The sequence below is a fragment of the Prionailurus bengalensis genome, chromosome B2 (genome assembly GCF_016509475.1).
Source record: "Prionailurus bengalensis isolate Pbe53 chromosome B2, Fcat_Pben_1.1_paternal_pri, whole genome shotgun sequence".
NCBI classification, from domain to species: Eukaryota; Metazoa; Chordata; class Mammalia; order Carnivora; family Felidae; genus Prionailurus; species Prionailurus bengalensis.
Genome location: NC_057349.1, coordinates 102,618,294 through 102,690,382, shown reverse-complemented (window position 1 = coordinate 102,690,382; position 72,089 = coordinate 102,618,294). Strand labels below are relative to the sequence as shown.

General features: G+C 39.3%; 1 protein-coding gene and 1 pseudogene across 2 annotated transcripts; both read left to right on the top strand.

Moving 5' to 3' along the window:
• Positions 1–21,482: 21,482 nt before the first annotated feature.
• Positions 21,483–21,570, top strand: LOC122490691 (annotated as a pseudogene).
• Positions 21,571–31,663: 10,093 nt separating this feature from the next.
• HDAC2 (histone deacetylase 2) lies at positions 31,664–62,031 on the top strand. Of its 2 annotated transcripts, none has more exons than XM_043592152.1 (14): positions 31,664–32,242; positions 41,625–41,737; positions 42,913–43,030; positions 44,631–44,705; positions 45,738–45,876; positions 48,127–48,268; positions 51,449–51,541; positions 51,745–51,853; positions 54,991–55,131; positions 55,402–55,510; positions 56,372–56,502; positions 56,966–57,121; positions 60,663–60,720; positions 61,656–62,031. In XM_043592152.1, exons 1-14 carry the CDS (start codon positions 32,191–32,193, stop codon positions 61,684–61,686), a joined length of 1,467 nt encoding a protein of 488 aa, XP_043448087.1. In that variant the 5' UTR covers positions 31,664–32,190; the 3' UTR covers positions 61,687–62,031. The 2 variants fall into 2 exon arrangements, with proteins under 2 accessions (XP_043448087.1, XP_043448088.1); XM_043592153.1 differs by lacking the exon at positions 31,664–32,242 and adding an exon at positions 33,230–33,337.
• The last annotated feature ends 10,058 nt before the right edge of the window (positions 62,032–72,089 follow it).

Below are 72,089 nucleotides of genomic sequence, written 5' to 3'. Positions count from 1 at the left end.
AGTTATAATCATGGTTATATATTAGTTGAAGTACTTTCAGCTTCAAGGAACAGAAATATCCAGAAAAATGCAGCTAAAAGTAATTTAAGCCATAGTGTATAAAAAGAAATCCAGAGGCAGAGAAGTTCTAGAATTAGTTAATAAAATTGCTTAACAAATTATCAGGAGGGCCAAGATTCTTTCCATCTTTCCAGCCTGCCAGTTGTCAGTTAGTGACACCACCCCCATGGTCACAAAATGACTGCAGTGGCTCCAGGTGTCACATCACTATATACCACCTCCACAAGCAAGACAAAGGGAAAGGAAAAAAACTTCCTTTCTCTCCTCTTTTTTTTTTTTTTTTTTTTGGAATGAAGAAAGAATTCCATAAAGTTTCCCCATTAGGCTTCTTGCTGGGCAGACTTTTGTCACATACCTACCATGAGTGGTTTAAATTGGCCAACTCCCCCCGTTTCTCATTGATAGAACTAGGTAGCATATATACCAAATCATTCAAAAGCAAAGTGGAGAGGGGGTCACCTGGCTGGCTTCGTCAGAGGAATATGTGATTCTTGATCTTGGGGCTGTGGGTTCAAGCCTCACATTGGGTATCGAGATTACTAAAAATAAATAAATGAAATTAAAAAAATTTTTTTTCCAAAGCAAAGGGGGAAAAGACCTAAACCGATTATGAGCCTTCCTTAGGGCTGATGAGGGGTCAGCTTTGGCTGAAACAAATCTCCCCTGGAGAAGAATTGACCAAATCAAGATTCTGTTAGCAAGGAAGGACAAGAAGATGTAGGATATAACAGACACACTGCTACAATCCCATGTGAGAGCTGACTGTGGAAATGCATATTTGATATCCAGATTGCCCTGGGAAATCTGAAAGACCACAGAGACTGACCTGTGGTTGTTCCCACTCTGGTGATCCCTAGAAACAGCAGAAGATATTGACAGAATTTCTGAGCTGTTTTCAATATCTCAACCACCCTAGGAGAAAAGTTTGTACAAAATGGCTAAAATGTTAAATTTTTTTTTGAAACTAACTGAAATTCTGTAAAGTTTGTATACCAAGCGTTATTCTCTAATTGGGAACTCATATTGCCTATTAAATATGTATTTGATAAAAGTTTTCAATAAATTAATACTTGAAACATATTTGAAAAATAGGGGAAACCTCTTTGGCTCAGGTGATTGAGTGTCTGACTCTTGATTTTGGCTCAGGTCATGATCCCAGGGTTGTGGGATCGAGCCCTGCCTTGGGCTCTGTGCTGAGTGGGGAGCCTTCTTAAGATTCTCTCTCTCGCCTTCTGCCCCTCTCCCCCTACTCATGCCATGCGCCCTCTCTCTTTCTAAAATAAGAAAGAAAAAAAAGGCTCTCTTTGGGGTGCCCGCTGGCTCAGTTGGTTAAGCATCTGACTCTTGATTTTGGCTCAGGCCATGATCTCACAGTTCAGGGTTCAAGCCCGTGTTGGATTCTGTGCTGACAGCACAAGCCTGCTTGAGATCCTCTCTCTCCCTCTCTCTCTGCCCCTCCCCTGCTTGTGCTCTCTCTAAAAATAAATAAACTTAAAAAAAAATGAAAACTAGACACTTTTGAAACAAGGAATCCATGGAGGAAAAATAATTTTTAAAAGGTTATTGTTGAGAATAACATGAGAGATCACTGATGCCCAAACTATTCCTTTCCTTAAGGAAATGTAAAGGATTTCAGCTACTCATGACTTGAGTGCTATCCTCTCTAAAGAGACAAGAAGTAATGATTTACAGACCTCAGGCCGTTCAATCTTAGCCTGTTCTGTGCCCGGATAGTTATCTTTCACACTGACCATATGCTCAAAAACCACTATCTTTCTATATCATGAACTCATGACACCACCAGAATTTCTTGAATAAATGCATTAATTAAGCTAAGTATAATATAAAAGGCACCCTTATTGTCTTTTTTCTATGAGAAAAGGACCAATCAACAAAAAGTATTTAAATTAAATTCTATCAGCAAAATATACTTATTTGATATCATAGACATTTGCGTTTTATTCCCTGCAATTACCACTCGCTAATAGTAATTTAATTGTTTAATAAATAAACCCAAGGAGAATGAACATTAATGAAATGGTGAACATTTTATGGGAGTCCTTCTAGTTTTATTTCTCGATAGCGAGAACGATACTCAGCAATTTCTGAAAGAGCATTAATCAAAGCCAGAGAATGGTGAGAGATAGTTGTATGGCTCTTGAATATTAGATGGCCAAAGAAAACAGCTAATTCTGGAAGTGGTGTCTGGGGAGAAGAGCAAAGTGTGACAAAAATTGTCATGTGTTTTGAGTATGGGTTCTGATGCTAATGTAATTGGGTAGGACAAAACAATTGGTTAGAAAAGAGAATGCATTAAGATTGCACACCCCCCCCCCCCATCCTTATGCCTTTATCAGGCTTGCACCTAAGCTTGCCTGGCAGCCAAAAAGATGTAATTAGCCTGCTTAGGAGTTATCTACAGAGCAGACTTTGATCTCAAAGATTGTTGAATGATAACCTGGAAAGAAGGTTTGTTTTGGTTTTGGGGGTTTTTTTTGTTTGTTTTTAAGCGAATGACTATGGTTTGTATTCATATTCTGGTGAAGTGGACACAGCAATGAACATAGCTGATTCTCCATGTCGGAGTGGGAAGGCCACTGTCCTAAGGAACTTTCTGGTCCAGGTATTAGGAACATACAAATAGGATACAGGAAAGGAATGCCACAGATAGACAGAAAGAAGAGCCAGACTAAGGTTCAAGCTCAAGCCTTGGAGAATAAACTGAAGGGTGGGTCTTAACCCAAGATTTCTCTGGAGTCCTCAGAAGTGATATATCTTTGCCACAGAGCTCCACAGTCTACAGAGCACCAGCTCGTCTCCACTTGCCTCCTCTGTTTTCTCTTCCTATGAACTGGCTTCTTCACTCTCTAATCTCTGATTCTTTACTCCATCTTGAAGCATTTGCCCATTCATAACTATAGCTCATGTATAGGTCTACGTCACTTGTGACCCAGCTCTGTCTCAACTCCTTCTGCTTTCTCTCCCTATTGCTAACCCCCTTATTCTCTTGGCGCATTCCACATGAAATGCCCAAGAGAGACCATCTAATTGGCTCAGATTACCTTTCTGTGCCCAGGTCACTAACTAACTCACATTGACTGCCTTTGGGTCAAGTGCCCATTCTCGTATATAACCATTTATGTCCAGGATAGATAAGGACGCATGGAATCAAATATGACTGCCCATGGCTCTTTCTTCACCAGGGCCTGAGGATGAGGTGATTCCCTCAGGAATATCTGAAAGTTAGCTAGGCAGTGTGACTGGCATCTCTAACAAAAAACAAAAACAAAAATAAAACAAAATAAAAACAAAACTTAGTCGGACTAAGTTCAGGAGAACTTAGTCGGAAGATATGCCTGCAGGTAGCGCTGTTATCTGGTTGGCAGGTCTTCAGTGAGTAAGCAAATTGAATAATCAGCCCATATTTATGCAAATACAATCATAGTCTATACTTCTTTCAGTCTAGAAGTAAATGTCAGTAATTATGAAAGCTGCTTCTCAAGCGCACTCGTGTTGTTCCGATGCATCCAGCATTTTGAGTCAAAACAACTCCAGCAGATAGAGACCCACAGAAATCTACTATCTTCTCTTAACTCCCATGAAATAAACTCCCTTTAGAATCCATGAATCATGCCTATCCACTCCATTGTTAATAAATTCTGTAGGAGACATTTCAAAATAAAGGGCAGTTATTATTTATTGTTTGTAATGAAGCCTACTCAGCCCAGAGGGACATTGTGAGGATCACTGTCAGATTTTGTAAAATGCCTTTTGGCTTTTCAACGGAAAGGTACTATATATGATAATAAAAGAAATAGCAATAATATTCTTGCACAACCCTGACACTGAGTTCATCTTTGTCTTTAAAAATAAGACAGTTCATCTTTAGGCCTTCTGGGGATTACTGAATTCAATTTGTTTTGAGAATGCTGAGGCTGATGGAAAAGATGCTCATTATAAAAGCACTTTCTCCACTTCCTGTGCTGCTCACTATGCGCTGCTCTTAACTTTCGTGTCTGGTGAAGAGTTGACCATCGCTTGTAAATGCACAATGGTACTAATCGGAAGCGGACCCCTATAAAAATGTCATGGTGGCATAGAAAGAACTTCTTAAAAAATAAGGCATCAGCAACTATGCAAATATGCTTGGCTAGATGCACTCATGTGCTTATGCAGTTAAATATACACACGTGAGAAAGAGATGCACGAAAGGAAGAAAAGGAGCTTTGGGGTGAGACTTTGAAGAATTAATACTATAATCGCACCTACATATGGACTGTGCTCGTACTGCTTTACAAAGCATATAGTATACAGTATTTCATTTGGTTCTCACTAGAAATTTTGGAGCTCGGTGCATCTAACTCTGTTGTCCTGAGTACTGTAGGATTCAAAGGCAGTCCGACTATCCAAAGGACAACAGGGCTGGCGGTGGGCAAGTAGGTGCACGGCCAGTTTCCTGCTGGAGACAAAAGGAGAGTCCCCATGGAAACCCAGAGAGTCAATGAACCTGGACACCCGTGTTCTCCTTTACGTCCCAGTGGAGATTTTGCAATGGATTTTCCTTTAACTCCACCTGGGTTAGGGTGAAGAGCAGGACGTATTTGTGAGGCAGTGAGACTTGAAGGGGGTAGATCATGTGGATCATTCATTTCTAGGCCAACTTCAGGAACCAGCGGAGATTGAGATAATACAAGCCACAGAGGCAGAAGTAAGGCATCCTGAGGAAACAAGAGTGAGGGGCCTTTGGAAATCACGGACTCACGCCAGGGCTCCTGTGATCAGCTATGACTAAGTATTACTCACATAATTGATGTGCAATTAATTCTGTATAAACAAACAAGCTATTTTGATCAAATCGCAACAGGGAATCCAGTAAACGTCTCCAGAGCAGCCGGCCCAGCCTTGCCTCTTCAGATACTCTGATCAATTCCTGCCTCTTAGGAAATCATCACCCTTCTCTGGCTTTTCTGAATTCTCACTTTTCAAAATCTCCAGGCTGCCTCAAATGTGGCAGCCTAGCAACTTGCTCCCCATAGAAAACTTCACTTTGTCATTCTGCCATTTCCAAATCCAATTTAGAACTGCTTTTCTAGTTTTTACAACTCTTGCTGGGTTTGCTCCTCCCTCCCTTTCCAAATGCATCTCTCCTTATCTTCATCAATCTGTCACCTTCGGCTCCACCCCCGCACTCTACTTCTTGGCTTTTCAGGCAGTTACCATTTGAATGAGAAGATTGAGAATCTCATTTATCACTTTTGAGAAGTCTCACAGAAACATATTGCAAAGCTTCCCTCACACGAGACAGACAGGGAGTGAGAGAGAAAGCGTGACACCTAAAAATGAATCTCTAGGGAGGGAGTATCCCTGAAAGAGAGCAAAATAATACACCGATGCCCGCTCGGCTTTCTTACACAACAAAACAATGGAACGCTCCCTTTGTAGATGAGCTGTTATCAAAGTGCTCGATACTGGAGAAATTCCACAAATTGCTAAATTCCCTTAAAAAAAATAAATAAAACCCGTGCTATTCACACCCCTGCAAGGAGCCACAACAGAAAAGGCTGCCAAGACAAAGCCCCACTCTTCCACTCAATGCCAACACCGTCCAGGTCTATATTACATCACCGAGAAGACTCGGCAATTGGAACATCTGTTCCAAGGCACACCCCAGCAAAACTGCTACCTTGATTCACCCTCCTTCCTTCGGAGGGCTTGACAGATGGATATATTCCTAATGGCCCCAGGTTACATCCACATGGTTGCAACAGCCACTTCCTCCTGGGCAAACACTTCTTTCCCCACCCCACCCCTGCCCCCAGGCAGCAAAGCTGTGATCACAGTAGAGGAGTGTACTGTGATATAAATCGGGGATCTGGGCTCAAGACCCGACATCTTCCCTGTTGGCAGCAGCAGCAGCCGTCTTCGTCTTGCACCACGCATTCAGTAAGTGACAACAGGCAATGAAATGCAAAGGAAAAGAGAAAAAGATATGCCCACAGGGTCTCTCCCAAATGCTGCCAAGTGTTTTGTTGGAACTACCCTGTGGGTTATAGGAGGCGGAACGGCAAGTCACCTGTTAGACTGCCTGCCACCGTGTTAGGGTCTTTACTGATTATCACCAAGGGTCTTTTGTCTCCAGAATGCAATGAAAAATAACTCTTGTAAAGGAAGGTGGTATAACGTGGGAAATGCGGGCTACTATGTCAGTCATGTGGATGGATGTGTTCTGCTAGCAGGCTTCCGTTTCACTCTATAACTAGAAAAGAAAGAGATGAAACTTCTGGGGGGGAAAAAAAGCTGCTGCCAGTGAAAAGAACTTCTATCACCAAGTCAACTAGACCGGGGTCTCCACTTACAGATGGTGATTTACATAGACTATGGATTAATCTGTGTTGCCATATATACACCAGAAGTCTCTCTGTCCTTCTGTGGACTCGATTGGATCTTCTTTCCTCATGGTCTTTTCTTATGCTACAATTTCCCACTTTTGCTTTTTGCTCTAGGCTGGCGTAAGATTCAGATTTCTAAGGGTGTCAGGTTGTGAGTATAGAAACGAATTTCACTCTAATTTATTTTTGTGTTTGAAATTTAATATAGAATGAAGTGTGTGTATTTCATCTTTAAAGAGGCTGTGAAGAATATCCTTCTAGTGAACAATCTGCTTCCTGTAGTTTTGTGGCCTCTGATGTGATAATGGGAGGTAACCCATTTCCATTTTCATTAAAATGTGTTCCTAGCCTTGGCATGTCCCTTTCTGTAATGTGTCAATATTCTTGTCTTATCTACTATCGAAACCGACTTAAAACATTTCTTAAAAGGCTGCGTGCTGTTCAGTTTACATGTTCCCTAGTGATACAGTTGTCCTCTACCCACCTTTCCCCCTCTTGCCAACTGCTATTCCGATTCACATTTGGCTTTTTATTACATTTCCCCCAATTCGAGCATTTCCATTTACTTTTTTCCCTCTCTCATTTCCCTGCTAATTCTCTGTAGGGGATGAGATTCTATCATTGTTATTGTTATTGTCTTTTTTCTTCTGAAGACTGGAAGAGTGGAAGCTAAAATATTTGGGAAATGACTAGTTCCATAAATATCAAGACCTAGGTAATCAGTGGAAGCTGGTCCAGAAATCCTAACTCCTAGATTTGGGTCTATTTTTAGTGAACCACATGAGATATGGGCGGAGACCCAAAATCCAAGTACCCTTAATTATTTTTTGGAGCTAAAATCCAATCAGGTTTCTCAATTATAAATTTATTACAAAGCAAATTGATCTGCGATGATAACCAATTGATAAACCTTATAACTGAGTAAGACGCTCTCAACAGATTTCTGTAAATGCTGTAAGAATAAAACTCCAAGAACAAAGGTAGTTTAATTTTGTTAACAAGACAGAACTTTCATTTTTTTTTTAATAACAAAAGTAAAATTGGCATGTTAGCTCAACGGTGTTTCTCTTTAAGCAGGAAAAGGCAAGAAAGGCCACGGTAACAGCATCCACCTGCCACTGCCCTTTCTGTTGTCTGAATCAGTGAGTAAAAAAGCTGCTTACAACCTGCTTTGGTGTAGTTTAGTGGTAGTGATTTTTTGTTTTAATGTGAGATTTGAAATGGCTGCCCTCTGCGAGAAAAAGAGGGTGTGTTTGTAAAAATGCGAACGCAGGACCAAAACCTGGCCCTGGAGTGGAGGGGCTGGAGCCCCCAGGAGCCCCCAGCTGGTCCCCGCTGTGTGAGAGAGAGAGCAGAGCTGCAGGCAGATAGCAGGTGGGGAGCCAGCAGTTAAAAGCAGCAGGCCGAGGGGGACCTCGGCTGGGAAGAAATGAGAAGTCTCTCCAGTGGAGAGCTGTGGTGTAGCACTCTTATAACTAGTGTTGTCTTTCCAGACAGAGCAGAGGGCGGCTGTTCTCAGACAGTCGTGAGCAGAAGAAGCAGGTCAACTGCTTAAAAAGTCAGATCCCCAGTCCCACACCTCCAGACTCTTGGGACCCGGGAATCTTTAGTCATCAACACACGTGATTCTGATGCAGCTGTGCCAGGAGCCACACTTTTAAAGATTCCCCGACGGGGGTACAGCATCTAGGGCTATAAAGCACAAGACTGTGACAAGTATGCGAGCAACAGGACTACGTATTTCGACACAGGGATCTGGCTTCCTTTGAACTCTTTAAAAAAAATAGCGCTTACGCATGAAATTAAATTACTTAGGGGCTATTTAATGAAGACACTTCCATTTTCTGGTATTCTGTAAGACACTGTGTCTTGATTTGGCGTGCTCTAAATACGATCCTCAGTTTAGAAGAAACCATGCTTTCTGCTGTTCCAGCAGTTACTTATATGTGAGGCTGTTCCATTCTGAAAAATAAATAAATAAATAAAATTCACATGAGGGGAGATACCCAATTCCTGCCTCTCTCTGTTACATAGAAATACAACAATCTGGGCTATAATTGAGCTTAGGCTATGATGAGCCTGCCTAGTAGCCACTGTTGGAAATGCCTGCACAGGACCTTGAAGGAATAATTGTTCTCCAAAGGATCCACTACATATAACGACTGCCATTTCCCACACGGTTTCTGCCTCTCAGGAATGCTCATCTTTATTATGGGTTTCTCCACAGCACAAGAACACCATCTTGTGATGCACACTTTTTGTGATCAGATGGAGGATGGGGTGGCACAAGATTAATAACTGCTAGAGGCAAGTGCACTAAAATCTAGAGAAATCAGAAAAAAGGAGAAAAGGTCGTAGGGGGTTACTTTAACCAGATGCATTAGATTTGCAACATTTTTTAGAGTCGTTCTTGGTGGAATAGCTCAACTTTGTCCAAGAAAGACAGTGCTACTGCCTTCCAAAAAATTCATATTCTGCTATTGTCTGCGGGTCAAGGTGAAAGTCGGCTCTGAAAGAATCAGCTATAAATCTAATAAATGGCAAAGAAACTTAGACGGCTTTATAGAAAAGTAAGGTTTTTTTTAAGACAGCCTGCAAAAATGTGCTGACCTAAAATCAGCAATTACAGAATAATACTTGAGATATGCGAGAAGAAGGACTTTTCAGAAACACAAGTGCAAAAACATGAAAGTTATCTTTTTCTCATAGCTCTAAAGCGAATCATCAGTAAATTATCACCTAATTGAGTGGCTTAAGCAGAAACATTATACCTTGGATATGTGTACACATTAGAGATTCTGCTACAGGATCTCACTGGGTCTTTGGCCTTCCTAGGGTGGGCTTTTCAACACTGATGTCTTCTGCTGCATTTCCCTTGGCTACCCTCTGTGGCAATGGGATGGCTGAGCTGAGGCAACTGGAGAGAAAATGTGTGGAGAAAATGGAGAAAAGTCACAAGACTGACAAGAGGGATCAGTCTGGGAGAGAATTAGTGTTTTTCTTCTTGGTAATCAGAGCATTTGATGTGCACCATCTTCATACATTTCTTATGGTTGCCATAGACGCTCATCCGGTACTGATAGTCACTGTCTTCCTCAAAGTCTCTCCCTGAGCACAGGCCAACTATTCAACAATGCCAATGCCAAACCTGTGTGTTAAGCACTGGCTAGGAAAAGTTGGATGGCATTTATTTCAAAGGTGAAGTGGTCCGGAAGATACAATGAGGAGTTAAGAAAATGTCAATACCATCTCTCAGCCCCGTGGTCTCTGGACTGAGGGTGGATGAGCCGCCTCTTCCAGAAGCTACGGAATTGGACCCATAAGGGAGTCGCAGGAGATCGAATTTAAGGCAAGAAGGTTGAGGATGTGAAGAAGTCCATTAGGTATCTATTCGAGTAATGCTAGACAAGTGTTGTAACAAATACACTCCAAAATTTCAGTGGCTAGTTTTCTCATAGCCAGTCCATTGCAGATTGATCTTCACTGGCGTAACTTTTCTTCACGCAGTAGTTCAGACAGCCAGGCTCCCTGCATCTTGTGGCTCTGCCAATCCCTAACAGCTACAGAATCCTTCCCATTCAACTGAGAGTAAGAGAACAGGGCAGGTGCAGATTGTTTTTTTTTTTTTTTAAAAACCATCTGGGAGGGGACATAAATCTTATTCCGTTGGTGAGGACGAATCACATGGCCTTTGGATGCAGGAAGGGCTGGGGGACACAGTCTCCTGGCTGGATAGCCACCTCCCAGTGCCACCTCTACCTTATGAAAGGGAGCTGAGTGTTGGGGAGCAGTTGGTCATCTCTATCTACCACACAAAGGTTGAGAGGGCACAATAGACAGGACTGAGCAGGAAACTAGCCACCAAAGAAGCAGAGAATATTGCGGGAGCTCGGCGAGACAGGATGGTACACCATTTCCTTGGTGACTTTTTATAACAAAGATGGGATGCGTGATTAAATTAACCGCCGTTGACGTTTTGGGGTAAGACAGACTAAGAATTCCGGTACGATGAGGTTTAGGAGGTATTGCGGGGTGTTCAAATGGACTGTAATCAAGAACTAGCATGGGGGTCTCCGAAGAATTTCTTTCCAGGTTATTAGAGGACAGAATTGACTGCTTTTGAATTGTTCAAGTGCTGAAAAAGTCTGCTGCTTGCAGTAGCTGGAATGCTTAAGGCTTTCACTGGTAGAACTAGAAATGGCCGAATTCTAGATTAGAGGTAAGCAGCAGAAATGTCTGCAATGATGGAAGTGTTCCACATGTGTGCTGCCCAACACAGTAGCCACTAGCCACGTGACACTATCCAGCACTTGAAATGAGGCTAATGTGACTGCGAACCTAAATGTTTAATTTTATTTAATTCTGAGAAATCTACATTTACAGTTAACCACATGTGGCCAGTGCCCACATAGTAGACAGCATGGCTCTAGAGGTGGGTGACGGGCGGTTCTTATGTTGCCTTCACTGGCCTCGCCTTTCTTCCTCCACGAGCTTACTCAGGTGGCTCTGCAAAGCCAGGCTCATCCAAGTTTTCCTCCTTACTGGCTAGGGCTGATTAAACTTGGGGTGAGCTCTACCAAAATTAGCCGGTCGGAGTCCTTTCTCAGATGCTGGGTGAATGACAGAGAATCAGTCTGTCTCCAGGTGGATTCGGGAGCTGCTGCTGGCCATGTTTTCTGCATGGGGATGGGATGAGCAAAGGGGGTCAGACTTCAGAGAGAGATAAATGAGGCAGACTTGAAGAAAACAAGGAGATGAGGGAGAAAGCCCTAATCCTGGCCCCTGTTTCAGTCTCTGATTCTGATGTATTCCTAAAACAGGATTGCAGCTGGCCCTTTGCTTTGTGACACATCCCTGAATTCTTTTAACACATTCCTCTTTTCTAGAAGCTCCTGTTACCTGTAGTAAAGAAGCCTTAACTACTAAGAAAGGCTTGGGGAAAGCACTCCATGAGTGAAGCCGACCACCAGGTAGAAAAGGAGGGGGTTGGCTAGCTATGTAGATGCTCCATCTGTCCCCGCTAACATCTGGTGGGAGAACACCCGAGGCAGGCTCACAGCATGTCCCTGATGTCACCACAAATCCTGGATCTCTCAGCCTCAACACATGGGAATGTTGATCCTTACAGCTCATCCAGGTTCTGAGGACTGAGACAATCTTGCAAACTCACAAATGACTGATTGATAAGCAAGAATGCCAACTTCTATATTGCCTATTTGGTAAATAGTGGTGGTATTCAGTCTGTAATGACCTGGCCTCATTTTTTTTTTTTTAATGAAGCTTTGATTTCCTCCCATGTATCCTACTTTCTGTGGCACACATATGCCATGTATTTTTCCTCTATGTCTTTGCTCTGACCATTAACTCAGCGGAAATATCTGACCTCCATCTCCATCTATGGGTTCTACCATTATTTTAGGATCCATTTCAAAGGTCATCCCCTCCTATTCTTTTAGAGTAATCTGTCTCTCTCCACTTTCTCCTCCCATTTTACTTTGTGACTCTTTGAGTACACAGTCTACATTGTTTTAGAATTATTTATGAATGTCCCATAAGTTCAATACTCCAAAACCTTCACCAGACACAGTTTTTTAGAATTCAGTCTGTAATTCACTTTTCTGGTAGCTAGTTTATAATTTCATCTCACATTAAGTTCTGTGGTCAATTTAGACGCTGTATGTCATTATCCTTGAGGATTTAGCCCGGAATATGCTGGATGCCATTGCCAGGCTGGTGAGAGAGTGGAAGGGAGGAGCCAAATGACAGCAGGCACAGGAGCACAGCACAGGAGACTTGGGACCAATGTAGTGGCATTAACATTGAACTGACCTAGAAAAAGTACAGCAGGTAATGCCAGAAAGCTACAACAGCTGGAGTCACTTAGCTAACCGCTCTGGTCCAAGGGCCCGTTAAAGTCAAAGAAAAACCTAGCCAGCAGCCAACAGAGTCTGGGGAAGGAGCATCAGGCCCGCCCACCTGAGAATGGCTGTTAAAGGCATGATGGGACTTTGGGGCTCAGCAAGCAGACAAGTAAGGTAGAAGCACTAGCTTTGGAGCCAGAAAGACTGGGGTTCTTGTCTCGGCTCTACCATTCACTTCCTGTAAAATGTGGCACAAGTGATTTTGCTTCTGTGAACCTCGGTTTTCTTATCCGCAAAATGAGGGGAAAGACTCCTGCTTTTCACAGGATTGTTGTGAGATGACCTGAAGGGGCGAATGTACGCCTGGTCCATAGCTGATGCTGAGTGTATGTATTCATCTCCATCACAAGCACAGGCTTGGTGGCATGCGTGTGTGAGTCTATGCCAGATTCCTGGCAGAGCCCGCCTGGTGGAGGAATCAGAGATTAGGACAGCAATCAAGGCTGCTAGCCAGGGTTAGAAACTCAAACAGAACACTTCGGTCAGAAGATGCATGGCATTTCTCACCAGCCGTTGAACCATAAATACAGATCCACTGGACGCTGTTTGGTGCCTTTGATATGTGATTGCTACGTCCTACAACATCAGCTTCTCCAACTCAGACTTCGTGGCTTCCTCAGCTCCTCCAAGACCACCCTGGCCTGTGGCTTCGTGTTTACCCAGCTGCTCTTGTGGGTGCTTCTTTGCCCCTCATCAGTATTGGTGCTCCTTGCAGTTCTATCCCTGGCCTCGTCTTCTCACTTTCATGTTCTTCCCCTGTAAGCTCATCCTTGTGGCTTTGGTTGGCTTTCAACTATTGGCTGCCGACTCCCAGATCTGCGTCTTCAGCTATTCAGTCACAACTCAAAACCCTTCGAGGGTCTCTGAAAACCTTGAGATTAATTTGTATTGAGCTAGTTATCTCTTTACTTTTCTTCTTGCGTCCCCCTGCTTCTCCTGAAAAACTGGGGCTTTGGCTCATCAACATCTAAATTCCTCACTGTAATCAATCCCATTATGGATTATGACCCGTCATTTAGACTAGAATTATGGGGGCACCTGGGTGGCTGAGTGGGTTAAGCATCTGACTTTGGCTCAGGTCCTCATCTTGCAGCTCGTGATTTGGAGCCCCATATTGGGCTCTTTGCTGACAGCTCAGAGCCTGGAGCCTGCTTCAGATTCTGTGTCTGCCTCTTTTTCTCTGCCCCTTCCCTGCTAGAGCTGTTTTTCTCTTTCTCAAAACTAAATAAACATAAAAAAAAAAAAAAACAAAAAAAAACCTAGAATTAGGGGCACCTAGGTGGCTCAGTTAGTTAAGCATCTTTTTTTTTTTAATGTTTACTTATTTTTGAGAGACATAGAGAAATAGAACAGGGCGGGGAGGGGCAGAGAGAGAAGGAGACACAGAATCCAAAACAAGATCCAGGCTCCAAGCTGTCAGCACAGAGCCCAGTGTGGGGCTTGAACTCACGAACCGCAAGATCATGACCTGAGCCAAAGTTGGACAGTCCATAGACTGAGCCACCCAGATGCTCCTCAGTTAAGTGTCTGACTCTTTATTTTGGCTCAGGTCATGATCTCATGGTTCATGAGATTGAGCCCTATGTAGGGCTCCAAGCTCACAGTGGTGGAGCCTACTTGAGATTCTCTCTCTCCCTCTCTGTGCCCCTGCTAGTGCGTGTGCATTCTCTTTCTCTCAAAATAAATAAACTTAAAAAAAAAAGACTAGAATTAATTTTGAGAGTCACAACTAGCTTCTTCAAGAATAGAAGAACATAGAATGGAATGGAATAGAAATAGCAGAATGCTAGCTTCCCTAGTAGTATTGCTTTAAGATTTTTTTACAGTGTGCATACATTGGGTCACAATAAAAAATTATTTTTTTTTACGAGTCTATGTCATAGACAAAAGTTAAATACCCACTGGATTAAACTGCGATCTCTTCCAGAGAATCCCAAATCAAACATAAGAGGAAAGATTTGGGAATTACCTGAGTTCAGTCACAAGCTCCTATGCTGACTAGTGTGTTTTCTTGGACAAATTACTTAACTCCTGTACTTCTTGATTTTTTTCATCTGTAAAACGGCTATAAAAATAATAGCTCCTCATGGGACCATTGTGAAGATTACGTGAATTAATGTAGCTATTGCTTGACATGGATGAGTGTTTTTTAACTACTCTTAATGAAAATCTAAATATTTTACTAAAGATATTAAAATTATGGAAATACATAAGAGATATCCACATATAGGCCTATTTCATATAATGTGGAAATAGACAAATTCGTCAGGTTTCATTTTTTCATGATGTGACAAATATGGAAAATGACAGTGTTTGCTGCTGTGGGAAAAAGGGAATATCCCACTCTGGCTGGAGATGACTGCTCAGATGTGACTGCAGCTTCTGGACCGAAACAAATGGCAGCCCCGGGGCCCGAAGGGATCAATATCTCTACATTTGACCCATCCCCAGCACAAAGTGGGAAGCTCTGGACTCTAAACCAAGAGATATATATATATCTTTCCCATGGCCACTGTTACCAATTCCGGGTGGGCCTGTGATCAAGTCTGGCCAAGGAAACTGATGAGAAAGATTTACACCCCACTGTGTCATTCTCGCTCCCACTGGATGAAAAAAAAAAGTGATGCCAGCCTTAGAAGGAGGCTGACTCTGCGGATGGCAGAAAACGTGATCTAAGTAACCTGGTCTCTCACAAAATGTCTGAGCTGCTCAATCAACCGGCCCTGAAGAACAGCCCCCTGTTCTAGACTCCCCGTTTAGGGAGGGATAATAAATGTGTTTATTGTTTAAGCCATTTTTGAGTTAGGATTTCAATTACATCCAACACACAGCATCCTAACTGATTCAGTGTCTGGTTCTATTCTATAGATTTTCCAACACTGTAATTCATGAATGCTGTACTGTGAAATGCAAAATATTACACGTGACTTAAGTAATCGGTGTCATGGGCCATAGAACTCAGATAATTGCAAGTGTTTACATTTGGGTTTTCAGGTTCTTCTCGGATCCTCATTAACCCTTCCGTGGCAAAGATTCCTGCTAACTGAAGACTGCTCCATCTCTACCTCATTTAGATTTTTTTTTTTTTTCCTTTTTGGCAGATTCAGTGTACTTTCATGGGTCTGGATAACCTCAGAGTGTAAACCGCTAGAAGCCACGGTGCCGCCATCTGTGTAACTGTTTCTTTGGGTAGCCTATGGGGAGCTCTCTCACGGAAATCCCATACCTGCTGTAAAAAGAGATTTAAGTTCATGGAACTCAGTAACTATGAGCACATGGGAGACCACGCCCTCTAGGTGGCCCACGACCGGCTGTGTTCCTCGAATGATGTGGCCATCCTGAAGGGGTCAAAGGCACACAGCTGCAGCAGACAGGAAGAAGCCAGGGCAGGCACATGGGACCATCTTCATAAGCTGCTCACTGCTCTCCCAACTCTTCTTCAGGCTGCTGCCTGGCATCATCCTCAAATGTACTGGCAGAAACGGAAGAGGGATCCATGGAACAGGCAGCCTGGGAGCTCCTGAGAACCCCCTTTATCACCACCATTTCAAAGCCTCTCATAAATGACAGAGGACAAGTGACAGGTGGCTCCAGCACGTCCCCGTGCCACAGCAGGTGAACGTGTGTCAGAGAAGAGGAGTGGACTTAGTTTACACAGAACACTGAAGAGTGACTGGAACAATAACAAAGCAGTTTTGAAGCAGAATTCACATGGTCCCTTTATTTTTAGGCAACTTCAGATGACAAATGGTGGCACACACACATTTTCAGCCCTGCAATCACTTCAGAGGAACTCCTTCCTCTTATCGGCCAACTGAACTCATCTGGAAGCAGCCCACCGAGGCACGAGCGGGACTTCCTGCAACGGCTAGTTCAACCTGACAAGTCTCCCTACTGCCTTTGTCTGTTTTTATCTTTAATACTGGAAACATTAAGGAGCTGAAGAACTTTGGCTGCTGACCACTGGACTCCCCTTACTCATTAACTAGGTTCCGCTCCACTTCTGGCTCAGCACTTCGAATTTGGCATCCATGCAGCGACTTCCCCTGGGGAAGGACGACTGGGATGGGACAGGTTCTGGGAAACTCTTCGTGAGGACCTCTGAATTATGTCCCTTGAAGGTACAGAGAGCTCTGCCAATCCCAAGGCCACTTCCCAATTTCTAACTCTGCTGTGTGTGATGCTTCTTTACAGAGCAGTTCTTAAAATATTTACTTTTCAGCAAGGGAATGATGGCAGTGTTAGTTCCTAGAGATGAAGACACCATGCCATTGGGTTGGCTGCCATTCATTTTGGGAAACTTAAGGGAATTATTTGTACAAAGACAGGGCTAGCTAGTAACTGTCCACTGTCCTCAGAGATTAGTTTGAGGTCACCTTAAATCTGTGACAGATGCTACAGCCTAGGGTTTTAAGGATTATAGAGAACAATAAACATCAAGTATAGAGTTAGTCAGGTCCTTCCCTCAAAAAGAAAAAAGAGAGAGAGAGAAAAGTTTTTAGTTCAAGGAAATTTAGGTGGTGACCCTCCTTTAGGGTTATTTGATATTGTATTATATTATTAACTAACAGCAACGCTTTGTAGCCCATTAGTGTCCTTGGTTGTTTACATGGAACAAATAATCTGCATAGAGTTAAAGGAAACAGATTATGTGCACGCTTCAGAATAAACTGAGAGAAGGCTCATCCTGGTCATGATTTGTGGTTGATGCCAGAGCCTTCCTTACCCAGCACCTTGAGGGCCCAGTGGCGGGAAGAGCTGCAAAGGGTCCACTTCTAATGGGTCATTAGACTTCTTCACAATGGTAGGCGTGGCCCTTGTGGACAAAGTACCCTCAGTGTCTTAAATTTATCACAATAAGGAGTCTAAAGAGAACAAAGGAAAGAGGGAATGGGAGTCCCTTAAAAAGAAATGTGAAATCGTTTTTATCCTCCAACCAGTGAATTAAAACCTATTCATATTATAAGCATGTATAATGGATACATACATTAGAGTACACGGTACTCTAGTTTCCACCTGAGGGAGATATTAATTGAGGTACAACAAACTGTACGTAGTCAAAGTATACAACTTGATGAGTTTTGACCTATGTTCTATTCCTTGAATGGGATGAGACTTGTTGAATTTCCTCGGAAAGTTTCTACTGCCTTGGGAATCTCACCGTATGGGACTTAGAAGGTCTCGGGGCAGGGAGGGGGAAGAAGTCAACTGTTATACATGCACAGATCCCAGCACCAGAGCATAAAAGTGACATCCGGAGGGACCTGAAGAGCAAGGAGACCATAAAATCAACCATTCTCTGTAAGCGGCTCTGGGACAGAAGGCAAGAGGAGGGTCCTTTTTCATCTGTATTCTCTTCTTTGCCAACACGGTCCATAGGAAGGTGCCACCTCTCGTCTGGATGGCTGCACTGGGTGGCAGCAAGGGTCACACAAGATGACGGGGTCCCCAACCAATCCACTGGCGGTAGAGTCTCAGTCCAGGGTTCTCAGAGGCCTAAAATTAAACAGACTGAACACACAGTGGGAGGGGAGGCACCGCTCGGAAAAAAGGGCCACGAGTCCGTAGGCATGATGTTGCCTAGTATGTCACACAGCATCTTTCAGAAACAGCTGCCAACACTCTCGGTCTGTTTTTTCCCAAAGGCAACCTTGCGTCTTACCCATTGCGTAATGAGCTCTGTGTCCCCTGGCCTTGAACCGGGGTGCGTCTTTGTGGTTGTCTTATCTAAGAAAGTTCTGTAGAAGTGAAGATGTATGACTTCTGAGACAAGATCACAAAAATGTCATTTTCTTTTTTTTTACTTTGTTCTTTTGGCATGCTCATTCACAGAACTCGGCCACTATGCTGGGAAAAACACTAAGCAGCCACAGGGAGAGTCTCAAACCATCTTCTCAGAAATAACTTCCTCACAAGGGGAAAAATAAAAGCTATATGGTGGAGAAACCTGGTGGGCATTACCTTAACCAAGTTCATAAGCCAGTTAACATGATCAGTAATGAGGGAAACAGACATCATGTGTCACCAGGCATAACACACTGAGAAAGACACATCACTTCAGAGGCATTTCTGCAAACAATGAAATCTAGCAACAAGAAATATCAGATAAACACAAAGAGAAAGACGTTCTATAAAATAATTGGCCTGTACTCCTCAAAAATGGCAAGATGAAGACGGACAAAAAAAAAAAAATACAACAACAACAACCCAAAACTGGTTTCCGATTAAAGGAGATTAAACAGGCATTTCAGCTAAATGTTATATATGGTCCTGGACTGGATCTTAAACTGGGGCAGGGAGGGAGGAGAATAACTATAAAAATATTACTGGGATAGTTGTAGAAGTCTTAACATATACTCTGAATTAGACAATAGCATTACATAACTATTATATCTCCTAACTTTGATAATTCTACTCTAATTATGTAGGGGAATGTCTTAGCCCTCAGGAATACACACAGGAATGTTTCCAACCTCCTTTTAAATGGTTCAGAAAAAGAAAAATGTATGTGGGAGTAACTAGCAAATCTGGAGAAATGGTATACCGAAGTTTCTCATCCCATCCTTGCAAATATTCTGAAAGTTTCAAATTATGTCAAAATAAAAAGCTCTTCCCAGGGAAACCCCCCAAAAGAAGAAAAGGACATACGTGTTTATGGGATGGGGCTGGTTTGGGCACAAGGCAATACTTGCTCCTAGAGGCTTCTCTGAATCCAACAAGCTTACAGGCTGGTTGTGCTTTAGGGAACAATGGGTGACCCTCAGAGAAGGGGCATCAAGTACAGAGGATGTCATGGATTCTGGACAGGGGTCTGGACCAGCAAGGGACTCCCACAGCATAGCGATCAGCCTGTGCAAGCTCTTCCTTTTGTGACACCTTGTGGCAAAAAAGAGCTACTACAGACTTCTCTATTTGCCAGGATTAACCTTTGAGCTCAGTCATCTCCCAGAGTTCTTGAACAATTTGGGGGGAAAGATTTTAAGGAGACATTATGCTTCCTATTAAATATGGCAGGTGAGTTTTCAAACTAGACCGTAGGAAAAAAAAAAAGACATGTAAGAGTGTTTGTATCCTGAGTTTACCAGGTGTTGCCAGTCATACTTCCTAAGCTTTGTATGCTCCTGTGCAACAACTGTGTCAAAAACTAAGCAAGTGCCAAGAAAAGATGATGAAAATACAACTGGGTAAGTTCTCATGAATGGGAAAAATTCAAAACAAAGCTATGTAACAGTCCTTTTGCATCATTCATGTTCTGAAAAGTTGTTAGTAACCTGAATTGTTATAATTGAAATCATATTTCCATTGTAATGAGAAGCATTTAAAAGACTATTACATATTATAGCACAACATTTTGAAATGTGAATACTTACAGACTTTTAAAAATTTTTTAATCCAAATTTTCAGTCTCTGAAAAAGTCATGTTCCTGTAAAGGGCAGCATTCCTTCAAAGTTGGATGTTTAAATAGGTAGAGACTAGTGATAAGTCATGTAAGCGTGAGAGCAGAAATTCTGTGTTTTAAAATAGTGGACAACATGATAGAAAAAAATGTGTGTATAGCTACTCAGATAATTTATTGATAAAACAGATAAATCTTTATTACTTTTATTTTTTATATTGCTTCATGTATTATCAAGACTGTTTTGGTTATAAGAGACAGAGATCCAAATCAACTAGTATAAGCAAAAAATTAAAAAAATAATAAAGTGAATTTATCGGCTCATACAACTGAAGAGTCCAGAGGTAGTTCTAACTCTCAGACATGGCTAGATATAGAAGCTCAAATATTTCCTTCCTTCCTTCCACCCTTCCCTCCTTTGTTCTTTCCTTTTTTCCTTCCTTTCTTCCTTTCCTTCCTTCCTTCTTCCCTTCCTCCCTTCCTTCTTTCCTTCATTCCTTCCTTCCCTCCTGTCATCTATCACTTTTCTACTTCCCTCTTTAATTCTCTCAGTTGCTCCTTGTACAAACAGCCTCCTCCTTCGTGCCAGGGAAGACAGCCAAGAGCAGATAGACAAGTCTCTCAATTTGCTCTATCAGCAATGTCTGGGGAAATACTCTGGTCCAATTTGGATCACAAGCACATGCCTGGGAGGGAAGGAAGGAGGCCATGTGATTCAACCCTTCCAGGATCATGGTCCAAGGTGGGAGGCAGAGTAAGATGTTACAAGGTGTAGTTCCCCTAAAGAACCAGAAAAAAAGGGGAAAATGTGGTACAAAAACCACAGCTATTCTCCCCCATACTTGATCAAGGCAGTTTTTTATAATATAATTCTAATGGACCTAAACATAGCGATATATCAGAAGCTCTTTAAGGTAAATATTGGACAAATGCACAAAGATCTATTATAATACATTTAAAGAAGGTACGGTTTTATAAGAGCCCAAGATTTTTAAAAATCTAATAGAGGTTTGGTTAAACAAATCCTACTTTATTTATGAAATAGTTTTGCATTTATTTATATAGAAATGAATTATTGATAGGGAAAACATAAATTTAAAACAGTACGCACTTATCAAACAGTATACCAATAGTTTTGTTGGATAAAACCACTTTTGTTTTATAATGTATTTTCTTATGTGCTTACATAGCTTAGTATGCATTTAAAAAGTAGGGCAGTACATGCAACAAAATGTTATTTCAGGCTAGAAAGAGATGAATGATAGATGATTTTCTTTGGCCTGTTTACATTTTTTTATTTTTCTATAGAACCACATATAAAACAAAACTCAAATACTATATAATCCGAAGTTTTATGCATCAACTTTAGTTGCAAGTACTAATCCATTTCAGACTAGCATGAGGCCTGGAGGCAGTCAGTTTCAAGATGGTGGCGACAGGTCTGTGTCAGGGCTCGCTAGCTTACTTAGTTAACTTGGACTCAGCGATTCGGTAAGAAATGATAATTGTGCTGTGATAAGAGGACCACTGTGGGGCGCATCTGGGGGGGCTCAATTGGTTAAGCATCCGACTTTGGCTCAGGTCATGGTTCATGAGTTCGAGCCCTGTGTGGGGCTCTGTGCTGGAAGCCAAAGCCTGGAGCCTGCTTCAAAGTCTGTGCCTCCCTCTCTCTCTGCCCCTCCCCCGTCCTCTCTCTCTCTCAAAAATAAAAAAAATAAAACATTAAAGCTGGAATGATACAGAGAATACCAGCATGTCCTCTGCACAAGAGTGACACACAATCCTGAAACATTCCATATTAAAAAAAAAAAAAAGCACAGTTCTTTTGTCTAACATGAACACTGATCAAAAATTATAAAGTTGTTATTAAACATCTTTGTAATAATCACATTACATTAAGGGCATCAACATTTTTTCCCAGAATAAGTTCCAAATATTTGGGGATCAAAATTGATAAAATGCACAAAAATTCACATTATAGAAACCATTCTAGGACGATAACTATGATGCTAGCAAAATAGACTTGAAAGGATAGATAGTTCAGAAAGAAACAGAAAAGGAAAGAAAGGAGGAAGGGAGAAAAAGGGAAGGAAATTTTGCCGGGCACCAACTAAGTACTTAGGGCAAGCATTTTTATAATTAGAAAATTCCAGCAAGGTTACTTTTTAAATTATTTAATATGCAACTTTAAGATACCAAAAGTTCAATTTATAAATAAAGTTTTAGGGAATCTACAATTTTAGGTATTTCCTATTATCTTAAAATTTTAGTAGAAAAATAACTGAGGAAGTAAAAGCAAGATGAATAATTAACGCTGATTCCATCCTACCTAGCCAATGAGTGTTTGCAAGTAATGTAACTGAAAGCAGTAACTAATAAGGGAAATAATTTAATGGGAAATATTTATTTAATAGAATAAAATAAGCTAAGCTAAATTCTGGTAGATTTTTATTATAAAGACACTGAATAATTTTCCGGTGGGTGTAGCGAAAATCTTTATTGCCTGTTATAAGTACTTTTAAAGTACTCGGAAATACAGTGTAGAGGGAAACTCAGCAAAATATAAAAACTGCATAACCTATGCAGTTCTTTTCTTCTTTAGTTTCTGTGGTATGCTAATAGCTTAAAGAAAGCATTAACATAAGAGAGCTGAAGTGCATCAGATTTCAGTCATTCAGTATACAGCTTACTCTTCAGTGACACAGTACTCATTCTATCTTTATGATTTTATTAGTCAGGTTCTCTAAAGAAACAGAATCAATAAGATGTGTGTATCTTTAAAAAGATATATTTTAAGGCATTAGCTCCTACAATTATGGAGATGGGCATGCCCATCAGCAGGCTGGAGACCCAGGGAAGAGGTGATGCTGAATTTCAAGTCCAAAGGCTAGAGACCCAGGAGTCAATATTGCAGTTCAAGTCTGAAGGCCATCTGCTGGCAGAATTCCCTCTTGCTAGGGAGGAAGTCAGTCTTTTGTTCCAATTAGAACTTTAACTAACTGGATGGGGCCCAACCACATTATGGAAGGCAGTCTGCTTTACTCAACCTACTGGTTCAAATCTTAATCCCACCTAGAAACATCCTCACAGAAAGACCCAGAATAATGGTTAACCAAGTATCTCAGCATTCCGTGGCTCAATTAAAGTTGACAGGTAAAACTAACCATCACTCAGAAACATCCAGAATGTCTGAATATCTCAGAACTGTGGTCCCGCAAGGTGACACATAAAATTAACCACCAAAATGGCCTATGTTAGATCTGATGTCTATGAGATTACCAGTAATTTTTCTTTATTTTCTACACAAATGGCTCATTTTCTAGTTGAATACATTATAATAAAAGTTAAGTTTTCAAAGTTATTTTATAAAGAGAAAGATGAGACCTTCAGTACAAGATAGAGAAAACCATCAGAGTTAATTATATGTCATTTGCTATCAAGAGGCTAATAGCTGAGGTGGACACTTTTGGGCTGACCAGCATTTTGACCCTCTTCTTATGTTTGGGCAGCCTGTCATTGATGTATTTTAGTGGGAGCCATGCTCCCATCTTCTACCAAAAGACCACACACTTCACTTCCACTGATTCCTGACAGCTAGAGCATATAACCTAAGAACCATTTATTGGGTGCTCCTGCCCAGGACTTTTGTGCTAAAGTTAACACACAGAGAAGGCAGGGACAGTGCACGAAGTGGCAGCTAACTCCAGGGTCTTAGGCTGGGTTTGGTGATTGTTAGCAGTGACAGTTTCCAATGTCCACGGAGAAAGCACCCTCATAACCAGACCCCGCATATGAAGATATTTAGCTGTGTTTTATCATCCGTCTTACTGGTTGATTCTTCTCAATTTTGCAAGCCTGTTCCTCTTGCTTTCCCATCAACTTCTTGAGCCATCTATACCCTTCTCATACATTCCGTTTTGCTTATCATCACCAGAACTGGCAACCAAGAACCTTGACCAATATAATACTCTTATCTAGGAGGCTTCAAGGGATTATTTTGATGTATTTTATAGAGTAGTTGTAGCATAAGTGGGGCTATTTTGATGCATTACAAAGCCTGAATTAATTTTAGAACATTATGATGTGTACAGTTACATCAGTCATCCAAAATTTGAAGACTTAGAAGACAAGTTTCCCTCCTGTTATGGACTGACTTGTGTTCCATTAAAGTTCATATGTCGAAGTCCTAACCCCTAGAACCTCTGAATGTGATGTATTTGGAGTTAGGACCTTTAAAGAGGTGAGTTAAAATGGGGCTGTTAGGTTTGGTACTAATCCAATAAGACTTTTTTTTTTCAGTGTTTATTTTTGAGCGAGAGAGAGTGGGAGCAGGGGAGAGGCAGAGAGACAGAGAGAGACAGAGAGAGAGACTGAGACTGGAGCAGGCTCCAGGCTCTGAGCTGTTAGCACAGAACCTGATGTGGGGCTCAAACTGACAAACTGTGAGTCATGACCTGAGCTGAAGTCAGATGCTTAACCTACAGAGCCACCCAGGCACCCCCAATAAGACTTTTTGTATGGTGCCCTTACAAAAGAGGTTAGGTCACAGACAACACAAAGGGATGACCATGTGAGGACACAGCAAAAAGCCAGCCATCTGCAAGCCAAAGAAAGAGGACTCAGAAGAAACTAAGCCTGCCAATACCTTTATCTTAGGCTTCTAGCCTCCAAAATTGTGAGAAAATAAATTTCTATTGTTTAAGCCACTTAATTTATGGTATTGTGTTATTGTAGCCCGAGTAAACTAATACATATGCCCTCAAGGATCTTATAATTTTGTAAAGGTAAATAAGTATGAATAAGAAAAAAATATAGATGCTAACATATAAACCGCACATAGGATGCTGGAGGATAAAGGTGGAGAGTTAGGGAAGAGGGGTTAGGACAATGCTATATGAATTTAGATATTATTTGTCTTCTTTTTAAGTGAGATCTTTTCTTGAGTCAAACCTCATACAAATACTTATTATTTAAGCTTAAGAAGAAATGAAAATGTATTTGGGTAATTAACCTACCATCATAAATGAAATACAATAAAAGTGTATTGGAGGGGAAAGCAAGTGATGGAGGGGAAAGAAAGAAAAAAATCCAAGCCTTAACAGACTGTTTTTAAAAGTTTTGCCTGAGGGGTGCCTGGGTGGCGCAGTCGGTTGAGCGTCCGACTTCAGCCAGGTCACGATCTTGCGGTCTGTGAGTTCGAGCCCCGCGTCGGGCTCTGGGCTGATGGCCCAGAGCCTGGAGCCTGTTTCCGATTCTGTGTCTCCCTCTCTCTCTGCCCCTCCCCCGTTCATGCTCTGTCTCTCTCTGTCCCAAAAATAAATAAACGTTGGAAAAAAAATTTAAAAAAAAAAAATAAAAGTTTTGCCTGAAAGATGCTTTTAACAGACTAATATACCAACAAATGTAAGCATTTATTATGTCAACAGACTATAAAAACTAGCATCAAATTATCCCTGTAAAGCAAGGAGGCAAAATTATGATACCAGGCCATCAGCCATGAACACCCGGTGAAGCACATTTGCCACTAGCTCAACTAAGACCGGAGTCTACGGTAAAAGTTTAATGCTTTACAAAATGAGAAGACATTACTATAGAAAAAAGGACAGCACTAAACAATGCAGTCTGTACCATTATGCACACTCGGGTGTTGGTCATTGTTATATAAAGGAAGGTGTGGTAATGTCTTGGAGCATGGCAATGCAAAATTTGGATGAAAAAGAAAACAAGGTCACAGGTGCATTATATCTCAATAAAATTAGAAAAAAGAAAAAAATGGTCAGTTAGAAGAGAGCAAGAGAAAGTAACCTTCACTGCTGCTGAACAATATCTATTCTAGATTGTCAGCATTCCCTGTCCGTGTTCACACAAAAAAGATACTGAATCTTCAACGATTTGTGATTCTATTTAAGTGCTTTTGATGAATACTTCAACATCTTTGTATTCACATTAGCACAAATGGGATAAAAGCATCTCAATTTTCCTCTCCTAACTAACGATCTGATAGTTTTCCAATAAAACTCATCCAGAGGTAATGTGCTAGGAATTTTTACATGTTCCCCCCTGCTCCACCCATGACTGGAAAGAAGAATCTAGAATTCACCGTAAGCTGGATATATCTGTGGGTTCACAGTATAAGGAAAAATTTCTCATTACTAACAATGCTTTGGCATTACATGGTCATGAACTGTCAAGCCCTTGAGATTTTATCGCATCTTGCAAGTGAGTTAAGTTAACCTGTTAAAGTTTCATGGACTCTGGCTGAAGTTAGGAGATTCCCGGATCAGAGACAAAGTACTTTACTGCTCACAGCATAGCAAAATTCAATGAGCATCAACCCATTTTTTTCAGTTTCTCTTGTCTCCTAAGTCCCAGAAAGAATACGTAACGACCCAGATGACACCTGCACACAGAGTGGGTTGTACTGCAAAAGAGAAACCCGGGACCAAGGGCCCAGATTTCAGAGCAAGCAGCAAGCAAGCCAGTCTCCCTGACCCTGAGAGTGAGCACTTACACATTAGTCATGATATGTCACCTTCCTACTTAGATATCTATGTGACTAGCTACAGAAACTGCTTAGTCTCAGGAGACAGAGAAGTCTTGCAACCTGGCATACTCAGCAAGAATGTACAGGACACTCAGCAAGAATGTGCAGGGACCGGCCTCTTCTAACAATCCACCCTACGTGTTCTTGACAGAACTCAAACTTTCACATGGATATATTACCATTAACCACTCTGATTAATCTGACTAGCAGAGGCTTCATTCAACTTGTCTCATATAGCGTTTAATTAAGGCCCTGTCACTGACAGCCAAGCAGCAGGAGGAGACCAATCTGTAGTATTGACCTCAGGCATGCCCCAAGGTTCCTGAAATCCCATAAACCATCGGGTCACTGGCTTTTTTCCTTATGATTCTGATTTGACCTTTCTATCTGGTCTGAGGCATTAATCCAGTTCAGCTGATGTATTAAGGATGGTTCAAAACCTGACACCTAGGGTAATTCTATCATCTATAACAACCCTGGCTGGTGAGTTGAGGCAGACCTCACTGCTTTCTAAGGCTTCGGTGGCATCACTGATCACTTGAGCTAAACTCAGGGACAAAATTCTTACCATCTTTTCTAATTGCCTGACATCATCAGGATAATCAACCACAGAGTGCACATAAAGGAGTCAGTTATCCTTCTGGGAAGTTCCTCCAAATAACTAAGGGTGGCCCTGTTTCAAAGAGATCTCCACTGTCATCTGAAACCTATGCAATCTACTGGTGGGTCCTTACACACTTCAAAGTCTCTTATGACCACAGCTAGGGTGCACGTTACTGTGATCTTGGAAGCAGTAAAATTAATACCTGACTTCCATACAAGAAGTAGAGTTCTGGGAGTGGACAGGGTGTCCCCAGAAATCAAGTATTATTTATTACAACTGTTGGGGATCGCTAGTGGGATCAACCTAAGTCTGAAAACACAGGTTGGCTGTGTCTCCAACATGGTGAAGAAGTATCCCCACCTGGAGGAAAGCTACACAAGCAGGATACTGTGCAGCCACCTGTCTTTAAACCTACTGGTTGGTATTCAGCCTGCAAGCCCCCCAGTTCCTCTTCATTAACAGGCAATACATTGGAGGGCCATGTAATTCCCAGTTGACCGTATAATCTGGTCAAATGTTTGCTACCAATTTCCATGGACTTCCCTCAAATTCTGCTGGTTGACAAGGCTCTCATCCTTCCTTTTTAGTAAGCCATGTCTTTATCAGCCCCCCAATCTCATCACTAAAAACTGTCAAGAAATGTGAAGGGTCTGAGATTTTACACTATTTGCAAGCTAACAAGCTAGACAACCACAGTTTCATAGACACAAGACTCCTGTGCCAAAGGCAAAGGTAATTTATTATTCAAAGCAATAGCAGTGACCAGAGTATAAGTATTATGTTTTGTGCTGTGGCCAAGCCCCAATTCCTACAGGTCATGAGGAAGAGGACCAGATGACACGCTTGTAGCGTGTTGCGTTATAGGAGATGAACCCTGAACTTAGAGAACCTGAATCTTTTATAATGGGTAGTACGCGTGCCCTGCCTTTGCCCCAGAGGGAGTCACTTTCTCTTATCTTCCAAAGCTGTTCATTATACAAACATCTTTGAATGGATTGTTTGTTTGGAAAAAAGGGCATTCAGTACCTCCACTCTCAAGATGTTCAAAACCCAAGGAAAGCTGTCTCTCCACAGAAATCTGTAATTTCTAACTGGAAATCACCAAAAGCCACTAACTCCTAATGCATATTTTACATGAAGTAGGATTGTATCCAACTGCATTTAACAAAGTCCTGACTACAGTGGTTTACCCAAATATTTGTTTTGATAGGTCTTTTTTCCCTGCATGTAACCAGAAGTCAGGAGGTGGACAGTCCAGGTCTGGTACAGATATAAATGAGGACTTCAAGGACCCAGGTCCCACCATTCTGCTCCATGATCCTCATTATTGAGCTTTTCACTCAGTGGTCCCAACACACATACTCTACCTCCATTCGTACAGTTCTGTGCTAAGTAGAGAGAAATAATTATCAGATTTGAAGGAAAGTTAAAAAATTTGAGAGGAAAGATGAAGAATGAAGATACAAGTGTTGGGTGATTGGGAGACACTAGCAAATAGATTTTCCCAGATAAAGCATGGGTATAGAATTTTTCTAGAAAATGTGTGTAAGTAGATGGGTTGGATGAAAGTAATACTATGTTTTAAGGGACAGAAGCAAAGCATCCATCAGCTAAGAAGCTAAGAGGGGTGACATGGAAAGTGTAATGCAACAGAATAATTTAGTAGATGAGCTATGATTCAAAAATCTATTTTTAATAAAAACGGGAAATTTAAAATTTTATTACACAAATGCACAGCTCAAAGTGCACAATAATGTTTCATTATTTGGTGCTACTGTTCGGATTAATGAGTTATAGCTTATAGTACTGGGTAAAAATAGGAACCATGTTTCTAGGGAAATCAAAATTCAGCTTGAGGCTGGTTTAGTGTGTGACAGCACCCTCATGTTAGTAATTCTACTTCTCTACCTTCTGTACTACCTTATGGAATTGCTACATAGAATTTAACACCAGGAAATCTAAATTTCCCTTAGAGCAGAAACAAGCTTATATGAACAATTCTTTTATAGTAACTAAAAATTAAACTATCTGCTGCAGTTGGTAGCAGGGTTTCATTTTTAGCATAAGCTGAGACAATTGTTTTCCGTTTTTTTTTTTTAAACAATCGGTTTCTAAATAATCTAAATAGTTTCTAGTCAATCAGTTCTAAATAGTCAAAATAATTCAATTATGTTTAACAGATCCTTTCACTGAATAATCTCAAAGTATTAAACATCTTCAAGATTATAAAGATATGTCCATGTAGACGAAGTAGAAACCGAAGAAAAATAGTTTAAGAATAAAGACAATCCTCCAGGCCCTTGGGTGGCTCAGTTGGTTGAGTGTCCAGCTTTGGCTCAGGTCAGGATCTCGTGGTTCTGAATTCAACCCCACATTGGGCTCCCTGCTGTCAGTGAGGAGCCTACTTTGGATCCTCTCTCCCCCTCTCTCCCTGCCCCTCCCCCTGCAAATAAATGAACATTTAAAAAATAATGTAAAAAAAAAAAAGAATAAAGACAATCCTCAATTACACATTCTATGAATTAACCTTGTTTTCAACTTGTTTCCTTATCCTATATATTGTCTAAAACTTTTTTCTTTTTTTTATGTTTATTTATTTTTGAGAAAAAGAGACAGAGACAGAGCGTGAGAGGGGGAGGGGCAGAGAGAGAGAGAGAGGGAGACAGAGAATTCAAAGCAGGCTCCAGCCTCTGAGCTGTTAGCACACAGCTGGACATAGGGCTTGAACTCACAGACCGCAAGTTCATGACCCGAGCCAAAGATGGATGCCCAACCAACTGAGCCACCCAGGCACCCAAAAGACTTTCTTTTTTCTGATGGTAAAAAGGTTTGTGAGAGAGGAGTTTGAATACGGTAAATGAAATTAGAGTTTGTCAATTCTGATAGAATGTTTGATAATCTACAGTTCATTATGACGTTTAGGCACATAATTCACTTGGTCAGCTCTTGTTACTGGGTAAGATAGCCTTCTCCAATGCTAGTTTCTAAGGGTAAAATAACTTGCTTCAATTAGTTTAAAATTATTAAATAATAAATAACATAACAAGTTCCTCAACAGTTAAGATATATGCCCAGGCTCATCTCACACATTCAAAGCTAAATGCTGTGGATGCAAACAATGATTATCACTACCAGTATTGTAATAACAATCATAATAATCCCTTATATTTACAAAGTTCTCACTGTTTAAAAACTATTCCACATTAACTTTCTTATTTGAGCCACTCAGTATTCATATGAGGAACTATTCTTTAAGTGATCCTGCCTCACTTTACAGATAAGGCAATTCAGACCAAAAAAAGTTTAAGTGACTTGCCCCATGTCATAGGCACAGAGATAAAATTGCATGCAAGACAGACATAGTCCTTCCTCTGGCTAACCTCTATTCTAATCAGAAGTTAAAAGAAGTTGTGAGCAATCTTAACGTGGTGTTGAGCTAGAGCAGTACTAGTCCCAAGAACTACATGAGGGGCAAAGAAAGACCGGGGTCAAGGAGGTAGGTAGAGTCAGGGAAATTTTCCTGAAGTAAATAAAGTCTCATTTCAGACTTCACTATGCTGAATCTGAGAAGAATATTAGTTTTTGCTCAGAATCTACCAAGTTGATTTTGGACTTGATAGAGTAAAACTTTAAAGTCAATACCTTGTAATTAACCTTAAGCCAATGTTTCTCACACTGTGGTTCTTGTACCAACTGCATCAGTTACCTGGTATGCTTGTTAAAAATACAGACTTGGGAAAAGGGGTTACTCTGGACTTTTCTTAAACTTCTTGGGGTGAGATCCAGGAAAATTGCTTTTTTAAGTATAAATACCTTGAGGATTTTGAAGTCAATAGCAAAATCAAGAAGATATTTTTGGTAGTGGCTCCAAATGGCTCCTGCTTCAATAAGGCCTTTTTTTTTTTTTTTTTTTTTTTTTTGGTGAGGCTATGGAAGAGAGTGTGTATTCATGTATTTGGGAGAAAATTGTACAAGATATAGTTGGAGTAAGAGTGCTCACTGTAGACTGTCAGAAGCCCCCACCTCTCACAATGCAATGTGGTTGGCTTACAATAGGTGCTTGACAAATGTTTGTTGACCTATTGATCAGGCACAGGTATTTATCGCTTCCATGAGTTTTGAAAGTGTTTTAGCATTCTGCTCCAATCTTCTAGTGTCCAAACAGCAGCAGCAGTATGGATGTGTGGATTGGGGGGGGGGGGGGGGGAGCCTGAATGAATTCAAACCCTGGATCAACAGTGGAGACGACCAAGTACCTTACTAAAGAAGAAATAGGAATAATACTTACATCTCAGTGTTTGGGGGAGTCTTAAATGGCCTACCAGGTAGCTTTTATAAATAGGTATCAATGAAAATATTGTAAGTGCAAATGCTTACCACTGTGCTTTACGCCCTGATGTAAATGCATTCTATAAATACTCATTCAAAACCAGGCAGTACTGTACTACTTATTGTCTGTATTAGGTCCCCTTAACAGATCGCAACCTCGGAGCAATTATCAACAAAAAATAAAGAATAAATGAACAAACGAGAAACCTGAGGCGACCCGGCCCAGGGACCATGGGCTGCAGCCCGGCGTGTTCGAAGAGGCCGGAAGGGGTGCAAGAGTGGTCTCTCCCCGCCCGGTTCCCGGCACGTGGTCCGCTCGGGCGGGAGCTTCGCGACAGTGGGGGAGGGGAGCGGCGTGGGACGACGCGGAGGGGGTCTAGGCGGCCAAGGCTACGGTTGGGGAGGCGCGATTGCGCAGACTCCGAATAGGCGCAACCACTGTGCGAAGATTGTGAGGGGGGGAGCGCTCACCCGGCGCCACACTCCCTTTAGCTACTTGTGGAGTGATAGCCTGACTATTTTTCTCGTTTCACGACTGCATTTGGCGCCGTTCTCCACAAGTTATTCATCATTAGAAGGCCTCTTATCTCAAGGCTGACAAGGATTCTTTTTCTAGTCGGACCCCTCTTTCCCCCCCGTGAAGGCCACAGTGGACGCGTCCCACCTCCCCTCGGCCTCCGGAGGTGGTTTGGCTGCCCCCTCCCCCTCCCTAGTGTCGCGAGTTGGCGCCGCTGCCACCCCCCGGCTCCGCGCTCTCGGCCCCTCGGCCGGGCGGTACCGAGTCCTCCCGGCACCCCCTCCTCTCCTCCCTTCGGCTGGCCCTTCCCCGCGGGACTGCCACCCCCACCTTCGCCCCAGCCCTTTTCTTTCCCCGCCTAGCCGCGGCGGCAGCAGCAGCAGCAGGAGGAGGAGCCGGAGCCCGGAGGCGGCGGTGGCCGGGGAGCCCATGGCGTACAGTCAGGGAGGCGGCAAGAAGAAAGTCTGCTACTACTACGATGGTGAGAGGCCGGGCCGGCGGCAGGGTGGGCGGGCAGGGCTGGGGAGCCAGGCCGGGAGCCGAGCCGGACTCCGCGGCCGCCGAAGCGAGTGGGCGCCCGTGCTGAGGGGTGGGAAGGAGGAGGGACCGACGTCTGGCCGCATCTTAACCCATTCCCGACCCGACGCCGTCAGGGGGAGCCCCTCCGCGGCGAGCGGCCCCCGCCGGCTCTGCGGCGGGTGCCAGGTGGACGGCCCCCTTTTCCCTCTTGCCGCTCTCCCTCCGGCTGTACGGTCCGCCGCCCTGAAGGCGGCCGCCTGTAGGACGGCGCCGGCCTACCCTGCCTCGGTGGAGGTGGCCAAGGGGATGGTCCGGCCTCTCGCCTCTCCTGCCCGCCACTTGTGGGAACGGTGGTGTTGGGGTACCCTGCTCCGGCCTCCGACCCCTCCCCCCCCGGGTCAAATATCTACCCCGGCCCAGACTTCACACAAAGCCCCGCGGCCGCGAGAGCCCCGCCCCCAGTCCCCGTCCCTCCCCCCCCCCCCTCCCGGTCGCGGCTCGCTCCCGCCCCGCCCCTCCCTTCCTCTTCGGCTCTGGCTGGCCGCAGTGTCTGCTCCTTTCTCCGCCTCCCAGCTTCACCCCGGACCCCTCGACCGGGTCGCGGCTGGCGAGTAGTAACTGAGGGTGGGGGCCCATGGACGCCTTGGGGCACACTCACTCCTCCGTTTCGCCGGGGCTCCATCCCTCTCCTTTGTTCGCCCGGTGCTTTCAGCGCCACTTTCTCAGGGTTCAAACGAAAAGGCTTCACTTCCTCGAAAAAAATTGGGGTTTTTCGAGTTTGAGGTAGTTAGTCTTCGCGGGAAATATGACGGTGCTAGGGAGACGTGGAGCTGTTACTGCTTGTGTTCGTGGATCAGACTCGATGGGTCCTGGCTTGCCTCTGTGAGAGGCGGTTACCACCCACTTCTTTGTTGCTCTTTGTTCGATCAGGAAATACAGCCTGCTTTGGAGGTTTAGGAGAGCATTGGCATCTTGCTTGTGAAAGCTGTTACTAGGTGGTGGGAGTTTGGGTGTAGGAAAACTTTGAGGAGTCGTGCGGAAAGTGCTGAATAATCAGGTAAGCTTGAGCTTGCGGCCCAGTAAAATATGAAAATCAGATAGCTTAAATTTTAGGGGTTCTCCCATTTGAAATTTAAGCAGAGACGTTACACAAAGACATTAACGGCAAATAGTTTCTCCTGGATTATTCTCCACAGAAGGATTTTGAAAAGTTAACAAAGAAGCTAGGCTCCGTGACCTGCGAGTCCTATTTGATGTGTCTCAAGCAGTACAAATCTTGAAAGTTGTTTCCTACAAGTGGTGTATTGTCTGTATTACAAAATCTTAGGTGGAACCAGACCTTAGAGATCTGGTTCAGAATGAAGCTGATTTTAATTTGAAAATGGCCATACCATATTACTTCATTTAGCAAAGATGAATCTTTTAATGCCTGATCATATAAAATGACCATATAAAATGTGTCTTTGGGGGAAAACTTCAGATCATACGGAAGAAATCTAAATTGTTTGATGTTTGATGGCTAGTACTAAGTAGTTAACAGCTGTGGTATAAAACATTTTTTGAGAGCATTGCATATATGTGTAATGCAAATTGAAATTATGCCATCCTGGAGGGATAGAGATAGGAGTACATTTTAATTTTAATATGAACTATATTTCTTAATGATCAGTCTTTAAAAATTTATGCGTATTTTGAGTCACTGGCGGAGCCCTTGCTCTCCATTCCCTGATCAAATTGGAAAGTAAATAACCGTATGTGTAAATTAATTTTTAAAATGATATTGTTTCTAAGGTTTGAAAAGCGGGGGAAACTAGTGCTTAGGCTCCTCCTGCAGCTTAGTTGCTATTGACAGTGATAGGCTCTAATGAAGCTGCTTATAACTTCTTGTCATCAGACTTGAATTGTAGAAGCAGGAAGTACACGTAAGGAGCAGTTTTAAGAACAGCTGTTTGTTTCTGGGCCCATTTGTGATGAGCCTTTGCTGAGGGAATGGGATGCCAAGGGCAGGATGCGGGGCTTGATAGGTAGAGTGGAAAAAATCCAGTCTCATGAGTATCACTTATTTACTGTATACCATTCAACTGCTTTACCTGATGACCAACACCAGTTGTGTAACTGAGTTTTTGGAAATCTAAGGCTCTTGCCTCATTTTTAGAATGGAATTTTTGGTTGCTTTCATTTGGAATTTTCTTTGGATTTTTGTCGGGGGTGGGGGGAGCTAATAAAATGTTTTGGAGAAACTATTAAGTTGGCTGGGTATCATTGTGCTAATTATTAGTACGTGATAGCATATATACTAAGCTTTGAACAATTAATTCCAAAAGCTTACATTATCCCCAAAATCCTATTTTGTCAGCTTATAAAGGTAGTGGTAATTTTTCTTTTTCTAATTGTGAGGAAAGAGAAAGGTAAAGTAGCTTCTGCACCAAAGAATGGGGAGACTTGGAGGTATACAACATGGATTGGATTGAAACTAAAAATCTGCTCGCCTAAATTAGCTGCTTTTAATGTGTTGGTAAAGAGAGTAGAAGACAGGAGTGAAGCGAATTCTACAACCATAGGAATCCTCCGTTTAGGCTTAGTTGGGACCATTAGGCACACTCTTTGCAACACAGAGAGAATATCTAGCAAATGAAAGAGACTTCTTGAAGACGTGTATTTTTCTCTGTATGCTTTATAGTGTTCAGTATTATACCCTTTAGATGGCTGGAACGCTGGTTCCAGGTGAACCTTCAGGCATTGGTGGATGAGGTATCCTTAAACCTTTGAGGAAACTGCAGCAATTGTTGACCCATGCCTCCAAAGTTTCCAAAAACTCCCTTCTAAATCTTGGTATTCTTGTAGGTACTACAAGATTATCAATACTATGTACAGTGACATAACTAGTTGCTGAGATCCCTTCTGACTTTAAAATGATGTGATTTCTGTACTTAAATGTAATAAGCAAACCAAGCTGTGTTAACGGCCTCGTCTGTGATACTCACATTTATTTTATTTTTTTAAGTTTACTTATTTATCTTGTGAGAGAGAGCCCACGCAAGCAGTGGTGGGGCAGAGAGAGAGGGAGAGGGAGAATCCCAAGCAGGGTCCCTTCTACAGAGCCAGATGTGGGCCGGATCATGACCTGAGCCAAATCAAGAGTCAGACACCTAACCACTGAGCCAACCAGGTGCCCCACAATGCATTTGTAACACTTTATCTAGAAATGTTAAATGTGCTTTGTTTTGAATCAAGCTTTAGGCCAATCACATTTAGTGCCTATTTTACAATGTATGTGATATAATAGGGTTGTATATATATGTCATTTACATAATTGTTTGTATATTGCTCTGTGCTCTGTTTTTTCCTCTTGATAGTGTGCATCAGAATTTTTGGAGACAAGTGGTTCAATGAAAAGCATGCACCACTATACAAAGATAGAATATAAAAGTTATCAAGATTGCACCTCCCAGGATACTCATAAGAATTCTGTTTGGCAGCCAACTATTCACAGATTTTCTTAGACTTTTATTTGTAACAGTGGTGCCAAGGCTTTTTGTTAGATAGATAGCCTTTAATAAAACGGCATGGGTTCTTTGCTGTAGTATAAATATTATCCGTAAAATAGGTAATCATTTTTTCTAGAATAGGTTATCAGCAAATCAGAGTACTGAATGAATTACAGCAGCAGTTCATAAATACCAGTAGTCCTAATTGCACATCACTATTTAGACCTAGTACTGTGTAATACTTAAACAGTTTTTCTTATACTTGGGTCCTCTTCCCCCAGCTATTCTTTACTACTCGTTTCCTTAAAATTTCACCTTATGAGACTTTTCCCTATTACCTTAATCCTCATTACTGATTTTTTCCCTATTATACTCTCATGCTGTTTATATCACCTGAATTTTGTCCACCTCACTGAATATAAGCTTTGTGAGGACAGAGTCTTGTCTGTTTTGCTTATGTCTGTGCCTCTATCATGTAAATAAAAGTTAAAGGTTTTTTAAATTATTGATGAATAAATGATCAGTACCTTATTTTTATGGGTAGAGCACTTTTTTTTTTTTTTAACATTTATTTATTTTTGAGACAGAGAGAGAGCATGAACAGGGGAGGGTCAGAGAAAGAGGGAGACACAGAATCTGAAACAGGCTCCAGGCTCTGAGCTGTCAGCACAGAGCCCGACGCGGGGCTCGAACCCACGGACCGCAAGATCGTGACCTGAGCCGAAGTCGGCCGCTCAACTGACTGAGCCACCCAGGCGCCCCTGGATAGAGCACTTTCATATAACATTTTCTTTGCTTCTTAAAACCATTCTGAGTTATAGACAGGTAAAGTGAGTGGCATTTTGTTTATATTACATTTGAAAATAGATTCGTATCCTTGTTTGACCCAGTCCACTCCTTATCCTTTACCACATTGACTGGTTTTAATGTCCAAGAAGAGGTCAAAACCTGGTACCTAAAAGATTTTTCTTTTTTCCTTTGGTGACGCAACAGTGGACCTCCTTAGGCTGCTACAAAAAAAGGGTGGGCCGGGGGCTTCCTCTTACAAAACAGAAAGTATTAATAATTATTTTTTTTAACAAAAACTTGTAAATGCTTCGGTTGATAAGTATTTAAGGAGATAGTTGGAATTGGTAATCTCTTAGAGAATGATAATAGCATTGAAATATGAATGAGATCAGATTTAAAAGTTTAATAAGGATATTTGTACTGGTTAATAAGTCCTGTTCCTCTCTATTTCCATAGCAGTTAGCGTATACTTGTTTATGAAAGCCCATAGAAATATCAAATGGGTTTAATATTTGTGTGCCAGGTAGACAAAAGATTATTTAAGTCCTAAGAAGGAAATAAAAGCTGTATACCTAAGTGTGGACCTTTGCAGGCTGTTCAGACAAGGAAGGCCTGAAGGAAGAGAATGGGCCAGTTTTAAAAGAGTTTTCCTATGAGGACACATGGGTGGCTTAGTGGCTTAAGCATCTGACTTCATCTCAGGTCATGATCTCTTCATTTGTGGTATTGAGCCCCCCGTCGGGCTGTGTGCTGAGCTCTGGAGCCTGCTTCACATTCTGTGTCTCCCTCTCTCTCTGCCCTTCCCTGTTCATGCTCTGTCCCACTCTTTAAAAAATAAACATTAAAAAAAAAAACATTAGGGGAAAAAAGTTTTCCTATGTAGTACATTGCAAACTACAAAGGCCAAGTAAGTTAGGATTTGGCACACTAAACAAAAGGGAAGATGTAGGGGAACCATGGGATGCCAAGGCAAGGTAGTAAAGGGCCAGACCACGCAAGACATGTACTAAGAGATTTTAACTTTGTTCAGGGAATAGAAAACCACTGAAGGTTTTTAAATAGAACTCTTTAAGTGGAAAAAGGATGGTAAAGAGTGATGAATGGAAGACTGAAAGCAAGAATTGAATGTATGTTGGTCCACATAAAATATCATGGTTGTGGTTGACAGAAATGGACACATTTAAGAGAGGTTTTGAGAGTAAAAAGAACTTGTTGGTGGATTGGAAATGGAGCTGGAACTGGTTAATGGTGATACAGAATAAAGGATGATTCCTAAGTTTCTATCTAGATGGAACAGATTAGGTGACTCATTCCTAAGAGAAGAAGATTTTTAGAGCAGTCCTCTCTTGTTCACTGACTTGTCCAAGCACCTAAAAAAGTGCCTGGCACATGGTAGTCTCTTGATTTTGTTAAATGAATGAATGAACTTGAGAAGCTCCTGATACTTAAAGGTTGGTGGAGGAGTGGCTATGGGGTAGGAGTAGTCCAAGAGAGCAGTTTATGGAAGCCAGTGGCCAGTGTGTTAAAGATAGTGGACTAAGCAATATGTGGAAGATGAAAAAATTAATATTTATAATCATTATTCTGCATATTGTGAATCTTCACACATTTTTTTGCTGCAAAAATATTAATGTTTGATTATAGGCTGCTGTGTAGATCCCAGGATATCACATAATATACAACAGATGTAACAACTACATTTATAAAACCTGAAAAAAAATCTTAAATACATCTAGTCTCAAGTACTTGAGGTGAGAGTGTAGATCTTAGTAGCCATTTTGTTCTGATAGCTTCTTTTGAAGAGTGAACAGTTGCTAAAATTTTGCAGATAAAATGAATTCTTTGTGAGGACTTCTTCATGTTGACGATTAAAATTTATTGTGTTCAGGGAACCACCTTGAGCTAATTTTTCTGATGTTTGCTTCATTGGTAAAGCATTTTTATGTATTTTGATGAAAATCAAGATAACATTTAAAATGTCCAAGTTGCGGGGCGCCTGGGTGGCTCAGTCGGTTAAGCGTCCGACTTCAGCTCAGGTCACGATCTCGCGGTTTGTGAGTTCGAGCCCCACGTCGGGCTCTGGACTGATGCCTCAGAGCCTGGAGCCTGCTTCGGATTCTGTGTCTCCCTCTCTCTCTGCCCCTCCCCCGTTCATGCTCTGTCTGTCTCTGTCCCAAAAATAAATAAACGTTAAAAAAAATAAAATAAAATGTCCAACTTGTATTACTTCACCACTTAGATGAGTGGAATTTGTAGGTTCTTAAAGCTAAGAAAAGACATTTTATGTTTATTGAAAAGTGGATGGCTACAAAGCAGCCTTGAGAGAATTTTGAGATATGGGATTAAACCAGAAAGAATTGGGAGATGGTTCTTTTATTAACCCCTTACATTTTGGGGGAATTCTTGGTAAACCAGTTAATACTTATCTTTGGCTTGGTTGCCCTTGTGGACATGTGTCATTTAGGTAGGGGGCACATATTTTTTATGGGTCTGGGGCGCCTAAATTGTAGCAGAGAAAACTTGTTGAAAGCTACGTATATTCATACAAAATTGGAGGACCCTATATTGGTAAAAAAGTGATGGATTAGATAGGTAGTTTCTTATATTCATTTTCTTGAAATTAGTGAAGACCCTAAACCTTTACCATATTCTATCCTTTCCTAGCCAGGCTTTCCCCTACCATTTCTACTGACTGTAAATGTCGTTGCTCTCCTACTAGCTACTGCTTAAAGATGGTCTGCGTTGTTCTGCCCACATTTGACTATAGCTCTTCTAGCTTGGCAATATTACCGGACTCAGCTGCATCTCACATTTCTTCACTATAGGAACAATAGTAATAATAAATACCTACATCATAGGGTTAATTGACAAGATTAACAGATCATAATGTGAAGTGCTTAGAATTGTACCTCCTAGTAAGCACTCAATAAATGTTCATTGCTGCTATCATTTTTTTTTTCAAACATGCTTGCTGAGAAATTGCTACTGTAGTCACCCTTCTGTAGGTTATTGGCATCTTTCCTATTATTAGATTATTAGTGGCTTTCCATTGGACTCTCAGTATGTCTATAACTAGAGTTATTTGGTCTTAAAATATAATAGATGTTAGAGACCTCTCATCTTAGTAAATCTAACCAAGTGTTTGGAAGTTCTCTGAAGACAAGTTTCTTTATTCTTATTCTCATGGTCTCTTGGTAGTGATAACTTAGACGTAACCTCCCTTGCATTAATTTGGGTATGTGATGCTTTGTGATTCTAGCGGGCTTTCCATACCTCAAGAATTTCTTGAAACCATGTTGCTTTCAAGGAAGTATGTGTGGTGCCAACCATGTAGAACTGAGCTTCATAGTATATCCTTGTAAAGGTAGTTTATTTCATACATGGCCTCTGAATTGTGATATATATACGCAGAGGAATGTTACATATCCCCATAGTCTTCCTCAGCTACTTGTCTGTATTGTCTTAGCTTTGTTGTTGGCTCTTGGTTTAAGAAAGGTGGCTTTCCCTTTAAATGACTGTGTATATGTTGTTTTCGGAAGAGAGTTTGTATTGAAAATGAGTTAAGTAAATTAGTGTTACAATACCAACAAAATAAAACAGTAGTAGTATTTAGAAATAGCTATGTTATGAAAATAGGCCCATTATAAAACAGGAATGTTTGTCCTGGAGTATTATCAAATACATGGAAGAGAGAAATGCAAGTTTTTGAGTTCTCAGTTTACATTAAACCAAAAAAGGTGGGGGCACCTGGGTGACTCAGTCAGTTAAGCCGCCGTCTTCAGCTCAGGTCATGATCTCCTCATTTGTGGTATCGAGCCCCCCATTGGGCTCTGTCCTCAGAACCTGGAGCCTACTTCCAATTCTGTCTGTCTGTCTGTCTGTCTGTCTCTCTCTCTCTCTCTCTCTCTGCCTCTCCCCTGCTTGCTCTGTGTGTGTGTCTCTCTCAAAAATAATAAACATTAAAAAAAATTTTTTTTTTTAACCAAAAGTGTATATTAGGATTTTGGAAGATTTTTTTGATCCTGAAGATAGAGAGGGAAATGGTATTCTTTATCCCTAGCTTTTACATAAACTCATGTTGAAGTGATTAACTTCAAGCCATTAAAGTCAGCTTGACTGTCCTCACAAAATTTCGGAATTATTTATTTAAAGACTAGAATTGATACTAAAATAATTTCTAATTTAATACAGTCTGTTGCAGAAAGTGCTTGTTACATTAAAAAAATAGTATATTTTTAGAGGTTTCCTTAATATTTTTATTATAAAACCACTAGGTCTTTACCTGAAAGTATTGATTTTATTGAAATTTGATAGATGAAAATCTGGTTTTGGTGTTACCTGCTCATTTTAAAATAGACCTTATGTATAAGTTTTAAAACGTTGGTATATAAGATGTCATGGAAAGGTAGGCTGGCAGTTATAACTTTTAATCATTAAGAATGAGACAAAATATCCTTTCTGCCTTAAAAAATGTCATGAGTATGTGTGTCTCATCAGAGCAAAATTTTATTTACGATCTAAATTTCATTTACCAAAAATTTCTCTCATAAACTGTGATCAGGATGTATGTGGAATGTTTTAACCCACATAATTCTAACTCTAAAGGATTTCTGGAATGCCAGTAAATATTCAGGAAGTAATTGCTGTAAAATCTTTAAATAATAACAGTGAAACTCAGCGAATTTACCTTAGGCATCTGAACTTGCCAGTGAATATGAAAAGTAATTATCAATTTAAGTAACAAAAACCACTTTTGTAAGTCATTACAGAGTATTTTATTTGGACTAATCCTAAATAAGAAATTTTGGTAAGGTGAAAATCAGAAAGCTTCCTTGCCTTAATTTATAAATAAGCATAACATATACTAATGGAGTTATCACATGTAAACGTGTACATAGTATCTTGGTTTTGTAATACAGTTTGAAAGTTGAAAAATCCAAAATCATTATTTAAGGTTTTAAATCTTATTTGGGTGATAAATGCCTGCTACTGATAAACCTACATAAATTTAGATTGTGAAGATTCTCTTGTTCGTATTATTCAGTTGATGTTGTTTTTCTATTTTAGGTGATATTGGGAATTATTATTATGGACAGGGTCATCCCATGAAACCTCATAGAATCCGCATGACCCACAACTTGCTGCTAAATTATGGCTTATATAGAAAAATGGAAATATATGTGAGTATACCTTTTGGTAAATATTCAGCAGTGATTTTATTTTTTTAATCTACTGCCCTGAAACTTTATTACTCCCTTTGGAGGGCATTTAGCAGATGAAAAAGTCTGGAAGAAAACAGAAACTCCTTTTTGTTTTATTCTTCAGAGAAAACTGGGAGTGTGGGAACTGTAGCCTCTCTTTTCCCTGCTCCTCCACTACTTTTAAGAAGTTTCCCATATCCCACCTTTTCACATTCTGGAGAACAACTCAGTTTAGCATACTAAATATTTTTGTTACCGTAGTGGTTGACCTGGCTGTGCTGCTGAAGAGTTGACCTGGGACTATTACGAAAGAATTATGTAGAAAATTCTAGAAAATTGGCATATGGAACAGTGTGTTAGTGGACGTGCAGAATATAAATAACATTTAAGATACAACTGCTTTAAATGTTTTTGCACTGATGGGAGTATATATAAACAAATGCAAGACACAATTCTTGCCTATCTGGGGAGAAAAGAAAGACTTGAAGCAGTTAACAGTGTTGGGGGTGTGTGTATGTATGTGTGTGTGTGTGTGTGTGTATATATATATATGTGTGTGTGTGTGTGTGTGTGTGTATATGTATGTATGTATATATATGTACGTATATACACATGAGTTATTTTCTTTGAAATATAAACAGAGGAGAGGATTGGATAAGACTATCTGGAAGCCTTCTGGGCTTCTGGGAGAAGTGTGTCATAAATAAAATTGAGCTCTTGGGCACAAGGATAATTAAGATAGGCAAAGGAAAGGAAGAGAGATCCTGAACAAAGACTTAAAATTGAGATTGAGTCTCATTCTCACTGTATGCAGAGCAGGTTTATGATAGAAGGTTTGTGACGGAAAATGAAAGTGTTTCTAAAGATGGATTCGGTAAGTGTTGAGCCATTTCCACTAAAATAAAAGGAGTGATTAATTTATAGTTGGGGCCAGACCTGTCTAATGCTTTTAAAGGAGTAGAAATTCGCTTCAGAATTGATACGGTTTCCTAAAAACACACATGTATAAATTTGGATTAGCTTTGAAATTTATTTTGTTCTGGCCAGCCTAATTCTTTTAGAGGACGGTTAGGGGAAATTGTATATTTTGTGTTTGATAATTCTGATATAACCAGTTGTAATTCCACAATTCTGACATTTGGTTTTCTTCACAGAGGCCCCATAAAGCCACTGCTGAGGAAATGACAAAATACCACAGTGATGAGTACATCAAATTTCTACGTTCAATAAGACCAGATAATATGTCTGAGTATAGTAAGCAGATGCAGAGATGTACGTTTCTGTGCTAAAAATATATGCTAGTATTGATAAGTGTAAATGAGTATTTTTAGAAGCTTATAATTAGAGTTATCCAAATCTAGGTATTCTGCCTGATCTAAATATTATTTTAATTATTGGTTTGAAAAGTCAATGTAAAAATATTAAAGCTACTTTGTGAACAACAAAAGCAAACTCTGCTTGAAGCCTATTGATTTGCCAAACTGCCAAAGAGCTATTTGGTGTTCCTTTACTCTTTGTTTTGGTTAACTTTGGGAGAATGGGTATTAGTGGGAAGACTTTGTTCCCTTGCTGTTTAAAAAAAGTGATTATACTTTGATTGGTCTTAGCCTGGTATATATATCTCATTTTCTATTTGTGTGCTTTAGTTAATCTGGATTGTAATACATAATCTGTTCCTTCCCATTGTTGGTGACACTTTTGATTTTCTTCTATAAAGCATTTTATAGATAAAAAGTATTTTATTAGTGATTGGTTGGCTTGAAAGTGTAATGCAAAGTGTCATCCTAGAATGATTGCAACAGAGTTTTTTAAACCTTGTTAACGAGTTCATTCTTATTAGTGTTTTTATTAATTTTAGTGATGATTTTTTTTTAATAAACAATTTCAATAATGCCAAATTAAGTGTAGTTGTTAGACATCTCATACATTTATAGAACTTTGTATACATTTCTACTATAGATTATTTATTCAGTAAAATGCTGTAATGTAAATAGAACATACTATTTATACATTTTTTTTGATGGAGATTTAGGCTTAAGATTAAAAGTCATGAGTAGATGGGGCAGATGAATTAACAGGATTGATTTACTAATACATACTACTGAATTATATTATGATTATGATTATATCTGAGCAGTAAGAAACTAAAATTTATTCATTGTAGTGTTAGATTAAGGATATATATACAAAGCTATGTAAAATAATTACCCTTACTTTTGAAGAAGTTGTAATTTGAGAAGTGGGGAGAGACTTGAGAATGGGTTATATACATATATGTCCCTTTTATCCTGTCTGTAGTAAGGAACTAAATATATTGCAGTGTGTCATGTATCTGTAGGTGTTGTTTTCTCGTGCTTTATATACTCCTTTCTTCTACGCCCTGGCTGTTATGAACTTAGTTAATTCTCCTTTGAGATGGGGTAGGCAACCTGCTGCTTTATCTTTTTAGTACTCGCTAAAATATAGTTCAAAGTTATGGATAGTCTGTGCATGTAAGGAATTGTAGAGAGAGTAAATTATAAAGGAATTAAAGTTGCTTCGATTTTGTAGAATCTTGATTAATTTATTGAATATTTGAGGAGAAATGCCTAAATTTAAGTCTGTGTTTTAATAAAATCAAATACGTTTTATATTTTGATTGCTACTGATTTTTTGGTAATAGAGTAGAGATGTTCTACAAATAATCCTGGTAAGATTTGATGGTGGTGTTTCACATATAATGCTTTAATTACCTTGGATAAATGATATATTTTTAAGTAACAAACTTTAGCTTTCTACCAAGATGTTTTATGATTGCATCAAATAACGTTTTTATAAGAAAAGGTTTCATTAATTCACAGAAGGGCTTGTAACTGAAATCCATCTTTCACAGTTAATGTTGGAGAGGATTGTCCAGTGTTTGATGGACTCTTTGAGTTTTGTCAGCTCTCAACTGGTGGCTCAGTTGGTAAGTGTCCTGATTCAGATTTAAAAATTGGCTTAGGGGCACCTGGGTGGCTCAGTTGGTTAAGCGTCCAACTCTTGGTTTTGGCTCAGGTCAAGATCTCACGGTTTGTGGGTTCAAGCCTTGCGTCAGGCTCTGTGCTGGCATCACAGAGCCTGCTTGGGATCCTTTTTCCCCCTCACCTGCTTGTGCTCGCTCTCTCAAACTTAAAAAAAAATGACTTAAACTTAGTATGTATCTTTTGGGTTATTTGTTTAGAGCATAAGTTTTAATGGTAGTGGATTTTAATAACAAAAAAGTAGTCTGTATGTTTATAGTAGAGTACAGTTGTCTTTAAAAACCCCTGTGTTTGGGGCACCTGGCTGACCATTGGGTAGAGCATGTGACTCTTGATCTAGGAATCATGAATTCAAGCCCCACATTGGGTGTAGAGCTTACTTTGAAAAAAAAGTAAGTAAAGGTAGTTACTTCTTTCTTTAAAAATCAGTCAATGAATTCCCCATGTTTTATGGTCATAATGATTTGAAGTTTTCAGTTTCTTACTGCTATTATATTTTCACTTAGAGATTTCTCTCTTCTGCCTCTCTAGTTACCAATTTCCATATATACCCTTATTTAATCAGATCGCAGCTATAGGATAATATTTATCTAAGGAGGGGCGCCTGGGTGGCTCAGTCGGTTAAGCGTCTGACTTTGGCCTAGGTCATGATCTCACAGTTCGTGAGTTTGAGCCCCACGTCAGGCTCTGTGCTGACACCTTGGAGCTTGGAGCCTGCTTCGGATTCTGTGTCTTCCTCTCTCTTTCTGCCCCTCCCCAGCTCATGCTTGCACTTTGTCTCTGTCAAAAATAAATAAACTTAAAATATATATATATTTATCTAAGAAGAAATTGCTGTTTGTGCCCTAGACAGTGATCCTTATATTTTTGTAATTTTAAGTTCTTTTATACATGGCATACTCTATAAAGGGCTTTTGTCTAGTTCTACTGTTTTTTATTTTAAACACTTTCAAAGTCTACCCTGTCTGGTTTTTTAGCTGGAGCTGTGAAGTTAAACCGACAACAAACTGATATGGCTGTTAACTGGGCTGGAGGATTACATCATGCTAAGAAATCAGAAGCATCAGGATTCTGTTATGTTAATGATATTGTACTTGCCATCCTTGAGTTACTAAAGTAAGTTAATTTGTGTTATTTTTCTTATGAAAAAAGTTTAAAACAATATGAATCTGTGGCTTTAAAAAACATATCAAGTAGGTTAAAAGTAGTTATGGTGAGTCTTCTATGGATTTTCTATAAACCATTGTAGAAATGCAGGACATTTTCCCATTCCTTGGATTAATGAGAATGAGAAATGCCTATGTATATCTAAAAGTCCATTAAATATCCTTTTAAAAAATACTAGAAGTAGTGTAGCGATTTAGATTTGGGTAATAGTTTCAACTAATGAGAAATGACATGACCCTGAAGTTCATGTTCTAACATTTTGTAAGTTTTAACTCTTGAAAGCAAAAGTATGAAACGTTGTGTTAAAGGAAATTTGTTTTTTGAATGAGTTTGTGTAGATTTACGCGCAGTGGGGCTTTGTTCTCTACTAATGGATAAAATTATCTCTAAATTACTAGAACAGTTTTAAAGTTACCCTTGATGGCAGTTTGAGAGCGGTATCTATAGAGGAGGTACTTAAGAATTTGGAAATTTATAAAGTTTTGGTTTTTTTTAACCATTATCGGTTGTAACATGTCTTAGATTCCACTTGAGATTGTAGTGAATTAGTTTTTTCTCAGTACTGAAAATGTTGTCTATAGTTGATTCCATGCATATGGTTCATAGAAGCTAATTTTTCAGTCATGTAAAATTTGGAATTGACTCCTCATATAAACAACTAAAATGTTTCAGTGAGCTCATTGAGAGCCAGAGAAAACCATTTGAAATTATTTGCCTTGGTTTTTAATTTACTATTGATGTTGGTTCTTGTGTCTTCATCTCTTGAGTAATAGTTCTTGCCCACATGCTTATATTCTGTTTTTTTTTTTTTTAATTTTTTTTTTTACATTTATTTATTTTTGAGACAGAGAGACAGAGCATGAACGGGGAAGGGTGAGAGAGAGAGGGAGACACAGAATCTGAAACAGGCTCCAGGCTCTGAGCGGTTAGCACAGAGCCTGACGCGGGGCTCGAACTCACGGACTGCGAGATCATGACCTGAGCTGAAGTCGGACACTTAACTGACTGAGCCACCCAGGCGCCCCCCACATGCTTATATTCTTAAATAAGTTTAACTTAATTTGTCTAGACATATTTCTTTAACTGATGTGATCAAACATTTAATTAGTTGACAGTTGATAAGCCACTTATGAACCACTTAGAAACTTGCTTTGCTCACAGCTTTATTATTTTTGTGAAGAGATTCTGCTGTGATGAGACATTCTACTTTTATTTCATAACTTTGCTGAATGGTGCTTTCCTGTGAGTTGAGACTGTTTCTAAGAGTGCTTAGTTTGATAATGTCAGTTTACATTATTTTCTTTTAACATAGCTGTGGTATCATCATGTAATAAATACAGTGCTGCCATTAAACTCAGTAACAGAATAATCCTCAGGTTACAGTGCCATAAAAGGATGACATTCAGAGTTCACCTTCCTTTTCTCTTGTTTTGACCTGGGTGCGTGCTAGTAATAAGATGTCACATTATGATGATACACATGGCTCTTAAAATGCATTCAAGTTATAACTGTATCGCTGCAATTTGCAGTGCTCCAATCAGCACTGTGAAGTGACGAGAGTACCGAATGTGGTTTCTGTCACAACTGCTCTACTCTGCAGTTGAAGCACAAAAGAAGCCGTAGACAATATGTAAACAAATAAACGTGGCCATGTTTGAGTAACACTTTATTTATGGACATTGAAATTTGAATTTCACTTAATTGTCACATATCCTGAACTATTCCTGTTTTAATTTTATTTTTCAGCCATTTAAAAATGTAAAAATTATTCTTACATTAAAGCTTTAAAAAAGATCCCATTGGCCAAATTTGGACTATGAGCCATAGATTGCTAACCACTGTTGTATAACCCTGAAAATGTACTAGAGAGATGTTTTAAAGTAACAGTTCTAAGTATGGTATAATCTTCAGTTGTTAATATATAGGAACATGTTTTATGTTTTTAAAACCTGTAGAATAGGACAGATTTCACAGAGAGTAAATACATTTTCTTACCTAGATTGGGGCTAAAGAGAAGATTTAAGGATCTAAGCCTCAAACTTGTAATTTCAGGTGTATGAATGGTCTCTTAAGCTGGAAGTAAAGTAAGAAAAGGGATTAAACATTCTGGAATGCAAGAGCTCAAAAATAGGTTTTCTGAATCCATGGTGGTTCTTCCCCATCTTAAAACCCTTTGAAAACTTACGGCTTTGTTTTCAGGTATCATCAAAGAGTCTTATATATTGATATTGATATCCATCATGGTGATGGTGTCGAAGAAGCTTTTTATACCACAGATCGTGTAATGACTGTATCATTCCATAAGTATGGGGAATACTTTCCCGGAACAGGAGATTTGCGGGTAAGACTGAAATCGGTCTGAATAAATAATTACGAGATAAATATTAGGAAAACTGAGGAAGCTAATAATTATATATCTAAACTAATATTGTTCTTGAGTCATTAATTTGAAATTTGTGTGCAGAATAGAGTCTTTTTTTATATGTTATCTAACATATGCTAGAATTCACTTTCGTTGACTATACAAAAATTCTGAGAGGACTTCCTTTGGCTCGGTTACTTTCTTTGATTGAATAATTGTTTTTGAAAGTCCCTGAAGCACTAAGCAGTCTTCTTGATTGATGTTCATTTGAATCTTCAAAACCTACTTGATAGTAGTCAACATTGTCTTTGATTGTAAAGACTGGTGGAAGAAAATAAGAAAACAATAAAATCTTTTTTAGATTCTTGTACTGTTCTTTTTATAGTTAGTCTTGATTTAATAGGTCTAATTTTAATCTCTTTTTCCTTTGGGGAAAGAATATCATAGCTTATCCCGCCTGCCTGTTAAATTAAATGCAACTATTTCTTTTATATTTCTGTTATCTTCTTCCATTTGGTGGTCTTTAATGAATGTAAAAACCAGTGGTCAAATCTTGTTTCTACAAAGTTCCTGAAGTTTTTTTTTTTCTTTTTCTACACTAGTTTTTCTTGAACCAAACTATATGCATGTTGAAATTTATTAAAAAATTTAAATAGCTGTTTTTAATTCAGCCTGGATTATATAGGAAATTTCTCTTAGCATGGCATTCAACATTAGTTCTAAATTATTTTATTAAGATTATTTTTCATATCTGTGGTATGGAGTTTATTTTAGCAACCATGTTTTTCAAATATGTGAGTTTTCTTTATTTGACCACAAGGTGGTGCTCTTTCAGTAAGAGTTGTGATGGTGAAATCTTTCTTATAAATAGGTAGAGTGTCAGTGGTTTATTTCTGTTTAAATTATGTGGCTTTTAAAATTGAAAATTTACATTTTCACTTTCTTGCCTGTTAGCTCGTTCAGTGTCTTTCCTCACTTGGTCTTAACTTACATACTAATGATTCTCAGAGTATGACCCTTAAACTGGCAGTATCAGTGTCTCCTGGGAACATATTGTCAGGCCTCAGAAACTCAGATTCTGTGCATTAAAGTTTGAGAGGTACTGCTCTAAATCACTAGAATTCCTTTGCCTACAACCATTGCACTAGAAATTCAGCAAAAGCCTTCCTAATTTTAAGTTTAAAAAAATTAAAGTCTCTTTTCAGTATGGTCCTAATTAATCTCAGAAATGGCAAAAGTCAGCCTGTGTTTTAATTTCTGACAGTATTCTTATGATTGTTTGAAGTTGGTGGAAAATATTGGAGAATGAATGTTTTTAAAAGATTTCAGGATGACTTTGAATATCTTCTGGTCACTTAAGATTTTGCACACACTATATGAAATAGCCTCATAATATTTTTTCCCTTTGGTTATTATAAAAGTTATCCCCAAAATTTTGCAAGGAACTCAAGATCAATCATACATGTAGTTATATTTGGAGTTTCATAAACTTGTGTGTATCTTTAGATGTTAATTTGATAAACATTCCCTTTCCTTCGTGACAATTTATTCTAAATTAGAAAAAAAGGATACTTGAGCGTTGATCATTGTTCAAAATTGTATGCATTTATTAGATCGGGAGCATAAGTAGAAGAAAAAGGGGTATGATACAGTAGTAGTTGAGGAATTAGAAATGGAAGGGATACAGCCTGGTGCTACAAGGGGAGCAGCTCTGAGTTGCTAGCCTTTGGCTGGAGTGAGAAGTGCTAACCAACTTTCTGTACTCTGAAATCTCAGTGTCAAGATATATTCCAGGAATTTGGTTTTTTTTAAAAAAAATTTTTTTTTTCCAACGTTTATTTATTTTTGGGACAGAGAGAGACAGAGCATGAACGGGGGAGGGGCAGAGAGAGAGGGAGACACAGAATCGGAAACAGGCTCCAGGCTCTGAGCCATCACCCCAGAGCCTGACGTGGGGCTCGAACTCCCGGACCGCGAGATCGTGACCTGGCTGAAGTCGGACGCTTAACCGACTGCGCCACCCAGGCGCCCCATCCAGGAATTTGGTTTTTAATGAAGGAGTTTAAGAATTCACAGTGCTTTTAGTTTATCCACATCTGTATGGTTTGCATTTAGTTACATATAAACATTTAGATTTCTTAAGAAAAATTTGGTTGGGAGGAGATGTGTAATCCCACTTGTCTTCGTTGGAAGTTGGCTCATAATAACTAATATTGAAGGATAAACTATGCTTTTTTAAAATGAATCAAGCTCAGATTATTATATGAGAGATCAGGGGAGAATTTACACACAAGTGTTAGTAATCCTAAGGATTCAAGTATATTGAATCATAATCTAAAACACCTGAGTATCAGTCACCCCTAATCCTTTGGTGTGGCAGGTAAAGAACTGTTTTGTAGCAATTTTTATACTGTACCGTTTCTTTAAGGAACATATATGTGTGCACGTGCAGAGGTACATTTACACTCACGCATCTATGCGTGAAATAAGTATTTCAAATACTTATTTATACAAATAAGTATATGTTGTGTGTGTATCCTAAGTGTGTCTACATTGCTGAACCCAGCTCTCTGTTTCTTTTGCTTCATTTGGAAGGTATTAATGCCTAGAGTGGTATTTATTCAACAAGTAGAAACATTTACTTCAAGCACAATTAAAGAGCAGATTTTGGTGCTTTAGTCTGCAGTTGTCAAGACATCAGGACAGTCAGGGCTTATCTTTCATCATAAATAAACTTACACCAGATTATGAGCCACAAGGAGGATTCTGCATTATAGAGACAATTGTTCTGCAGGGTTTTTCTGCTCAGAATATTTATTTTCTGTAGCTTTATTCATAATGTTGTCTTACATATTCTGTTGATGATAAATTTCTTGGTCTCATGTAATATTGCCTTTAATTGTTGATGTTCAATTTCTGTTCTCCCAAGATAACCATTTCAGATTAATTGGAACTCATTCTTTTCAGCCTAATAATGCAATCCATTAATATTGGAATATGTACTTCTTCTGTATTATTTCCTTTCTTAACCTAAAAGCTGAATTCAGAATTGGATATTGTTACCTGTTTTTACAATCTTGCAGAAAACTATTTTAATAAACATGTCAAATATTTTCACTATGAAATACTCCCTAAGAGCTGTTTAATTATGTATTTTAGGATATTGGTGCTGGAAAAGGCAAATACTATGCTGTCAATTTTCCAATGAGAGATGGTATAGATGATGAGTCCTATGGGCAGATTTTTAAGCCTGTAAGTATTACTATTTCAAAATCAAAATGGAGAGGCACCTTGCTAGCACAGTTAGGGCCTGTAACTCTTGATCTTGGAGTTATGAGTTAGAGCCCCATGATGGGTATAAAGATACTTAATAAAATCTTTAAAAAAAACATAAAATCAAAATGGAATTTTAAAAGTATTTTTAGAGATAATAACTTTGGTTATCTTGTACATAGATTATCTCAAAAGTGATGGAAATGTATCAACCTAGTGCTGTGGTGCTACAGTGCGGTGCTGACTCACTATCTGGTGATAGGCTTGGTTGCTTCAATTTGACAGTCAAAGGTAAGCAATTTAATGGATGATAGTCCCAGGAGAATTTTTTTTTCTTCCAAGAACTTCCCATACTAGTTTTCATTACAATTTTTACACAGAGCTACATGCTCTGTAATTTTCATGGGTTTTGTTGAATGTATGTATGCATTAACTATAATTAATCTTGTTTCAGTAAATTAGGTTTTCTTTTGTTGATACATTCAGCGGTGAATACTTCTATAAAGTTTCTTGCAGTCTCAAGCAAAGCAGCCATTTTCAGTGTTTTTGGTTCCTCTCTTTGGTGTTTATCTTTTATTTTTTCTTTTAAGTTTATATGTATTTTGAGAGAGAAAGAGGGCACACATGTGTGTGTGCACAGGGGGGATGCAGGGAGTGAGGGAGAGGGAGGACCCCAAGCAGGCTCCGTGCCCCCGACACAGAGCCCGAGGGAGCTCCATCCCATGAACAAGATCGTGCCCTGAGCCGAAGTCAAGAGTCAAGACGCTCAACCGACTGAGCCACCCAGGCACCCCTGGTTTTTATCTTTCTAGAAATATAACATGCAAATTTTGTTACTTTCTATTTTAGCTTTGCGTATTCACTTCCTATCATGGAAGAAGAGGGATTTAGCTCTTTTTCACCACTTTGTCCCCAACACATGCACACACCCTTCCAGTGTCTTCATTTTTACAATTTAAATCTGGGTATGTATACTAGAATTTTGGTTGTGGCATTCAGTGTTTACAGTGTCATTAACGTTAAAGCACTTCTCAGTTACCAGATTTTTCCTTTTTGCATAACTTGCTTTTCTTGCCCAGTTTTTCAATTACTTAGCTTTCTCTTTACTCATTATTAAACTGCCAGTGTCTAAATAGCTTCAAATGTTCAGATGCATCAAATATTCCACCATTTTTACCTTCTTGAAGAATAGCCTTCTGATCTGTTACTGTTTGGTTGAGTATCCCCTATAGATATGGTAGAACAAAGAGCTCTTTGCTTCTCTTGTGTGCCTCCCCTCCCCTATTGCTCTTTCCTCTGTCTTCCTCCTCACTTTTGTCTCATTTTGGTGGCGCACATTCTCAAGGAGCTTTCTGAGAAAGGAGAAAAGATGTGGGAGATTAGTACTACACCAGAAATTTAAATTTGATCAAGTGTTGAAATTAACTTGTGATAGAAGTCCAGACCAAAGTAAAAGATCACCATCATGGAATTAACTCTAGAGTTTAAGAATAAATCTGAAACTTTATTTAATAAGGTCTTAAAATTTGCTATATGGGGATCAATAATGATGACTATTGTACATGATTTTGTAGTTGTTTTCCTTTTGAACTTTTAGGTAACAAATGGATGCTTTGAATTCATTCGTAAGATGTGAAGAATTCTCAATAGAACTTTTCCAGAATTACTGTTGGCTTAAATGGAATTAAATAACTAAATCCAGATATTAAAGGCTATTTTACTTAATGTTACGATTGCTTCTATACCAGTTAGCATTAGAATTATAGTATAATCTATTTTGCTTTTATTAGGTTGAACCATACAAACTTGATTGCCCCTTTTCTTGGTAGGTCAGCAGTGGCCAAGTAATAGTTTCATATGTTGGACTTAATGTGTTGATAACCATATGTTGGCCTCAAAATGGACATGTTTTAAAAATGATCTACCTAATATTAGTACAAAATGGGTATTAACAGACCGTTTTCCTGTCTTAGCTGTTTGAAAATGCTTTAATGCCTTCATACTGAAAAGTAATAGCATTCATAATCATAAACTATAGTGTTTTACATTAATGTACACTTCAGCCAACTGTTACAATTTCCCTGGTATAAAGCATAAGGATATTTGCAATCCCAAATCTTAAACTTGATTCTAAGCTTTCTGCACTGCCAACTTCAATTTGTATTTCTTAAGTCTATTAGTCCCCTCTTGTCCATCTCCTTTCTGCCCTCCTTTATGTTGTTACTATTGTGATCTCTGCCATTCATTTTTATCTGTTACAAGAAACAGTCATTTTTCTAGTAGTGATAATAGAAATTGGGTTATGAATCATATGGTGCAACTATTGAAGAATACTTAATTAGAAATGCTCACAATATACAATTACATGAAAAAACTAATTAAACCTTATTAACTCAGAATTGTAGGGAAATGTGTAAGGGGCACCTGGTGGTTCAGTTGGTTAAGCATCCATCTGACTCTTGGTTTCAGCTCAGGTCATGATCTCACGGTTCATGGGATCAAGCCCGATGTCAGGTTCTGTACTAACAGTGTGGAGCCTACTGAGGACTTTTCTCCCTCTCTCTCTGCCCCTCACCCACCTACACATGCACTCTCTTTCTCCCTCCCCCCAATAAAGTAAACTTTAAAAAAAGAAATATTTCAAATACTGTCTTTGAATGATGGTGTTTTAGATAGCTTTTCCTTTGCACTGTTTTGATTTTTCCTGATAATCTCCAGTAAGCATGGTTTTCTTTTACAATTGAAGGGTTTTTTTCTTTAAAGATTGATTTGTATACCTAAGTAATATATCAAGAAATTACTGGTAATTAACTTATAATTGATTATTGAACTGGTACATGTATCCAAAGAAATACTTTGTTTTTATATTGGGTTTACTTTTTCCTCAAATTTCTACACAAAGAAGTTTATTGAAGTATTTCTTATACTAATAGATACTAATTTTATAATCTTAGATAAGTTAAAAAAATTATCCATAGTATTGCTACCTGAAGATAACCCACAGTTAAACTTTGTTATATAGCTTTCCATAATTTGTATGAGTCTAGAGGGAAAATTTAGATTGTGTATGTTTCATTGTAACCTTTCCCCCCACCCCGCATAACCTCACAAGAACATAGAATCTTCATATCACAGAACTTTTTCATATGTTAATAAAAAATATTCATATTTTAATCTTAGTTGTATATTTGACTTTTCTATCAGGGATACTTGCTAAAGTAGCCAGTGTTTTAAAAATCATTGTGTGAAAGGTATATGATTGAAAAGTAAATTTTAGACTAGAGATTTCTTGAAATTTTTACATATTTTTTAAATACTTAGAAAAGCCATTTTGATTGAGTAAAACTTTGCATTTATTATCTTTTTAAAACTTTTCAAACTGCTAAAATATTTAGATTTGTATGTTACTCAGATCTTCTTTGTCTTAGGTCATGCTAAATGTGTAGAAGTTGTAAAAACTTTCAATTTACCATTACTGATGCTTGGGGGAGGTGGATACACAATTCGTAATGTTGCTCGATGTTGGACATACGAGACTGCAGTTGCCCTTGATTGTGAGATTCCCAATGGTAAGTATTCTTATTATGATATCTTTGTTGGTTGGAACTGTTTATATATACAAATGGATGGATGGATGGATGGATGGATGGATGGATGGATGGATGATTAGAGTAGATTCCAAAACCATGTAAATAGAATAGTCACTTAATAAATTCCCTTTGTGTTCACTTTAAATATTTTCTTGGGGAACATTTTACAACTTGAATCTGGATTTTGTGCATGGATTTGTGTGAAAACTGAACTTTTAATATGTCACTTTATTTCATTGTTTTTAATAGAATTGCCATATAATGATTACTTTGAGTATTTTGGCCCGGACTTCAAACTGCATATTAGTCCTTCAAACATGACAAACCAGAATACTCCCGAATATATGGAAAAGATAAAGTAAGAAATCATTGAATTGGTTTGATAAATATTTCATCTTTAGCTTTATATATCAGATACTTCCTTTGTCTTATTCAAAAGCATTGAAACCTTAAGATTACTGATTTTTGTTTCCTGAGATAATGAAAATGTATGGACCTCATAGCTCAAAAATATTTCCATTTTCTATTAAATATTTTTAAATCGCAAAGGTTCTCTAAATTGTATACTTCCTTGCCTTACATGAAAGTGAAATTTTCATTTTTTTTTTTTTTTTTTTTTAATTTTTTTTTTTCAACGTTTTTATTTTACTTTTGGGACAGAGAGAGACAGAGCATGAACGGGGGAGGGGCAGAGAGAGAGGGAGACACAGAATCGGAAACAGGCTCCAGGCTCCGAGCCATCAGCCCAGAGCCTGACGCGGGGCTCGAACTCACGGACCGCGAGATCGTGACCTGGCTGAAGTCGGACGCTTAACCGACTGCGCCACCCAGGCGCCCCGAAATTTTCATTTTTGAAAACATTTTGATAAAGCTTTATTTCTAAGAACAAAGTGTTTAGAGGGTTATTGTACACAGGCCTGAGTTTGTGTCCTCTTTCTTTGCCACACATTAGTTTTGTGACATGTGGCAGGTTCATTTGCCTTGAAGGCTTGTATTTTCTCACCAGTGAAATGGGGGATGCAATAGTACCTACATTATAAATTTTGAGGATTGAATGGGTTAATGACAGTCTGAAGTATCAGTGCTTTTATGTGTTACTAATTTAACTCACAGGTTAAGTCAGATAAAGATGAAATTTTTGCTTAATGTTTCCTGTTACATTTAAGAGGAACTTGAAAGAAAATGAATTTTGTCTAATACATTTGTACGTGTAATTTAGACAGCGCTTATTTGAAAATTTACGCATGTTACCTCATGCACCTGGCGTCCAGATGCAAGCTATTCCAGAAGATGCTGTTCATGAAGACAGTGGAGATGAAGATGGAGAAGATCCAGACAAGAGAATTTCTAGTAAGATAATACCTTGATGTGTATTCTGTTACATTTTTCTGATTTGTTAAAAACATCACTACAAACTGAAGGTTTAATGGCCTGAGAACTTCACTTTGGGTCATGTTTCCTGAGCACACCATTATTACTGGCCTTTTTTTCCATTGCTAATCTTCCATAGTTTTACTTTCATATGCCTTAAAGCCTGATTTGAGTGTCAACGTTTTCAGTTCATGTGACTGTACATATGTGGTCAAATTTAATTATGTATATTTGGGAATTAATCAGTAATACCAATTATCCAGAGTAGAATGGGTTGAATAACATTAAGCACCTTCTGTTTGACTTTCCAGCTTCTCATTCTATTTATTATTGATTGCTAGAGCAATAGCATAATAGTATGCTGTTGTGGTGTAGACATTCTAACATACTTGGTATTAATGATATTTTTAATGTTGTCTATCTAAAATCTTTGTATAATTAGTCCGAGCATCTGACAAACGGATAGCTTGTGATGAAGAATTCTCAGACTCTGAGGATGAAGGAGAAGGAGGTCGTAGAAATGTGGCTGATCATAAGAAAGGAGCCAAGAAAGCTAGAATTGAAGAAGACAAGAAGGAAACAGAGGACAAAAAAGCAGGTCAGGTTTATTTTTTGGTAAAGGTGTTTTAACTCTAAATTTTAAAAATGAGCTTCACTGCAGTTTTTATGGGAGCCTGAAGGCCATTACACAAGTAAGTATTAGAAAGGTGTGTGTGCTAGGTAGATGACTTTTTTTCCCAATGTAAATGGTGCTTAGCTCTTAAATCTTTTATTTAGGGCTCTGCTGATGTTACTAATCACATTTGCTCTATAATGTAGAAAACCTTATTACCTACTGTCTCTTGCTGACATAGGCATAAAATAGCAAACATTACACTATGATGATACAGACTGGGTGAGAAGACCAAGTGGTTATAGGTCCGTTTGTAGTCTGTGGGCAGAACTGAAATTCTAAGATAATCTTTAATTACCTAAAGTTTATTTGATGGGAATTAAACACAAAAGAAGAGTCATATTATCTTCAGACCAGTTTTTCACCATTGTGAAAAAGCTAGGAGAATAGACTTTGCTCAGAAGTTGTTGAATGAAAACATAAAAACTCTGAGGAAAGAGAAGGGATTTGGAAGCTGGGTTGGAGAGGAGGTATAATACTTCAATGCTTTAACTTTAAAAATGCTGTTAGTAGCTTGTCTTTTGACAAAATGATGCTCTAAGTGGTGAATTTACTACCAGAATTGGTTATCTTTTATCTGAGTTCCCAGAGCACTTACACATACCTTGGTCATTTTGTTTAACACATTGTATTATAGTGCCTCGTTATAGGATTTTATGTATCTCCTTGCTAGATTGGGCTGCCCAAGGCTAGGGAACACCAGATCTTAAATATCTGTACTCTCAACACTTGGTGCATTTCTTGATTGGATACCTGATGCCTGTATACAAGTAATGGTGATGAGCATGAGTTTAGCTGGCTGTTAATTTTAACCCTGTAGCATGCGGAAAACTGATAGAGATACTGGGCCAACATCCTTTTCCTTTTATCTATTACATCGAAGTTACATGAATAAGCTGGCTATCGTGTTCTTTTTTCTTTTTTACTAGAGAGGTTAGGATTCCACAGCATATCTGACACTTTTAGTTCTGTTCTTTTACTCATGATTCACTCCTCTGTAGGCTACCATTCTCTACCATTTTATAATTTTAACTTTGCAATGTATCACAATGATGGCTCCAGTCTGCTCTTATGTACTGATTGACATCCAGAAATTCCATCTATTTTTGAGGTAAGGAGGACTTTGCTTTAGCTGTAGGATTGTTCTAGTATTTTTCATTTCTCTCACTGTCTGTATATATTCTTGTCATTTTTGAAGTTTCTTCTCATTTTAAAATCTTTATCTTTTTTGTGCTTTTTGTTTGTTTGTTTTCCAAAAGGGAAAACACATTTACTAGGGTGCTGCTTGTCTTTAATTGCCTTTTTAGCTAAAAAGAGAGTATCTTTTGCTCTGGCTTAGTAGCCTGGTAGTGGATTAATCTCTTAGTATTTAGCTCCTCAAAACTTTTGTTGCTGATAATGATAACTTTAAAAAAAATTCTTTCGTGGTGGGGCTCTTCTTGTAAGACCTTCCAATTGTTAAAATCCCTTATCCTACACATAAAGAAATATTACCATAGAAAACATTTTTAAAAATCTATAATCAAAACCTCTAAAGTGGGGGCCATTTCTTTTTCCTCCTCCCTTTCCCAGTTCCATTTTAGCAATTTGAATTATTAAGTTTACATATCTAAAATTAAGCCAGAAGTTGAAAGAAATGTCATCCTTCTTGTCACACACATGTTTGTATTGTAAGGCAGACCAGTTTCCTGAAATGTGTATGTAGAATGCTTAGTGATGCTGTGTATAATCGCTGTATCTTTATTATTAGGTCATTACATCACAACTTTGTCTCATATGCTTCTTTAAAGAAGAAATTCACATTTAGGCTAATTTGTTTTAATAATCTTGAGTTTGTAGTGGTAATGTTACTATTTTATTGATTTTTATTAAAATGATTGAGTTTCAGTACTTCCACAGTGAGAGTTAAAGTGAATAAGCAGTAAGATTTAGCCTCTGTTGTGTCTTGGGTTTATCTTACCTGATTCTCTCTTCTCAGAATACTTCAGTCCCAGTGGTCTTTCATTTCTTCCTTCTAAACCTGCTAATTCCACCTTACCTCAAAGTCCTTTTAAGGTTTCCCTCCGTTCAAGATACTTCATCCCTTTTCCCACCCAAAAGCTATTCATTCTTAAGACATCTCTCTCTTTTTTATCTATACAAGGTTATTTATTATGAAATTATTAATAAAGCAAAATACTTGGAAAAAAGCAAATATTGACTAACATAGGACCAGTTAAATGGATTGTGGTACATAAGAATGAGGAAGATCTGGGGCGCCTGGGTGGCTCAGTCGGTTAAGCATCCAACTCTTGATTTCGGCTCAGGTCATGATCCCATGGTTCGAACCCCACATTAGGCTCTGTGCTGACAGCATGGAGCCTGCATGGGATTCTCCCTCTCTGTTTCTCTCTGCCCCTCCCCTGCTCATGTGCTCTTTCTCTCTCTCAAAATAAATAAGTAAATTTAATGGAAAAAAAAGAAAAAAGAATGAGGAAGATCTGTATGTACTGCTATATAATGGGATGGTTCTCTATTCTTTTTTTAAAGATTTTCTTTTCTTTCATTTTATTTTATTGTATGAATATAATTTATTATCAAATTGGCTTACATACAACACCCAGAGCTCATCCCAACAAGTGCCCTCAATGCCCATCACCCATTTTCCCTTCTCCCCCACCCCCCATCCACCCTCAGTTTGTTCTCTGTATTTAAGAGTCTCCTGTGGTTTGCTTCCCTCCCTCTCTGTTTGTAACTATTTTTCCCCCTTCCCTTCCCCCAGGGTCTTCTGTTAAGTTTCTCAAGATCCACATATGAGTGAAAACATATGATATCTGTCCTTCTCTGACTTATTTCACTCAGCGTAATGCCTTTTAGTTCCATCCACGTTGTTGCAAATGACGGGATTTCATTCTTTCTCATTGCCAAGTGCCACATCTTCTTTAATTCCAAGGGCATCTCTCAAAGGTCACTTCTTTGTGGTAGTTTTTCCCAACCTCCCTCAGTGCTGCTGTGCTCGTGTCTGTAGGCTGAACTTCTCCACAGTGCATATCTCAGCTGTAATACTGTGGTGCAAGGAAAAGAACTTCAGAGGGCAGGATCTATGTGACATTAACTCCTTGAACCTCTCTCATTTAGCACAGCACCTAACAAAGCTTGTATAGTTATTGAATTCATAAATACTAAAATTGTATAGGACAGCTTTTTTTAAAATTTTTTAAATATTTGTTTATTTTGGGGGAGAGCCCAAGTGAGGGAGGGGAAGAGAGAGGAGACAGAGGATCCGAAGTTGGCTCTGCACGGACAGTCTTGACTGCAGCAAGCCCGATGTAGGATCTCAAACTGTGAGACATGACCTGAGCCAAAGTTGAACACTAAAACAGCTGAGCCACCCAGGTGCCTCTAAGACAGCTTTTTATATTTTAAGTAAGGTATACATTTTATATTTTAAAGTAAGTTTTAATCTCTTCCCAATTTTTGTTTTTAGATGTTAAGGAAGAAGATAAATCCAAGGACAGTAGTGGTGAAAAAACAGATACCAAAGGGTAAATTGTGTTTTTTATCTAGTAATTTCTATATACTATAAAAATAATAAATACATTTACTTTAGGTGTGTTATGTGTGTATTCTTTTGAGAAGTGCTGGACCGAACTTGACTGAGAGCATCAGTAAGTTGAATGAGGTGTTCTAAATTTTACTCTGTATTGGTGGTGCACAAGATAATATATGCCGTCTTAACTATCAGTGTGTGTGTTATCTGTTTCTTTTTTACTTATGTAGCTTGCCTTAAAAAATGGTGAAGACTAGTAATGTTGTGTAACTGAACGTTAAATCAGTTTGTATTGTACGTAATGTATCTGAGACCTTTTGCTATTAACTTTATGTGATCTTTTCATGGTGCTCTTATTTCTGTATACATGATTACTTTGTGTGTGTGTGTGTGTGTGTGTGTGTGTGTGTGTGTGTGTGTGGTATTGGCAGATGGGTAAATTTAAAATTTTTTTTAATGTTTATTTATTTTTGAGAGAGACCAAGAGACAGAGAGCAAGCTGGGGAGGGGCAGAGAGAGGAAGACACAGAATCTGAAGCAGGCTCCAGGCTCTGAGCTGTCAGCACAGAGCCCAACACGGGGCTTGAACTCCACGAACCGTGAGATCATGACCTGAGAAGTCGGACACTTAACCGACTGAGCCACTCAGGCATCCCAAGATGGGTAAATTAAACGCTGGGCTGGTATAACATGATTCATAATTTAGTTATGTTTGGAAAAATCATAATTGAGGTGTTTATCATCAGAAAGCATATATTTGACCACATGTAATTTTGTGCTAGCCTTTATAGGATAACTTGAATAGATTGTAAAATCACTGGAAAGATTAAGGTAGTCAGTACTCTAAAAATTGACTCAAGGCATTATCAGTGTGTGTTTCTTGGCTTGACCCTCCAGGACTTTAATATTTTATGTTGCCTCTTTTAACAGAGCCAAATCAGAACAGCTCAGCAACCCTTGAATTTGAGTGTCTCACCAATTTCAGAAACCATAAAAGAGTGAGAAAATATCGGGAAGAAAAATTTTTTTCTTTTTGAAGACTTCTGGCTTCATTTTATACTACTTTGGCATGGACTGTATTTATTTTCAAAATGGCTTTTTTTGTTTTTGTTTTTCTTGGCAAGTTTTATTGTGAGTTTTCTAATTATGAAGCAAAATTTCTTTCTCCACCATGCTTTATGTGATAGTATTTAAAATTGATGTGAGTTATTATGTCAAAAAACTGATCTATTAAAGAAGTAATTGGCCTTTCTGAGCTGATTTTTCCATCTTTTGTAATTATCTTTATTAAAAAATTGTACTTGGATTGCCTTTTGTCTGTTTCTTACATGAAATCTTTTTTCAGAGGCAAATAACATGACTTTCTGTACAATTAGAATACACTAGAGGAACTGATAACAGCTTCAAGGACATCCATTTACTATTCAAGAAAGAGCATTTTACAGTAAATATTTATTAATGCACTAGGAATTCTACCATCTTGGTTTTTATACTTTGGCCAGTCAGTGTCAGTGAAGATTGACATCTCATTATTATAATTTATCTCTGAATTAATAATATAAGCTATGCGACTAAGATCCAGGAATTATATTTGAGCTGAACCAAAGATTCCCAAAAATTGGAAAAAATGAAAATTCTGAATTGGAAGAAAACCATAATCAGAGAAGGAAACTGTCTTCCCATACTAGCAATATGTGACTTTGTTGCCAACCCCCACTATGTACCAAGTAGACAAGGAATTGTATGGTTGTGTCTGACCAGAATTTTCCTGTATTCATATTAAGTCTGTCTAAAATAAAACCTATTTAGACAAAACCTGGTCTAAGCTGCATTTACGTAACATCCAGGTTCCACTCTTACACCTAAGTTTCCAAACCAAGGAAATAAACATTTAAAGAATCAGTTCATCTTTCAATTTATCGAGTATATTCATTTTAATGCTTCGGGTATGCAACTGAACGTAATGGTGGAAGAATGCCCGCAGCACCGCTTACATTCTGGTGGTAGGAGGCAGACGTGGGCAGTTTGTACTTGAGGATGTGCAAGAGAAAATACATTTTAGGAACCTGTCAAAACCAGTGAAATCACCTTGCCAGGCCTAACATGATGGTTTTGAGATGAAAATCCTAAAATTCTAGAAGATAAAATATGTTTGTTTCTGTGTAAGCCCCTGCTTTCAGATGTTCACAGGAACACCTGGATTTAGGTAATGAGCAGCCATGCATCCGTTCAGATTTATCATGTTTTTTCACTTTTGCCGTATTTGCTTCAAGTGTTTTTTCCCCCCCTTTAAGTAGATTCTATACAGTTTGAAGACTTTATACACTTTGCCATGTAATTCCCCTTTCCCACTCTTTAGAAGTAACCACTAGTCTGAAGTTCATGCGTATTTTACCCATATTTTTACTCTTGCAAGTCTGTCAGCATCTAAGCCTGTATGACATTAGATATTAAAGAACTCAGAACTCAGTCCTTCATTAAAGGAGTAAGGAAATGTGTTTGTGTTCTGTAACTTGGTTCATTTTATATTGTGATTTACCCCTGTTCCAAGTGTAGTTCATTTTATATATAATTGAAGCTTCAAGAGAGTTATGAAACAAATTCAGCCCAGGTCACTTGGTACAACATCCAAACGGCAGAACTACTGAAAGAACAAAGACCCCATTTACAATTAAAATTTTCTAGAAATAAAAGTGCAGAGAAACCACGGTTCTGGTCTTACAGTGAGAAAGATCAATGTAACAGGATGTCAAGATCAATAATACACATTTGGAAATTAATACTGGATAAAAATACTTGAGATGGTGAGGGAAGAGAGAGGTAACTACTTTGGTGGGATAATGGATAGTCAGATGGAGGAAGTTTTACACCTTCCACCAGAAAAATTTAAGTTGGAAAGGGGAAATGAAGCCCATAAGTACTAGAAACTTTAAGAAGAAAATAATTGGAGTTGAGATCTTTCTGACTCCAAACCGTAGAAGAAACAATTGATACATTCGACTAAGGGGGGAAAAAAGTTGCAGGCTAATAAAACTAAGTTGAGGAAAAGACATGGCAGGGGGAGTTTGTAGAACCGCAACTTGTCACCGTTCAGAAGGCTAACATCTAAAGCTAGTAGAGAAAGACTAAAGTGCATGAAGGATGTGAAGTTAACTGGGAAAGAAATACACATAGTTGTTAAATATGAAAAGGTCCTGAACCACTTTGAAATGCATATTAAAAAGATATTTTTTGGCCTGATTTTTTTAAACCTATCATAAATTTGAAAAGTGTTGGCAAGAGTTTGAGGAAATTGTCATTGTAGTAGGGTGTGTGAGTCATTATAACCTTGAGTTTAATTTAACAAAATTACAAATAATCTAATTCAAAATCCCACTTTTGGAAAATTTAACATACTTGATGTGCAGATGACTTTCAGAGGTCATTATGCAACAGTGTTTGAAAAAAGATAAAAATGACTTAATGTTCAGTAGAGGCAGAGTTGGATGATTGTTATGAAAGAATACGGCCATAGCAAATATGAGATATGGAAATATGGAATATGGAAAAACCTTCAAGGGCTACCATTAAGGGGAAAAAGGCAGATGTGGATCACATGACATACTACCTTATTTGTGTGTTAATAAAATATCTAGGAAAGGTGATAATGAAATGGAGCATTGGAGCATTGGCTGCTTCCATGGGGATTTGAAGGTTGGACCATTACACAAAAAATGTAATTAAAAAATGCAAGAGGATAATTTCTAGTCGAAGGGGTAGGGATTTTACACAGCATTACAGCTTCCTTTTCCACGTCTCAAATTCTTGAGATGACTTTCAGATTCTTGCAGTCCATTTGTTGTGACAGTAGTGACTTAGTTTTACTTTTTCCCAGGAGGAGGAACATGTGCCATGTGGCTAAAAGCCCCAGTGCCTAAGATGAGATATAAACCATCTGGAAGAATCATGTGGTCCTGATCAGGGTAAAGTAGCTATCAACTATCATTAGTTTTTCTTTTGTTTTTTGTTTTTTTTTAATGACACTTTACAACTAAGACCTCAACTCAGGGAAAAACAAAACGAAACAACGGTCCTTTAATGAAGATGTTGCTTTGTTCTTTTAAAAAAAAATTTTTTTTTAATATTTATTTATTTTTTTTAACGTTTATTTATTTTTGAGACAGAGACAGAGCAGAGGGGCAGAGAGAGAGGGAGACACAGAATCTGAAACAGGCTCCAGGCTCGGAGCTGTCAGCACGGATGCGGGGCTCGAACCCACGAACCGTGAGATCATGACCTGAGCCGAAGTCGGACGCTTAACCGACTGAGCCACCCAGGCACCCCAGATGTTGCTTTGTTCTTAGTTTTTCACATTTCTTCGTGACATGGGCGAATGCTTGTTCCAAGTCAGCATTGGTAATACAACGTAATGATATATAACTAATCTGCCCTTCTACCAAAGCTACTAGCATCCTGTCGATAGGAGAGTTTTCAGAGTTCTTACATTGAAGTCATGTACTTGCATCTGCTTCCATTGCCTTCAGTAAAAATATTGCTGAAGCTTCTCTGTTCTCTGAGATTCATAACATTTTGCATTTCTATTGTGATAAATGACATGGCTTTTCAAGGTTTAAATGAAAACTTCGATTTGTGTGCTCTCACAAGTATGCGTTTCAATAGTGTAAGATCCCTTTTTCTTCACCATAATCCTGTGTACGTTACTAACTTCTCTGTGCTTCCATTCGTTTTTAGTTTAAAATGAGGAAGGTGATAACCATCCCTACCTCACAGGGTTGTCACAAGGTTTGAATAATGTTCAGTTAAGTGTTAGCTGCTATTGTTAGGGGGGTCTGGCTGGCTCAGTCGGTAGAGTATGTGACTTGATCTCAAGGCTATGAGTTCAAGCCCCATGGTGGGTGTAGAGATTACTATTTAAAAAAAAAAAAAAGAAGAAAGAAAAATACAGCGATCAGTGTTTGCTGCCGTTGGTTTTGTTAACATGTCAGGTAAAGGGTAATAGATGGGGCCAAAATGATTTCAGGGAGAAAGCCTGAAAGCTTCACGTGTTCTTCAGACGTCACATGGATTGCATTTGAGCCTTTTGTTGCAATTTGATGTCTACTAAAACTACTAGGTCATGGAGGTTAGAGAAACAATCTTCTGAGAACTCAGTTTAGCAAGCAATCTACTAAGATTTGGCAAATTTAGGAGGATCTTAATGCTGTTGCAATTTGAGAATAATCTGTCAGGGAAGTTTGTTGTGAATGGATTATGGACAAAATAAGACATTGTTATTGGCTAGTCATTTGAGTAGCAATATTAATGCGAAGAACTAATGCTCAGGAGAGTTCCAGTATTTAGGAGCTGCTCAACGATTGCTGCAATTTCCCCACCTCACCACAAGATGGCATATATTCCATTGTTTAAATATTTTTCTAGCTGCATTTTTCTTCTGTAGTCACTTGGTCTATTTAACAAGCAGAGTAACACTAACAGGTTCTTTTGGATGCAGGCTTGGATTCAATACTATTTGAATTAAGCTACAATTTGGTGTACTTAGTTGGGAATTTCTGTAGGTAAAACAATTATAACACTAATTCCTGAGTTTATATCCATAAAATAAAATAGAGTGTATCTGGTAATAAATTGTGACTTTTCTAGTAAAAAGTAGAATATAAATTAATGCGAGAAGAAGAAGAATTTTCTATTTTTGCTGGGAGGTGTAATCATTTAATATATACAGTTAAACAGGAGAATTGTAATTTATTTCTAGGATATGTAGCTTAGTACAGTGAAGGTAATATGCAAGGGCGTTGGATTCTTGCTCCACAACTTCTGTCATTAAGCTACGTACCTAACCTCTTTGATCTTTGGCGCTTCACGAAGTCATGATTAGGATTATTAATAAATTCTTTTCTAGTGGAATAAATGACAAGGGAGAGCATATTCCTTGGTTAGATTCTGTTATTTTTTTTTAAATACTTTTTGTTTTTGAGAGAGCTCTAGGGAGGGAGGGACAAAGAGATGACAGGGGATCCGAAGCGGGCTCTGCGCTGAGAGCAGCAAGCCTGATGTGAGGCTCCAACTCACAAACTAGCAGTTTATGACCTGGGCCGAAGTCAGACGCTCAACTGACTGAGCCACCCAGGCGCCCCAGTTAGATTGTGTTATTGATAGAGCTCTGAACTCTATCAATAAAATTTTGGCGGGCTCACCTTGTGACAAGTGGTATGTGTGTAGGGGTGAGTTTAACAGTTATGATTGAAATCTAAAACTAATCCCTTTGGGTTGTGACGCTTCCAGCTTCTCTTGTGTATCGTCCAACAAATTACTTTTTTTTGTTTCTTCAGAAATCACCATTTCAAGGGTGACCTCCAGTCATGAGGTTTATACTCACTAGGCTGATGTACAGGTAAAACTTCAATGAACAGGCAAGTATAGACAGGCATTCCTAAGTTAAAAGACAAAACATTATCACAATTGCGTCTGCTTAACAGATACCAACAAAAGGTCGTCATGGTCGGGCAACCAATAAGCTGAATGTTCGATTTGAAGGGACAAGAATTTCTCCTTTTGCCTTTTTCACCTGCACTTGTACTATATCTTTCAATGGGAAAAGCACTTGAAAAATCTCATTATTCTGCAGGATAGCAGGAAAGTTCCAACTTTGTTGCCTTTGACCAGATTTCAGGTGAGATCGACATGCTTGAGGGCACGCTCATGTGCTCCAGGGCTGGGTACGAGCCTTCCAGATGCAAGAATGGGAGCACTAATCTCATCAGCATTTCAGAAGTCAGACTCTTCTAACTGGGCTGGATTTCTCATTTCCATAGGATCTGCCTACAGTGGACATACACTACTTTTCAGGAAAAGATTTTCTCTATGATCCACAATCCAAACCATTATTGGCTATTATGCTCCCTATCAACCAAATGCAAAAGAAACTTCTTTTTGGTGCACTGAAAGGAGATACTCTTTTCAGACGCATTTATTTGTGTAGTTTAATGTTTACGTGTAATAAACTTAGGTATAATTTCTATGCTATTCCCTTAAATGGTGAATACCCTTTCAAAATCTGTTTTAAAATCAAATTAACATAAATCTTTAAGCACATAGTAAAGCTCTTTTATCATCCTATTTCTAGAGTTAAGCAGAAAACTCTATAAGCTCATTTACTTCAGATCGATTTATGGCCATGGTGGGCATAAATCTGATTTCCCATATACACATGCTGGACCCTAATGGTTATGTAAGGTAAGCAGCCTTATCTTAAACTTGCTTGGGCTTCTTACCCGACTTCCTCAAAACACCATCATCACGTAGAGTAGCAACAGACAAAGAGCCGTGGCCTGGAAATCATAAATATGAAGTTAGTCCCAGCCTTTGCACTGTATAGTTCTGCTTTGGCCAAGTCACTTCAATTGTCTATGCCTCAGTTTACTCATCTGTAAACCTGGGTAGGTAACAGCTGGCAAATAACCATGCTTTTCAACCATGTCCTCTCTGTTACCTGTGGCAGATATCACAAACTGATAAATGCTTTGCTGGCCTTAAAATTCTTCTCCACACAGAAAAACCCTACAATGAATCAGAGTTGGCATTAAAGATGAAATGCTTTTGCCATTCCTGTGCTGTGAGATGTTTAAAGACCGAAGTCAACAGAGCGAGCCTTCGTGTCTTTATGCATAAGCATGCAATATATTTCTTGGTTGTCGAATATGATATATTAGAAATTATTTTTACTGTCAATATTTTCCTCATAGCTAAACATTTGCCCATAGAGATTCATTTTTAAAATTTTAAATCAGTTCATTATACCAAGAAGTGCTATTGGAAAACTATAAAGGTCATAGAGACCAGAGTTTCCCTGCGTCAGAGTCAAATCAGGAAAGAGAAACCGTACTGTAATGTGAATGTGAAATTTTAATAACAATCATTAATTATAATAGGATTAGAGTATTGAGGGATTGCCTAGTAAATATGAAGAGAATAAATTTTTAAAAACCACAGGAATAACATGTAAGGAGCAGCCACTACCCCTAGGGCTGTGAGCGTACCCAAAGAAGAGCCCAACTCCCCCACCCAAGCTTCTGGAGAGGGCCCACTGATGGCTCACTGGATGGCACAGAAGTCACTGGGGGACCGCATTGGTGGAACTTGCTGGAAATCCACCCTCTAACCCTTGCCCGAAATCCTGTCTCCAGGGGGCTGGGGAAAGCTACTCCTAGAAAGGTGTCTTGTGGAAGGGACTCAGCCATGAAACTGCTTGAGCTGCCTGATGGGGTACAGGTGAGACTCCGGCTGCTGGACGCTGCCGATCACCCTACAGTGGGGCCAAGAGCTAGGGAAGCTGCCCATGCTCCAGGCAGTAGGTGCCAGGGAAGCCGTGGACCTGCGGCAACCTGCTAAGAGCACACCACGACCGGAGGAGCCACTTCACCCTCTGGCACCCTCTACTGACAGCTTAATATCGTGGCAGCTGGCAAAACAGAAACAGTTAAAAGATCGAACTCCCACGCCGCGGTGCAGGCAATGGAAGATGCGTTTGCAGCCGAGAGGCAAACTGATAACTGGTCTCTTCCTCTTTCCAAAGGACTCTTTGGTGTTAGCTGTTGTGTGCAACGGAGAAGTAAATTCTCAACGCTTCTCTCTGTGGACTTAGCTTGGCTAGGCTTGGGTCACTTCTGCCTTGCCCTTAGAGGTAAATCCTTTTTTTTTTTTCTTTCTGCACAACTACCTAACATGTCTCTCAGCCACTGGCACCACCAGTTGATTTCCTCTTTGCTGCCTTTTGACCCTTTGCTGGTAATTGCCTGACAGAATTCCTGTGACTAGGAGTATTGAGTGTAAGTGAAGGTAAAAATAATGAAGCTGTCTAGTCTTGAGGTATGAGCGCTAGGAGGATAAACTTACTGAATGTTGAGTTTTACTCCAGACAACATAGGGAACTCTAAAACAACACTTGTTTGAGACACTTGCTGAAGCCAGATGGCATTGGAGCAAACTGTGTCTATGCTTAGTGAAGCCATATAAGGTAGTCTAAAGGCCACTGAAACTGGGCTCCACCATTTGCTATCTTTGTGACTTTGGACAAGTTTCCTAAACTCTCTGAGCCTCAGTTTCATCACCTACAAAATGAGGATGATCTCAATTTCAGATAGATCCAGAGATGAAATGAGAAACGACTTTATCTCTGGTTCTTCCCAAAGCTGTACGAGTATATTAACAAGAAGCGAAAATAAATCCAGAAGGAGAATGTAAGAGGATACAATAGCATGAAAGGGAAGTGATCATTTTGGAAAGTCATAGACAGGCGGTAACTGGAACTTACTCTTGCAATGATAAAAAGTCAGGAACCAGTCCGTTTCCTGCCAGAACTTGGAAAAGGCTTAGAACGGGATGCCTCACTGAAGGCTGCAGTGCTGATGGGAGGTGAAAATGGGAAGACTGGCTGATGTCTTTAAGAGGAGCGATTAGATCCCTAAATACCATTCCCTACCCTGAGAAGCCTGGCAGACATCCTTCCACCCCAATTAGGAAAGATTTGCCTTCTGCAGAAATTGAACCAGATTGGTTCTGGGCTCAGAGACATAGAAGATGAGATGACATATTGAGAAAACGAGCCTTCATACCAAACTGTGAGATTCTACTGAGTGTAGGTCTCTTTGTGAACTCATAATTCTTTTTCTTTTTTTTTAAGATTTGATATTTAAGTAATCTCTACACCCAACATTGGGCTCAAACACACAACCCCAAGATCAAGAGTTGCACACTCCACCAAGTGAGCCAGCCAGGCATTACGTGAACTCATAATTCTTGAGTTCGTTGAGCTTCATGGGTTTGTAGATATATTTAATCAAATTTTGGAAATTATTTGGAGAGATCAATAAAATTGACAAACTTTTAGCTAAGCTAAGAAAAGCAGGATACATAAATTAACTAAAATCAGCAATGGAAGTGGAGACATTACTACCAAACTTACAGAAATAAAGGTATTCAAGAGAATACTATGAAGAATTGTGTGCCAACAATTTGATAACTTAGATGACATGGAGAAATTCTTAGAAATACACAAATTATCAAAGCTGACTCAAAAAGAGAAAAATCTCAATAGACCTGTTATAAGTAAAGGGATTGAATATTTAAAAAAAATTTTTTTAATGTTTATTTATTTTTGAGAGACAGAATGCAAGTGGGTTGGGACAGAGAGACAGACACACACACACAGAATCCGAAGCAGGCTCCAGGCTCCGAGCTGTCAGCACAGAGCCCAATGCAGGGCTCGAACTCAGCAACTGTAAGATCATGACCTGAGCTCAAGTCGGTCGCTCAACCGCCTGAGCCACCCAGGCACCCCAGGGATTGAATCTTTAATTAAAAAACAAAACAAAAACAAAAACAAAACTCCCAATAAAGAAAAGTCCAGGACCAGATGGCTTCACTGGTGAATTCTATCAATCATTTAAAGGATTAACACCAGTCCTCAAATTCTTACAAAAAGTAGACGATGAAGGAACACTTCCCAACTCATTTTATGAGGCCAGTCTTTTCCTGGTACCAAAGCCAGATGAAGACACCACCAGAAACAACTGAAGACCCATGTCTCTTATGTATATCTGATATATATTTAAGCCATAAAGAAGAGTGAAATACTGATACATGCTATAGCACAGACAAACCTTGAAAACATTACACCAAGGGTGCCTGAGCTCAGTCAGTTAAACATATGACTCTTGATTTCAGCTCAGGTCATGATCACACGGTTTGCAAGATTGAGCCCCACACCAGAGCCAGCTGACAGTGTGGAGCCTGCCTGGGCTTCTCTCTCCCTCTCCCTCCCTCTCTCTCTCAGTAAATAAATAAATAAACTTTGAAAAATTACACTAAGTTCAAAGAAGCCCGACACAAAATGTCACCTGTTTTATGACTGCATTTATACAGAATATTCAGAACAATCAATTCTTAGCAAGAGAATTTAGATTGGCAGTTGCCAGAGGCTAGCACAGAGGGCTAAAATAATAGCTAGTGCCTAATGGGTACAAGATTTCCTTTGGGATGATGAAAACGTTTTGGAACTAGATAGAGGTGGTGGTTGTACAACTGTGGATGCACTGAACGCCACTGAATGGTCACTTTAAAATGGTCGATTTTGTGTTCTATGAATTTCACCTCTAAAATAAATACTTGTGTTTATGTTAGGCCCTCTCCTAACTGATGCTTTTCTGGTGGTGCTGAGAGCATTGGCCCCAAATCTAATCTAATCTGCCTTCCGATATAAGGAAGGAGCTAGACATTCAACAAGCAAGTATGCGGGCAAATACACAGTTACAGTTGTGGTGAGTGTATACAGAGGAAAAGAAGGAGTTGTAGGAAGAGAACAGTGAG

Coding starts and splice junctions, on each gene's coding strand:
- HDAC2 (XM_043592152.1), top strand. CDS start 32,191: ATGGCGTACAGTCAGGGAGGCGGCAAGAAGAAAGTCTGCTACTACTAC. Junction 57,122..60,662: donor AACAGAGGACAAAAAAGCAG/GTCAGGTTTATT, acceptor TTTTGTTTTTAG/ATGTTAAGGAAGAAGATAAA. Junction 60,721..61,655: donor GAAAAAACAGATACCAAAGG/GTAAATTGTGTT, acceptor CTCTTTTAACAG/AGCCAAATCAGAACAGCTCA.